We start from the raw sequence: 66,481 nt of genomic DNA, 5'->3' as shown, positions 1-66,481 counted from the left end.
TAAAACGTTGCAATATTATACAAATCTTGATTTATATACGAAACTCTGTAATCATATTCGATAATCTTGTTATTCATATATGAGAAAATTTTAATTATATTCGATAATCTTAATATTTATATGCGAAAATTTTGATTTATATTCGATAATCTTGTTATTTATTTACATTTGGTAACTTTGTTATTTATATTCGATAATTATATAAATCTCGATTTATATTCCATAATAGTTGATTCGTATTTGATAATGTTGATGTACACATGCTAGATGTACGCATGGATTTAGTCATTATTGATTGTAGGTGAAATGCATAATTTCAAAAATTGATAAAAGAATTAGCTTCATTGACCATGACCTGACCTCGGATGTCTTAAATTTAACTAGAGGAGCTACTCTGCTAAAATTAAACTTCTTTTTTTTTTTTTTTTATATTTATCTATTATTTTAAACATACACACAGTATATATATACATACATTCTGCAAAGAAACTTGTACAAAATGTTTATAAGAACTATCAAAGGTATATGTATATATTATTTTCTGAGAGAGAGAGAGAGAGATGAATTCAGTCATTATTTAATATATTTTAAAAGGGTACATATATATTGAAATTTATAAAAAAGATAATTTTTAAACAAAAACAAAAAAATAAACAACAACAGCAAACAAACACTCAATGAAATAATTGATTCCAGCGGTTCCAGCAGGTGTCAAACAAATCTTTTTCACCATTTTTATATGCAATATGTCTTTGAGTTTCATAAAATGTGTTCATTAGCGATATCGCAACATTTACATTCAGTGTCTTCCCTTTACACCTCATAGTATAGATATAATATTTCAGCCAAAGAACAAGATTATTTTGTATAGTTTTCTTTTCATCCAAAAATAAAATTATTTTTTGTTATTGATATTTGAAGATTGGTCTTATGTTCAAAACAAACTTCAAATTCTCTTAAGAAATGCTGAACACTATCACATTCCCAAAACAAATGTTCAATTGTTTCTTCTTCTATCTGACAGAATGTACAATTTTTATCATCTCTAATTTTGATTTTGAATAAGTATGAGTTTGAAGCTAAAATTTTGTTCAGAATTCTGTATTGAAACCACTGCAGTTTACAATTACTTGTAACTTTAAAGGGCAGTCTGAAGATCATTTTCCATTCTGTGTCATTTAATTCAAATATTTCATTCCACTTTCTTTTACCAGTAGGTTCTGTGCAGTTTTGATTGAGAAGAGTATAAAATTGTCTTGATTTTTTGCATCGTAGAAGAGTGTATATACTCGACATAATCAGAGGGTTTGTTAATTTAATTAATTTTTTATCAAACTTGACTTTTTTCATCCATGCTTTAATAGCATTTATGACACTCATATATTCTAAAAAATTGATTTTTACTTTTGGATAAATGTTACAGAAAGATTCATAAGTCAGGAACAAACCCTCTTCATCAATAAGGTCATTAAGGTATTTAATATTATTGAGAAACATGGATTTATTAAGAAATGCTTTCCCACCCACAAGAAAGTTAGAATTGTAAAATATTGGAGTATCTACTGTTACTGTAAATGGATTTTGTTTAAGCTGTAACTCAATCCAAGAATCAAATACATCAACCCAAAATTTGTTTTTCAGCGATGTCTTTATGTTTTTTATGTATTCTATTCCACATGTAGTAACTTTATTAAGATATAAATTTGGTATAAAATTATGTAAACCCCTATCTGAAAAAAGGAGTTGTCTCATCCAAAACAATTTTAAAGAGGCTATAAAAGCCTTTACAGTGATCATTTTTAACCCACCATCCTCATATTGCTTTACGATTACCTCTTTTTTAATTCTATGTTGAGAATGGCTCCACAAGAAAGAAAAGAATAGTTTATCTAATTCTTTACAATAGCTGTCATCAGGATTTGGAATTGCCATAAAAATATGATTTAATAGAGGCAAGACCAGAGTTTTGATAACAGTAATTTTTCCTATTGGTGTCAAATGTCTTTTCTCCCATTGATTTAAGATTGATTTTATTCTGCTTAGCTTTGGCTGATAATTTAGTTTTGACATGTTCTGTAATTCTACATCAAAATTAATTCCAAGTAGAGTAAACTTACAAGTCCCCCAATTCAAGTGAAAGTCTTTAGAAAGGGTATCCTGACTATATTTTTTTGATCCAATCCATACTGTATTGGTTTTTGAAAAATTAACTTTTAGTCCTGACATTTCAGAGAAGTGTCGCAATACTTTTATTGTTTCTAGAAGAGATTCCTTGCTACCATCAAGTATAATTGATGTATCATCGGCTAGTTGTGAAATTTTCTTTTCATTGTTTTTTATAGTTATACCTTTAATACTTTTATTTTCTCTTATTTGTATAGCTAAAATTTCTGCGCAAAGAAGAAAAATATAAGGTGATAAAGGATCACCTTGTCTACATCCTCTTTGAATGTTGAAAGATGCCGAGAGAGTGCCACCTTGGTTAATAGTAGATATGATGTTATGATAGAATAATTTCACCCATTCATGAATATCAGGTCCAAACTTAAAATAAGTTAAGGTCTTTTGTATAAAATTCCATGAGAGGGTATCGAAGGCTTTCTCAAAGTCAATAAGTAATAAAAGACCTGGGATTTCTTCTTCTTCAGTATACTGCATAATATCATAAATTAGTCGAGTATTTTCTCCTATATACCTATTAGAAATGAAGCCAGTTTGATCAGGATTGATAAGTTTATCCAAGTAAATCTTTAATCTATTTGCAATGGTACCAGAAGCTATTTTATATATAGTGTTCAGAAGTGTAATTGGACGCCAGTTTTTAAGATAGTGTCTTGGTTTGTCTCCTTTAGGTAAAAGTGTAATAATTCCATGTCTCTATGTTATTGACAGAGTGCCATTTTCATATGCGTAGTTGATAGACCTTACAACAAATGTACCAAGGTATTTCCAAAAAACCTTAAAAAACTCAGCTGAGAACCCATCAGAGCCTGGTGATTTATTTGCTTTCATTTTACTTAGTGTTGTAGAAGCCTCCTTCAATGTAATTTTACCTTCTAAAAGCATAGATTCCTCTCTGGATAACTTGGGAATATCCTCATACTTTAATTCCGAATTTAAGTCAACTATGTTTATTTCCTGGTTAGGTATTGAATATAAATTGTCATAAAATTGCTTTGTTTCATCAAATATTTCAAAATTAAAATTAAACTTTAATAAATATACAGCACTACCAGCCGTGAGACATTTGGCCTGAATTGAATAGTTGACCTTGCCCTAATATGCTGAATAAACCCAGTAGCTATGTCGAAGCTTGGGTGACTGCCCTGTAATCCCCCATAGGCTGCTTAGCTAGCTGGATTAACAAGAGTGATACAAATTTGAATATTTATTAATCGTAATCAGAAACAGGGTGCAAATTGACATATATGGCGGAAAGGGTCGCGTGCAATTTTTTGTGGGGAACTGGGGAGGCGGCCAGTTTGACTACCAACGTAGGGGCAACACAGGGGGCCCTATGTGGACATAGGTGCCTGGACCTGAACGGGTGGTCACGTTCTAAGGGGGAAGAGATCTCTGCGCATCTCAGCTGTCTCCTGCGTGCTACCTGGTTTAAAGAGCAAGTACAGAGCAAACTGTGGACCCTCCTACAGTTTCCAACATGCACCAGCCTGTAGCATTCCCTAGGAGGTGGATGTGAGCACAGGCACCAGAACGGTGGATATATATAGCGTGTTAGATCTTATGTACCCCCCCCCCTTCCAATGAATGAAAGATATATACATAAGTCACATATTAAATGAATTGAATGTCAAAATCTTGTTAGAGTATCAGTGACGTGTTGAACAACCTCACTGTTGTATTTAGGACCCAGGTGATCTCTGGCGGGTGTGAGCGATTGCCCCTGGAATATTTCGCCCACATGCGTTGGTACTCCAGAAGAGTAGAGGAAGCCTCTCTCTCTCTCTCTCTCTCTCTCTCTCTCTCTCTCGTAGAGTAAAATAAAAAAAATTCGCATATGAATATCAAGATTTCTCACATATAAATCAAAATTTCCGTCCGCATATAGATATCAAGATTATCGAATACAAATCAAGATTTCCGCATATGAATAACAATATCATTAGATCAAAAGTTCAACATCTGACAAAAAAATCTAAAGTCACACGGTTTTCACGAGACCACCCCTTCAAAACTAAATATGATATATATTGAAACTAACCGATTCGCAAGTAAAACATACGAGTATAAATAACACTCTGTATACCTTTTCTACTGTTTATTCAGAAATGAAAGTGAACATTAAAACGTTAAAATGTAATATTATTTGGAAGTTTTTAACTCTCACTTCAACTCACCGTGGTTATTATTATTATTCATTTATAAAGCGCAAAACTACATATACTTTCTATGCGCTGGTTGTTGTTTTTTTTCCACTAGAGCGTGATCGATGTAGATCGATGACAGAAACGTACGGGAGTTTTTAACCCCCCCCCCCTCCCCCTTCCGTGTTTGGCATTAATAAAAAGTATTAAAGAGAGCAATGATTATTAAACATAGAGACTTGAACAAGTCTATATATATCCTAGAAAAAACCAAAACTGATTTTTTTTACTGTGTTCAAATTTTTCAGAGGTCATATTCATAAGAATTGCAAGCCTTATTTCATGGGATGGTTACCTGTAAAATGCGAAACGAAATCGAAAGGAAACGAAATCTACCGAAGCAAAACGAAACCTACCGAAACGGGTACCCTTATTTCATACGACATGCCTGCTGTTGTAGGCACGGTGAAATAAATACAGTACGTATACTTTGGAGTATTTCTAAGAATTCATAATTTTTATGAATGTACACTATACACGTACAAAGATTTATTTTCAATTTTTAAACATTAAATCATGCATGTGCTTTAGTTATGATATTACAGCTTGGAGATAATGAATTTGTTTAAAATGTGACGTTGCTTTCGTGATTATATTTTGCCACAATTTATGACGTTATAAGTGTAACGTAAAGTGACACCAGTACCGTGCGCTTAGTGATAGATTTTTTATTATAGATATTTAAAACGTCAAGTGCCTGTGCGAAAGACGAATATAAAGCCTTTTACCCAGTTTCTATAAATATATTTACCTAGAACATTGGAATTTAAGGTCAATTTTTTTCAGTTATATCTGCACTTTCTACAGAAAGTTCTGGTATATTGTCGTTACCCTCGTCTGTCCGTTTGTCAAGCTTTCATTCCTCAAATTCTTCATTTATCTTAAGCAGTAACCAATTAATCTTTTTGGAATATGATAGGTAGTGTCTTGTACATGTGCTAGAAGGTTTTAGATTTTTCAATTTATACACACACACCCACACCACGCAACAGGAATAAATATGGTTTAGGGGGGTCACGGCTTCACTTGTTTTAAATATCTTTCAAGAATTATGAAATAGGGTTTTGGATGATCCCTGGACAGTTGCCCAACAGAATACTAAATGCATTTTGATATAATGCTGCAATATATATATGGTATAGGGTAATAAATTCTTTGAATTCATGTTGATTTGGCGCTCCATACCGATGTACGATATGCATTTTCGTGCATTTATATCTATCTGGGCATCACTTATATTCATTTGAGCATGGTTTACTAATGGGAACACTCCATAATTTCAAAATGATTTACAATACTTACTTAGTCCATATTTAAACAAACTGTAATTATCTTACTTCTGTTAGAAACCCCTAGTGTGCCCCGGCTCAGAAAGCTCAAACCCCTAGTGTGCCCCGGCTCAGAAAGCTCATGGTTTGAACTACATGTAATTTGGAATAACAATACACGAGGATATTGTTATTCCTCCATAAACACAGCCCAGTTTTCCACCAGAATCCTTCCACTCCGCATCATCTGTCCTTACCATCGCAGGATAGGGAGATCCTCTTAGCTTGGATGGTATAATGACAGTCTATTGTGGACAACAACACTTGTTCTGATGAATACGTCTTCCGCTGTTGGTTGAACGCAATAACACAACCCATTTGCGAAACCAACGTCAATCTTATTCAGAAGAATGGAATTGGGAATCAGGTGGTTTCTATTCATCGTGTGAAATGCCTCTAGGTCTTTGGCAGCAATAGATTCTTCTTTATGCAAGGAACCATCTTCGCTAGCCAAGTGTCCGATTCGCTTACTCCCACCCCTTATTATTATTTTTTCTGATCTGGGATCGACAAACTTCTTTTTTTTATGTTTTGTAAATATACATTAAAGATCAACAAGAGAATCGGAAACTTGGCTGGCGAAGATGGCAAGGAACCATTTGAACGTTTCTCGTTGAATGGAGAACAAGAGACCCACAGGCTTTATCGGTTACATGAGTATCACTAGTTTCCACGGCTACGATTGATTGTTTCGATGTTTTCCGCCACACTCAACAATTTTTCAGCTATCTGGTGGCGTCTAGTTTTTGTTGGTGGAAGAGAGAACCCAGATACAATGTACCTGGGAATAGACCACCGACCTTCCGAAAGTAAACTGGGAAACTTTCTCACTTACCGGCGCGAGCGGGATTCGAACCCGCACCGACCAGAGGTGAGAGGTCGTGTGATTTTGAGCGCGATGCTCTAACCACTCTACCACGGAAGCCCCATCAACGGCTACGAAATCTAAACAAGAGGCCCAAGGGCCACATCGCTCACCTGAGTCACATTGGCTCATATTTAATGATTTTCCCTATATATTTGTATGCAAAACTTTGATCCCCCCTTGTGACCCCATCCTACCCCTGAGAGCCATGATTTTAACAAACTGAAATATGTCAGAAAGCTTTCATGTAAATATCAGCTTTTCTGCCTCAGTAGTTTTTGAGAAGATTTTCCCTATATATTTGTATGTAAAACTTTGATCCCCTATTGCGGCCCCATCCAACCCCCGGGGGCCATGATTTGAACAAACTTGAATATGCACTATGTCAAGAAGCTTTCATGTAAATTTCAGCTTTTCTGACTCAGTGGTTCTTGAGAAGTTTTTCCTATATATTTGTATGTAAAACTATGATCCCCTATTGTGGCCCCATCATGCCCCCAGGGGCCATGATTTGAACAAACTTGAATCTGCACTATGTCAGGAAGCTTTCATGTAAATCTCAGCTTTTCTGGCCCAGTGGTTTTTGAGAAGAAGATTTTTCCTATATATTTGTATGTAAAACTTTGATCCCCTAGTGTGGCCCCACCCTACCCCCCCCTCCCCCCGGGGGGGGGGGGGGGCGGGCATGATTTGAACATGATTCCACAGTATCTAATCTAAATTCCAATATTTGGCAACAGTATAAAACAAGATTTGTTTTTAAAACTAAATGTCCTAGAGAGTTCCTATAGTCATCTTCGCTAGCCAAGGGTTTTCGGTCCACTCCGCTCCCCATGTTTATGGGGAGCGGAGTGGACCGAAAACCCTTGGCTAGCGAAGATGTCCTATAGTATACTGATGAAAGGCTTTACATAATATATGCAACATTAACACAATATCACTAATTTGGACCCGTCCTAGAGTAAAAACCCTGGAGTTGCGAAATTCACAATGGTACATCCTTTTCTGCTTTTCCTAAATATGCATTTAGTTTTTATACTGTATCAGAAAACTTAAGTCTTTCAAATGATAAAGATAATAATGACGATGGAAATTTTTGCTCCACCCTGGAACCAAACCCTTGCCTCTAGAATCATGAAATATACAATCTTGGTAACGGACTACCTACTCCCTATAAATATCTATCTAGTTTTAATTTAGTATCAAAAGCATTATCTAAAGTGCCAATTTTGGCCCCGCCCTGGATTAGAACCTCCACCCCGGGGGTCAAGGAGTAGAGGTCTTCCTGCTCTATATCAATATGTACATTTATTTAGATATCTCAGAGATATGCAGTTTTGAAAATTGGTCAATGTTTGGCAGTTTTTACCCTGCCCCGAAGATGCAGGATCCTGGGGATCATGAAATTTACGATTTTAGTAAAGGTCTACAAGCTCCTTCTAAATACAAAAGTATACATTTAATTTAAATTTAGCGAAGATTTTTTAAATTGTTTTACACATAACTACAACTAGTATATGCCAAGTTTGGCCCCGCTCTGGAGTCAGAATCTCTACCATGGAGGCCATCATATTTACAATGTTGGTAGAGGCCTTCCTGCCCTACATCACTATGCATTTAGTTTTTCTTACACATGTGCGATTGTGGAGATTTTTGAAAATTTGTCAATTTTTATCCCTCCCCTTCGGCCCCAGGGGTGTAAGAGTCCTGAAATTTAAAATTTATGTCACCCTTGTTTCAAACATGCTTCATACCAAATCGGAAAAAAAATTGGAATGTTCAATTATTAACGCACGACGGACGCCACTGGATGACTTACGCCACCTAAAGATTACCACCGGAAAAAAACGAATTAATGGATCCCTACCTTACTCGTATATTTATTTAAACTTCCCTTCGATCCAAAGGTTTTTTTCATCGTTCAAACCATTGTCATGTAGTTTACATTCCTTTTTTTATCTCGATTTTGACCATAACCTGATTTGAACACTTGATACTTTTAAAGTTGCAAAATGTTTACTTATTCAATTGACAATTTGAAACCTTCAGAAAATCTGGCCCTCCAAAATCGACAATGGATTCAAATTTTAAGTACATTTTGTGCAACACATTTGATCCAAAATAACGGAGAACCAGATTTATTACATCACAGAGATGTTTTGGTCGTTCGAGTATTTTGACACAAAATAGCTATAATTTCTACTGTTTCTCTTCTAGGAAACATTAAGCCCAGATTTAAAGTGTTCAAAGCTGCGCTCTGTTTACGAAAAATTAAACTTGAACAAAATAAAGCGTTGAACTTGATAAAAGAAGAGAAACTGTGCATCTTTTGATGCTGATCTTCTGATGCTATTTACTTCGAATCAGTGCAAGTATCAGGGGAAGATTATGTGAAACTGTATTCGTCATCATCTCTTCAAGGAAACTAAACAGCTTTAAAACTTTGAATTTTATATAAAGCTTTAAAATTTTAATTTCATGAAGCCCAGATAGACTGTTATCATACTGTCATCGTCCAGGCATGATTTCCTATTTCTTATCACACACAAGGTTCTATTTAAAAACTCAGTCTTCTAAACCCGCGTTCATACTTCTTTAGAAATCACGTATACTTATAATGTTGTAACAAAATATAAATCGAAAACATACAGACCCATGCTAAACATTTTATACATTAACAACCTTGATTCAGTTAATCAAAAAGATTAACTTTGCATATAAATAAATGACAAAGAAACACAACAGTAAAATCTAACATGCCAGAATCAAGGTAGCATCTTTTATACATTAAAAACCTTGATTAGGTTAATCTTGAAATAAAAGGTTACCTTGCATAACAACAAATGTTTCAGAAACATGTATGCCCTCCATGGTGCAAAATTTAAAAGGGTTACCCACAAAGTCAATCTGATTAAAACCAGATCTTCAATCCGCTCCTCTATGAGCCATGTCGCTTCTACACGACATGGCCAATAAAGGAGCGGATTGAAGATCTGGTTTTAAACAGATTGCCACAAAGTATCATTTGATTGACAGTAGTGTCAAAACAATTCAAGATATTGAGCAGACAATATCTTCCTATGTCCAGAGTGGATTGACCCTTGACCATGTGACCTCAAAATCAATAGGGGTCATCTTCTCCTTAGGATGTACAAAGTTTGGTGTCGATCAAGCAAATGTTTCTCAAAACATAGAGGGGAGACAATATATCATTGTCCAGTTTGATCCCCCACTTTATCTACTCCTTATGATGTACCAGTGTACTAAATTTGATGTCTGTCAAGGAAAGGGTTCTCAAGATATTGAGCGGACAATATCTTCCTATGTCCAAAGTGGATTGAAACTTGACCATGCGATTTCCAAATCAATAGGGGCCATCAATTCCTTAGGATGTACCAGTTTACCAAGACTGAGGTCTGTCAAGCAAAATACACAGAAGATAATGTATTAATATGTCTAGTTTGACCCTGACCTTTGACCATGCGATCCCAAAATCAATAGGGTTCATCTACTCCTTACGATGTACCGAGTTTGATGTCTGTCAAGGAAAGGGTTCTCAAGATATTGAGCAGACAGTATAAGTATATTCCAATGTCCAGAAGGATTGACCCTCGACCATGTGACCTCAAATCAATAAGAGTCATCTTCTCCTCAAGATGTACCAATGTACCAAGTTTAATGTCTGTCAGGCAAAGAGTTATTAAGATATTGAGCGGACAAGACTTAATCTACAGAACAATCGACAGGTGCAAAACAATATGCACCATATTTCGGGGGGGGGGGGGGGGGGGGGCATAAATAGAGGAAACAAAGAAACACAACAACAAAATGATCCTTGTGCTGACATGCCAATATCAAGGTAGCACCTGACTGGATCGGTATTGTATTGGAAGAAACAGTCTATATATACACCGTAGTGTCTGCAAGACGAATCATGATTTCAGAACTGGATCCAAGTCACTAGTAGTCAGAATGTGAAACAGCCTATCACTATACGAGGGTGTATATTCGGGGCTTCTGTCTCGAATCATTTTGCAAAGATGTCGAATTGATGTGTTGCGAAAATTTAGTCTAATCCCTACACTTCGACAGATATTTGTTAATTTTCGGCTCTGATTATTCTTGCCAATTGGGTTGCATGAATACCAACAACCTGTTTTATGAAATTCCTCATAACTTGTTGGTTGCTGAAAGAAAACGTGAGATTCTGGGTGGAGTTTTGATAAATATAACTCAAACGAGTAAACAGGACAAAGGGGATTTCCCGTCTGTTCGTACATTCTAGCAGTCATCTGTAGAGCGACTCTTGGGTCTTGTATCTTGTAGTATTTTCTTCCCGTGTTCAGATCTGTACAGCAATGAAACGTTTTCTTCGACATATTTCGCAGTAACTGACGCGTAAAGCCTCCAAAATATAAATTGATATCAAGCCATACTTTGTTCTGCAATGTATGGCGATCATTCAATCCCAACTCTGGCGACGCATACACTTTCTTCAAATCGGAGAAAGTAATGGAATTGTTTGAAGTGCCAACTTCCATTCTTTCAGCATCGTCAAGATAAACCGGAACACTGTTAATCATACTATTTGATGATCTGAATTCCGCGTCATTTTCGACATCGATGTTGCGATAAAACGGTGAAGAGCTGAGGTGAAGTGTCAACACAGTCGGAAACATCCCCAGAGGATACTTGGAAATGGACGCAGTGTCTCCGTAAAAGTGACACAAAATGTTATCTAACTTGGATGCGTCAACCATTTCAAAGTCTGTGCTGTACCCATTGTGAAAAAGCCACTCTGAAACGATAGAAATAGTATTCCATAGATGCAATCGTATGCTATAAAAAAAATCATAGAAATAAAGATATATAAATAACAATAGAAAAGTGATTGCTCATATAAATTTCTTTTAGCTTTAAACGAATAACATTAGCAAATTACAACTACAAGCGAGAAATAAGCTACAAAGATTTACATTTGGTAGACAGTCGCTGAAATTTTCTTATTCGTCTCAACATTCTATTGTATTATTGTACTTGATTTTTATTCATATTCTTTAAACATTATATCAAATCCTGATAACCGTTTCCAAGGTTCAGTTATGGAATAGATTTCATTTTTGAACATTCATGAGGGTATGAACTGCAATGCTCCATGCCGGTATATTTCATGAAGCGCATTGTATGCTGGCGTGAAGCGTTGCCGTTCGTAACCTCCTGTATTTTTTGAAAAATGAAATTTATTTCTTATACATGTATTTACTTTCAACTTTCATTTCAGTCGGAATTCTCAGCTGTTAAAATCAGAGCACTTTCCCCTATATTCACGTAAAAATTGGATCCTCGATTCAAGCTAGGATCATAGTTTGAAGGAGAAAAAAATCAATTTCACACAACTTAGGAACATTTACATTTTAATATAAGTGAGCCCCCGCCCCCTTTTTTTTTTTAAATTCCTACAGTCTCATTTAAAACTCTAAATCCCTATTTTAGTCCCACAGGCCATGACTGAAACAAATTGAATCTGCACTAACCGAGTATGATTAATCATATCTGTAGCTCTCTGAAAAAAATATTGGGACAGATCAGAGAGCTACAGATCCACCCCTTATAAAACCTTCAATTTACGGCGCAGAAAAAATGCGCACGGTTGAGGCCTTATATCGTTGTATTTTTGAATTGCCGTCTTATAAATTTAATTCTCAACATATTTTCCTACTATACTTGTGTCCAAATATACCTTCAAATATTCATCAAAACCCAATGCAACCCGAAAACCAGTAGCTTCAAATGATTCCGTCTGTAGACAGCCAGTCAATTTGAACCCTGTTGCTATTTGTGTCTATTCATATATTCGATACTTCTCATATTTATGTAGCAATATTCCATTATCACCTGCATGTGTTTATATGTCTCAACCGATTCGTTACGCAAGAACTTGTTCTGCGTATGATCAGACTTTACATCGAGGCAGACTACTGACAACCAAGTTGATGGTGCAGGGGTTTCAACAGTCTCGTTTAAAGTCAGCATTTCGCAAATTCTATCGTTGTTATAACAATTTAGTTTGCCAATACAACCTACCGTATCATTAAATTGAGTCAAATGCTGTCTGATGTGTTTTAAAATACCAATTGTTAAGCCGTTTTTGGCACGCCGATTTTGACTACGGATAACTCCGTTTACCTGATCAAGATATAAGACTCACAGCGGGTGTGACCAGTCAACAGGGGATGCTTAATCCTCCTAGGTACCTGATCCCACCTCTTGTATATCCAGGGGTCCGTGTTTGCCCAACTATCTATTTTGTATTGCTTATAGAACTTTGGAGATCGATTACTGTTCGTTATCTTCACCTTTCATTCATAATATTCGATACGAGTGATGTATTCGGACATTTATAATCAACACGAATAATTCATAAAAAATATTTTTTTTCTAAAGGCAGGAGTCGACTAAATGGTGAGGTCCTTCGGATGAGACAAAAACAAACAAAAAACGAGGTCCCATGTTACAGCAGGTGTGGCACGATAAAGTTCCCTCCCTGCTCAAAGGCCGTAAGCGCCGAGCATAGGCCAAAATTTTGCAGCCCTTCACCTGCAATAGTGACGTCTCCATACGAGGGAAAGATTCTCGAGAGGGACATTAAACAATATCCAATTAATCAATCTAAAGGTAAAATAAGCTCTTGCTGTTGAGTATTGAAAATGCTACAAAAGCCAAGTCTGGTGAGTTGAGCGCCGTTAATTTCGTTCAATATTCAAACTTATTTGAATACTTATTATTTAGCTGGGATGATTTCATCCAAATTATTTCACTTAAAATGTGTGGGGATATTAGTTCATTATTAGTATGAGTATGGAAATGAGCCGGTGTTCGAATTGACACTACCCAATATGACTACGTCAACAAACGATATCCTTTGAAGCTGGGAGTTTTTGGGTCGTATGGAAGCTTTTATGAATATTTGAAAGTTTGTTTGATTTGTCCCAATAGCTGGTTTTGCAGCTAGATCAATCATGGCCCAGTTGTTTTTAGTACCACCACCACCCCTCCCCCATATATTGTCATGTAAAACTGTGAATGTGGCCCAGACCTACGATTTGAATCAACTAGAATCCCACAACACGATGGTGCTTGCACATCGACATGGTTAATCCTGGCACTGCTGCTCTTGAGAAAAAGATAGGAACATATTCCCATGTAAACTTTTATCACTTTTGTAATTATTACAGCTTCGATTCTGCTGCCAGTTACGTGATTAATCCTGATATTCTGTTTTGCGGCAGATTTTTTCTCTCTATACTATAGTATATTACCATATAAAAATTTGTTCCCCTGGTGAAGTCTCACCATACCCCTGCAGCCATAATAGGAGCAAGCTTGAAGCTACATCAACTGAATGTTTTGCAGTTTAAAATATGACTAATCAAGGCCATACTGTTTTCGAGAAGATTTCGTGAAACTGTTTTTCTATATATTCCCATGGAAAACTTTGATCCCGTATGGTGGCTCTACCCTATCCCGGGGGTCATTATTTGAATTCTAATCTACGCTCATAAAGGAAGCCTTCATATAAAATTTGTCTTCTTTTTTTTTTTTCGTCCAGAGGTTCTCGAGAACTCTGAAAACGGCGTGACCTTCATTTGTACAATTTAACACAAAGATGCTTTTTGGCAAATTTGGTTGAAATGGCCTTGTGGTTCTGGAGGAGAAGTCAAAAATACGTAAAGTTTACAGGCAGATGGACGACAAAAAAGATGACGCTTACTTGAGCTTACGGCACAAGTCCATCAACCTACAATTTTCTCAGAAATTGAAGAAAATCAAAATACTTGCCACACGCAAATATTACCCATGCAAACAATCTGTAAAAATAATACCCATACAGTCTGTAAAATTAGGTTCTAACTTGAAAGCAATGGGAGGAGTTACACGGAAATATCATGTACACTGAATATAACCATTAAATTTCAAAGAAAGTGTCAAAACTCCTACAAGAGAGGTAGAAATGGATCAAAATTGCAACAAGATCTAGAGTAACCCACAAAGAAGCTAGCAGCAGATTGATATGTGACAGAGAAATGAAAACAGAAAACCCTGAAAGGGCGTATAGAAATGGACAGTCATCCTTTGGCCACAGACTGTAAAGTTTAGCTAAGAAACCATTCCTAATCAGATCAAAGGTCATCCTGCACTCATATGGAAGCTTAGGTTCCATTGCTAAACCTCAAATGGTATCTGAAATAACATCTGGAAACCAATGTGTTGTAGACAGGCATATTCAAAGTACACGATGTTAGAAATAAAGGGTAATGAAAAAAGTTAAACTAACGAAGTTACAAGCAATGATCCAGCCGACTTGTAATTCAACAATAATGGTAATGAAGATGACTTGCACATCGTCACAATTTTTGAAATGGAAGTATGCCATTGCTACCTCAGTAAATGAAACCGTTAGGATGGCAGTCGTTTGGCTCAAGGATAATAAAGAACTTGAACTTGAGATCGCGCGTTCAAATTCCTCAGGAATTCAAACTTATTTGATGATGCATATTTTGCTACATTTGATAAACATTTGTTCATAAATTTTAACACCATAACTTTTACTACATATTAAATTATAATTTTCATTCATAAGAATAGGATCAACGTGTGATATCTCCTTAATAAATAAGTACATGTACATGCAACGAACAATATTTATTGTATACTACAAGTACCGATGACAATTGGGTAGGGATATCCCACTTACAACAAACTGGTTTGCATTGTTCAATACAATAATGATACACGCATCTGCTAAATCATATTTCCACTTACAACAAACTGCTTTGCATTGTTTAGTACAATAATGATACACGCACCTGCTTAATCATCTTTCCCTACACTTGGCTACCATAAAACAGTCCATGTATAAGATTGCTGTTGTTTCTGTGTTCATCGGATGTCAACGAAGATGGAGGCAAAATGATGACACTCTTGCTGGTCTTATTTCGGGGATTTTGTCCCAGAACTTCCTCCACTGTATATCCACTTTGTTCTACTAAATCAGCTAGAGTATATCGAACACTGCTGTTGGTGTAAATTCGCTTCAATCCCGCTTCTTCACTCATGCGTGACATCATACACGCCAAAGAACTATGACCAACCGGAGATTCGAACCAAATAGCACCGCAGTGTGTACTGAAATTAGATTTGGGTCTTTGAAAAAATGCTTTCTTATGTGGATTTCTCTTTTCTAAGTAGAGATCTAAAGTTTTCACTGGGCAGTTAGCGTCTTCCGAAATTTCATACATTCGACTTTCCCAGCACCAGTACTGCATCTCCATACATGAACGAGACTTGTCTACGTTAATATTGCGATTTAAACGATAATATTTCCGTCCTTTATCGTCAAATTCAGCGACAAAGGAATCATCCGACAAACCCCTCATTCCTGCTTGACCTCCGATACCAAGATGAATTGCGAGATCGAACCAAACTTTCCTAAACAAACCAATCGGATTACTGTTCGTCAAAAGGCCAGAGGTCATCAAAGTTTTTATGTCTTCATGGAGCATGGGGACCTTGTTATGTGGCAGCTTCACTTTTGTCGTCGAGTTTTCGCGGGAATTCAGAGATTCGAGGCAATCATTGGATGTCAGGAAAGTAGAATCGTCTTGCAGGATACGGTTCCATGTTGAATTAAATCCAGAGAGATGCCAAAATATACCGTCTCGAACTTCCTTCAGTCTTTGTGCATCTAGATGCCTGTTACAGGATTCAACGTAAAATCGATAAAGAAGGTCGTTCAGTTCTGCTCCTTGAAAGTTTTCGAAACTTTGCGAGACATTTGATGCAGCAAGCCATCCTAAAATATCAATTTTCCTCACATCAATCACTTTCTATTAGACTCTGGACAAAGATAATTTGAAAAGTGAATTTTCAACAATTCTCCAAGCTGCAAGATATTGAACAAAAATTCTTACCTCGAAATAATTTTACAGCCAAACCCTCATCTGTAGGCCCCTCAACAATCCTACAGCCATCTTGAACATCATGATTTCCACCACTTAATCCTGTGAATGGTTGATTTATCAGTCACTAAATTTAATTTCATATGGCAGTTAGTGAAGATGATTATAGTCATACTATTAGCGACAAAGCTGAAGCTTCTAAAATTATATAGGGTTGGATAGTACATACGTTTTAACTTACTACAAATTTATTTCACTACAATTTTTCTGTTCTTTTGAAATCCAAAAATGGGCGTTTTGAACTTAACAGAATACGCATATTGCAGCTGTGGATAAATTGATAACCTGCTTATCTGTAGTCCTCATCATGAGCACAGCATAAAACCCACTTCAAAACATTACTATCAAACTCACTGGTATCCCAAATGCAGTAAAAAACAACATTATTCAACTAATGATCTTTTATTAATACAAAATAAACCTACATTTCAAACAAATGCAAACATTTTCTATTGTAAACTCTAAAGATTATATCAAATAAATATCTAATAAAGTCATGCAAAAGCATTAAATCACAGAAAATATATAACAATGCTCATCGACAACTAAACTCTAATACTGGTATGACCTTATAATGACAGTTTTGGGAAAGCCAACATATAATATATATATATATACACATGTTCAAAATATCAACCGCGAAAACATAAATCAACTCAACTATTTACATATTTTGTTACTAATATTCAGCATAATATACAGTCAACATGCTCTATAAAAATAGACTATAAAATCTACAAAATTTGGTTCCAGGATGCATATGTTTTTCTTATATATCATGTTTCATAGAAATGCAGAGAATATTACTACTTTCACATTCGGGGGTTGACCACAGCAGTTGCACTGGCACAAGTATAAATGCATAAACAAAGTATAAACGTACACAATTCAATATGAAAATTGCGTGTAATAAAGCAGATCTTAAATCATTTGTATAAAGGAAAACCCTTCAGGTGTCAACTATATTTGCTCATAGCATATATTGCTATTTACAACCATACAATAAAAGTAACAGTTATAATAATGACATTTCTACACTGAATTCCAAAAACACAAAGTGGAAGAACATAATCGAGACAAATATACACACCAACAACCCTCTATAGACAACAGCTTTCATTTATCACCGAAATAGTAACGCCATCTCGGAGTGTAACATTCAATTTTAATTCTACAATGCAAATGGAATGTAAACAAACATTACTTTCAACGAGGAAATTTTATTATGATCATTAATTCGCCATAAAACATGGGGAAATCGAAAGGAAATAAAATATTGAAAGGTGACCAGAAAAGAAAATTTTAAAAAATGGCGGACGGGTAATGAAATAAAGCAATGAAACAAGTCCTATACAATACATGGTGTAAACACTACAACTTTGATGAAATCAAAAGTCAGTTTTTGTAGAAAAAATGTCCCTCCAACAAATATAAACCCCAAAAATGAACATGGGAAAAGTACAATGCCGTGATATGTTTGTACAACCGTCCTGATACTCATCCAACTGATCCCAAAACTTTCTAAGGCTTTCTTCTTCAACAAAACCGCCTACATCGGCACGTTTTTCACTGGCAGTATATTTTGGTGGTAAGTGTAAAAGCAGCCCCGCCCCTTGCAGAGCGGGACATCACACACGTCACATTTGTAGTACGTGTACACGTACCACCCACTCTTTGTTTTGACTTTATTGATTTGGCACAGAACACATGGTTTGTATTTGGACCCTTCTGTGTGAACAATTTTGTGGTCAAGTTTTCCCAGGTCGGCATTGGCCGAAGAAGAGAAGGAAGGGGTGGAAAAGGAGGAGTTGGATATGGAATTGAACGCTAGACTTGGACTGTAGGGCCAGCTATGACGACGGGAGTAATCGGAGTAATCATTGAGGGCCTGCAATTCTGCCGGGGACAGTGGGTTATCCTTGAGAATGTGGCGTGGCTCACTTTTCTTGCTCTTTCGTCGGGAAGAAGACGGTTCTGAAATAATAAAGAGTAGAACATGCATAACTTTATTATTTCAGAACCGATTCATCAATTTCTTTTTCAACTTATGCATGTTGGCAAAATAGGGTGCAAATAATAGAAATTAAATTTAAAAAGTTTTAAAACATCGAACAATTTTTTCCAGAAATATCATTATCATAAACATAATTTAATTTTCACCATTACCATTATCTATATTCTACGTTACCATGGTATTTAAAAGCAACTATATCTAAAAGAAAGTGTGAACTATTTAAAGCAAGCGAGAGCCTAATCAATGTTGAATTACCTTTTCGTTACACAATCGTCGAAGCATGAATATTCTCTACATGTAAACTTCAATGATTAGACAGAAAACACACTGTTACATTGTTAGAGTAATCTTTGGATGATATTTGCCTCCAACATATATTTTTTTTTATTACCCTCCAGTTTCATTTAAGAACCAAGTAAATGAAGCTTTTTCCTAAAGACCAAACCCGCCAACAATCCAATACCAACTGGATGGTTTATGTGCTAATATTTTATTAAGTACAAGGATTAAGAACAGAAAACGCACTCATGTCAACATTATCAGATTACAATAACTTTGATACTGGACAATTTGTAGAAACAATGATTGATTTCAATGCAAGATGCATCAAATTTACGATATCACATAAAAAAAAAAATTCCGCGTGAAAAGACCATACATTACAGCGTCAGTCCAAGCCCATACATTACGCCGTCACGTGGTGTCTTTTTTACAGTCTGTATCCAAGTTCATCAACAGTTTATGATAATTATAGAAACAGTTTCTCTCTCCGGTGCAGAGTGCAACTTCACACTGGGAACACCGGTACTGAGTCAGTACTTTCCAACCCGACCTCGTTTTAACTTTGTTCATCTGACAAAATACACAACGCTTCTGTCTGTATGAGGCAGTGTGAATTGCCTTATGGTCTGTAGGGTTAACACTATACTCTTTGGCCTCAAGAGAACGTCGCACCAATTCGCTGTTTTCCTTCCGGAGGCGGCCAATTTGCATTGCCAACTGAGGGTGGAAATCAACAGGTTCCTGATTTGGCAATACATAACCATAGAAGCTTTCAGGGACTTCATTTTGGCGATATTGATAGAGATGGTGTGATGTGAACAAGGATTGTTTGTCTGAAAAGAGACAATACAAACCGTCATTCCCTTCCACTAAACTACACTTCCAAGCGAACACGGAATGGTGGCCGATGCAGTTTTAAACACACTTACAAATCAATACTTAGACATGCTTTCTATTTCAGACGCTAAGTTGCTGTGAAATTCATGGAAGCATTCCTTATCAATACATAATGGAATTCGGCAGGACTCGCACTTATGATTGGAAAACACAGTGTTGCCATGAAATGAACAGTGTACGCACATACTGGGTTCACCGTGTCGTGGACTGTGTCGTCTATACGACATAATGTCTCTATGAAAAGCTAAGAAACAGTCTCTGCTGTCTATACAAAGAGGCACATTGCAACCAAGACACTTGTAACGTGTCAACACCTTCCACCCCGACTTAGTTTTAACTTTATTGATACGACAGTTTACGCATGGCCTACGCTTGGACGCAGTGTCAGCAGCAGTTATGGGAGTGGGCCGGTGGTGCCTGGTTTCAAGTGTCACAGTGTTAAAGCCTGAAAGGAAACAAAACTAGTCTAAATGGCTATTTCGTACATTCTTTCACAGGACTAAAGAGCAGAATCACGTTTTGTGATCCATAGTCCATCCGCATGGAAAAACTGCAGAGGGCGAGTTGAAGGATTACGTCTCAGTAGCCACAGAATACATTAGAATATTTTCGCCGACACAACGTTCGGTGTAGACCACAACTGCATGCATATACACCTTCCAAAATACGAAAAAGCAAGGCACAAATTAATAAAAATATTTTTATTTGGCATATATCTTATAGCTTTTTACAAATAATTAACTTATTAGCAGCTTTAGTTACTTATCAATATTTACATTTATAAAAAACCTTTCCCAGAATCACAAGTACTAAGATTAACAAGGGAGTTAGAAAGCCAGTTTCTTTCCAGGACCTATGGCCACTCTGCCTTCGTAGTATAACCTATGAAAAGTGTCAAAACACCTATTTTCTCCCGTACACAAAGGAACGTCACAGGTAGAACATTTAAAACGAGTTCGAATTTTCAAGCCAGACCTGGTTACTTTTCCCTGAAAATTGCAGAAAGCACACATTTTACGGCGAGTCGACGACTCCTCTACTTCAATTCGAACAGGCTGATGACCGTCAACACTATATAACGGTGCTGGCGATGTCACTGACGAGTCAATGACAAATGAATGGCCTGAAAACATAAAGAATTTACTGTCAATTTCCTGATCAAAATATGTTTGAAGAGTTGTTTTTTTCTTAATTACATGTGCGTCAAAATTAAATTAACAGGCCATTCATTCACACAAATGATAATCTAAAAATTAAAAACATTGCCGTAGACATGCTTTCTGCAATTTTTATTTGGTCACAATTATTTTCTTTTACTTTTTTTTTAATAAACAAGACATGCATATAGACACCGTCAAATACAGAAAACAGCCGCAAACGAAAAGGGTCTACTCTCACAGAACACAACGAGTACTTCAATTGAGTACCTTTGTTCCGATTTCTCTCTCTCTCTCTCTTTTTTTTGTTTTGTTTTGTTTTTTTGTTTTGTTTTTTTGTTTTTGTTTCGAAGATGACTAGTACTTGATGCCCTGATTCAATAATACAACTTAATTAATATCGGTATCAGAATTGCAGTAATATGCTATTTGTTGACTTGGGAAAACTGGTTGGTCTACAAATCGATCTTGAACATGGGCCATGCCAGTGAAGTCGGTGTCTGGTTTTGAGCTTCGCGGTTTTTGTCGAGGAGTGCCTCTCGAGGCGAATTTCATCATATTCAAAAACCCAGGGTCAAACTCCAAAAGACGGTGGTATTGTTCAAAACAATCCCGTTCTCCCGTACACAGTGGCACTTCACATTTTTCACAATGAAACCTCGAGTAAACTTTCCAACCCTTAACAGTCTTTATACTATTTAGCTTGCAGAGAACACATATTCTAGGCTTATTTTCATTGTTCCTAACAATGCGGTGTACAGCAGTATTGGTGGGCGCCGATTCTGAGTTTTCTTCTATTTTGAAGGGTGTATGATGGGATTGCCTGCGGGGTCCTGCAAGGAGAAAGGAAGATGATAGAATGAAGAAACAACTGTTGAAAGAGTTTTACAGAGAGACTTCTTACATGAACTTCTGGTGTAAACCAACTACGCAACTACTATGTTATGGAACCCACGCCCAATATTACACAGAATTAATTATTTAATGTTAAATGTTCAAACATGTTTTACCACATAAACACGAAAACGCTTCCATAAACTTTACAGGTCTTTCTCCGCCTTAAAATCTGAATATGTGTCACTGCCACTTTCACAGTCTTCAACGTACATATGTGCCAAGTTTGGTTGAGAATGAAGATTCAACGGACTTTGCAAACCATACATTTGTTCGATATTTGATTGAGTCAACTGTTCAAAACTTGGAGCGGCTGATATACGAGGTGATGAAAAGCGAATAATGGAAGGATATGTGTCCAAGCAAGATGATACAGTTCTATTCTTTCCACTGTTTTGTGCTTTCACAACTGCCTCATTCCACAGTTCAAGAAACCTTCCTTGCGAAATATTAGGAAATGACTGTGAGATTTTCAATATGGTATCTCTATGGAAGAAAAACAAGCATGGTTTGCCATTACACAAAGGTACTTGGCAAGTCTTGCACATGTATCGAGTATAGACCCACCAACCCCCTTTTGATTTATTTCTAGTCTGCTTGCAGAATTCACACAATTTTTTGCTATTCTTCTCAGTCTTAACAAGATAGTGTTCAGCAGAGTTGGGGACCCCTAGGCAGTCCAAAGCTGTTTGGGTTTTCACGTTATCGGCCCTGGCACAGAAGGGGAGTGCTGAAAGAGAAAGACGCCCATGTTATTCAAGATCTCCCTTCCAGTCTACCTCTTTCCAATTACTTCATTGCAATGTAATCTCCAATTATACACCAATTTGTTGAACAAAAGCTACTAAGAAAGTGGTAATGACAACAATTTATTAGAAACAACGCATGACTAGATTTTTCTTAACATTAACATCACACTTCCAAAATCAAGCCACATTCTCCAATTAAACTGTTCACATGGGGCACAAATAAGGCAAATTGTTACACAATTTCCACTCAGGGGAGGGTGAAAAAAAAAAACACACATCCAAAACCATGTACATGTAACCGGAGAGAATGATGCACGTTAGACTGTTTTAATAAACATGGCTTTGCCGGAAATGTCTAGCCAACTCCCACTTATTGTAGTATCCTTTTTTACATAAATGACACACAAAATCTGGGTCAGGATTATGAGTCTTTAAGTGTCTTGTAAGGGATGATCTGAGCTGATAGGACTTCCCACACACCTCACACTTGTAATCCTCTGCGAAAGAGAAAAGGAAAAGTGTTGATCCTATGATCAGAAAAATCTCCTCTAACCCAATAACTTCACTAACAACACGGAGTGATTTTTAAATCTTAAATTTATTTGGAATTCTAACACATTTTTTTCTTCTTCAAAACAATAAATAAAAACATTAAAAAGTGCTAATGAAATCCAACTTAAAGAACTACTTGACAGCAAAACAAATTCGACATCAACAACACAGAAACCAGTTTGAAACCAGACTTCACATGATGAAACAAAGACATTTGTCTTCAATACAATGTCATGGTTATACATCTTGATGATAATGAGTTCTATTGCAGTGACGAGTCATTTCCCACTTATTATAGAATGTTTTAAAACACACAGGGCACACATGTTGGGGTTCACTATCATGTTTCTTCATATGTCGCTTGAGGGATGAGAAGAGTTTATAAAAGTTTCCACAAACGGTGCACTGAAAGCCTAACTCGTGGTTTGGAATGCCATCTGGAGAGAGAAGAAAAAGCTTTCAGTCACTCATCAGGAAACATTCTTTGTATGGAAATTAAAGCATGCTTACTCCTCTTAAAAAGGAAAATGAACTTCAACACCAATGTAACAGAATTCAGAAGTTTTAGATTCATGCATGCTATTTACTTTTTCCTCAGTGACTGCACAGCAACAACTTAATTTTTATTAATATCAAGCCAAAAAAGAAAAAAAGAGAAGAATTATATTTTTTTTCCTTTTCAATATAAGAAACATACGGAATGTCATCACTACTTCATGGTGTTTTCCAACACAACATAATCAGTGGTTTGTCCCAAGTTCTCATGGAAATCCTTGTAGCAATTTCTAATGGGTCCTTTACATAATGGTACATCACATTTTGCACATTTGTAGTAAGTTCGAATATTGTCTCCACATGGCGTTTTCTTGCAGAAACGCTTGCAAAGGACACAGGGTCTCTGTTTTCCTCCAAGTCGTACTAGTTTATGAATGCTGTCCATAGGATTTGGAATGTTAAAACACCGAGGAGATTCGATGGCATCCGAATTAGGTATAGGAATTTCTCCACTGTAGGTCGATTGTGAGGGCATGGATTGAGAGATAGAGGACATATCATAATTAGTCCTAGTCACAGAATGGTAAGGGGTTTGAAGGTTATGACCTGAGACATTCAGATAACCCTGAGAATTAACATTTGAAAGAATTTCGTGCGGAGGTACCAATTCTGTTTGGTCCACTTTCTTTGGTCTACTATCCTGTCCTGAAAGAAACAGAAAAGTAGACTTCAGAAAATTGACCATCTTCTATTTCTTATTCCACCAAGTTTAAAGTTTTCAAAGTGAAAATTATGAACATGTTTCACATATTTTGGAAACACAACTGGATTTATGGATCACAATGGACCCGAAACTGTTCAATGGGAAAGAAACAATTCAATCAAGCAACCAAATTCCAAGCAGACCAAACTCACAGACGAGGTAACCAAGAAAATAAATCCTGATTGTGATTCATTTCAATTCTTAAAAATGAAATCAAGACTTCATCATGCTACCAAAAAACATCCATCCACTACCAACGAAGGGTGTCGTAAAGTAACACATGCTTCTGAGGAAGGTTTCCTCAAGTCTGTCATGTGTTCAATCATTTTATTTGGGTTTTTTTTTTTTTTAATTATTATTAATTATTTTTCTTTAATTACATGGAACTAGATTGATTGAAGAAATCTTTTTTTTATCTCCAAGATAAGGGTGTTGATCCCCATTCTGAAGGACCTCAATTTCCTTGTTCTGAAAGCATTTTGGCTAACTAAGCATTACTACCCATCACAGGAAATTGCTAGAAAAGACGAGTGCCACAACACACAGAAAAATCTAAAATACGTAATTTGTAAGATATCCTCATTAAGCATAAAATATGAGATTGGCTAAAATGCCATTTACATATCCATGGCAGCAAATGTGTATAATATAATTTTGTTTACATACTATTCCATTTAATAACACTTCCTTCCATATTTTTTGCAAGTCTTGATATGACAAACAAATATTACAAAGGGCAATGCTTCTACTGCTAAATATTTCCATTTTTACATTCCATCTACACTGGTTACCAAGATGCTCAATTTACAATTGCTTATATTCAAGGAGATCTTACAAATACTGATGATGTAGTGCTCTACACACAAGTGTTTGAGGATTAGTTCCAAGCTCAACTCAACTACAAATAAATCCAAGGTTTTTCAGTTTGTTTTTTCTCTTACCTTTACTACCAGCACCTTTTAATTGAACTGGCCACTTCCTATATCCTGGAACTGGATTTCCCCTTAGCCACCCTAATTTGTCTTTCATAAATGCCAGCAAACAGAAATATTCTCTACATGTGCTACTCTTTACGAAGTCTGCTATTCTCTCCTTTTTTCTCTGCTCTTTTATACATAAATTATTAAACTTGACTGGGAAAGGGTTTTCTTAGCTTCTTTTTTATGCATTTTTCAGCTTCATATTTACGCATTTTTCAGCTTCATATTTACGCATTTTTCAGATTCATATGTATGCATTTTTCAGCTTCAAATTTTTATCAGTGAAGATACGGCCAAGTAAAATTAATTAGTAGATTATCATTCAAACTTCACAAAAAAATGGGGCGGGTGGGAGGATTTTATTTTTTATTTTTCGCCATGGTATTCTTGACCTCGAAAATGCCTTCTCTCATTGAGAAAAGGCTTTATAAATCATAATTACATGTGTATTTTGGTTTCTAAAAGGCAAAGTGAAACAAAGTACGTTTACGATACCGGACCGGACATAAAAATATTCAGAAATCGTAATTTTGAAAAATAAAAAAATCGGGGTGGGGCGATTTTCGAGGAGCGGGCAGGAATGATAATTTACTAATTAATTTTACTTGGCCTATCGGAAGTTAATAGTTAACACTTTTAAATTTTTGGTCTAATGTGATGCAACTGCTGAAAAAATAAGTATTGTTAGTTCTGAGCTCTTCACATACCTCTCTTAGTCATCTTATATGATTATCTCTTGTGAATAATACCAACATACAGTATATTTCAAGGAAATTGTTTTAAATTTGGTATCGATTTATAATAATGTACGTGAAGTTGCTCAAAACAGTAAATATATCAACCTTGGATTTACTTTTGTGGACTACAATTCTAAAAAAAAAAATAGCATGTACTAACCCTTAAATTGTCCTATGTACCACGAGTTGTTCTGATCCCCACTAACATTGCTAGCCTCATTGGAGATGTCGTCTCGAAGTTCTTGGGATTGATCATGTTCAGGGTCACTTTCCTCTTCATTTTCCATGCCATCCTCCATTCCAACTTTTGTTCGTATCATTCCATCTTCATGCATGTCCACATACATATCCAGACCACCTGTGGGTCCGTCCCCAGTTTCCACTTTCACTATACTAATATCCGGGGCTTTATCAGCAGAGGAAGCTGGAGATAGTTCCTCAGATTCAACCTTGTTCCTACAATTAGAAGTACAAGTAACACAATTAATTCAAAATATTTCGTATTTGCTGTTCAAACGTGCAAGTTTTATGTAAATGTCGAACAGTGATTATTTGTTTTCCACCAAGTTTAATGTAAATCTGTTTTATTTAATCACAAAAAAAAACACCTACCCTGGCTCTTGCACTTGATCTCCTTCTTCACTCTCCCCATGGCTCTTAGCACCACTCTCAGGTGTGGGAACCTGTGTGGCACTTCCTGCAGCAAATGGTTTATTACTAGTTCTGGAGAGGGGGGTCATTGTAGGGAATACTGGCTGTTGAGGAGGTGTCATGGCATGAACAAAATTTTCTTTTCTTGTTGTTTCTGACTCATTTGATCTTGGTGAAAATTGGACATCATTTGAGCTGTCTACAGGCCTCTGGCCTCCTTGTGAAGAGGGAGGATCATTGAACATAGCGAGAGGATTAACTGTAATGGAACCACGGGAACCATTAGTGGTGGCCTGCTTTGGCGGTCCAACAGAACCACCTGAATCAGTAACGTTCACAACATGTACATCAGTGGCAGTGTTCATTTGGCTGGACACCCCGATGGAGACAGATTTTTGCTTTGGTCTGGAATCTGGCTTAGTGTTACCTCTAGCATCCTTCTCAGGTTCTTCTGTCTGAATGATTTCTAGGCAGTCTTCTACTATATCAATGACTCCTGGCTGTGTAGGAAGTCGTGTGCCTGACCCAAGACGTGGAACTCTCTCCCATGGATCAGGCTGGTTTGAACGGTAACTATGGGCCATGGATAATGTGTCGTCAGCTCTGTGACTAGAGGAATGTGAATCAATATGTGGACTAGAAGGTCTACCCAATCTCTGCCTCTTGCTGCCTGGACTTGGGGGACGGGGGAAATTTGACATTCTTTTCATGTTAACACTCTTTTGCAAACCCGATGATCGGACATGACGGAATTCAAGCATATCATAAGATGTGTATTTGTATTGGCTATCCATTGGTACAGGGGTACCTGTTGCAACATTAAGACACTTCTGAAAGTCAGCACAACACTTGATGACACTGTCCACCTGTAGGAGTCGAGCTATTTTCTCTACATCTCGACAATTTTCTTCTGTCAGCATCATGAATCCCTCGTACAAATATTGTAGGAACGTATTAATGGAATCTTGTTTTATGTCGGCTGCTAAGCGAACTTCCAAGTGAGAACCCATTGAGGCATTATCCATTGACTGCAGCATAGGGCAAGCAGCAACTAAAACAACTCTGTGAGCCTACAAAAATAGATGGTATTTGCAATGCAATAGACAAATCATTGGACAAATGCATCCTATAAACTTCATCTAACAACATTTTGAATTTGAACTTCTCAAAAAATTTTGATCTTGGCCCCAAAAGATAGTTCAAATTCACAATAGTATTTGTTTATTCCTAATATGAGTTTTAAAGGTTTCTCTATCATAATGTTCACTATATGAATTATAGACCCACACCATAGCAACAGAACTCTTAACCCCAGGTGGTTCATGAATTACACAATAATGAAGGAAGTTTCAAGCTCTTATCATTGTGACTATGTACTCAGGTTGTTTGCTGCCCTAGAACCGAGAGGAATATAGAAAGAAATAATGCAGTTATCCTATAGGAGTCATAAAACCCCACCTAAACACGAATCATAAACCTCCACCTAACACCAGTCATAAAACTCCACCTGAACACGAGTCATAAACCCCCACCTGAACACGAGTCATAAACCCCAACCTAACACCAGTCATAAAACCCCACCTGAACATGAGTCATAAAACCCCACCCGAACACGAGTCATAAACCCCCACCTGAACATGAGTCATAAAACCCCACCTGAACACGAGTCATACAACCCCACCTAACACCAGTCATGAAACCCCACCTGAACACCAGTCATAAAACCCCACCTGAACACCAGTCATAAAACCCCACCTGAACGGGCTGTGAATCTCATACTTTTGGTAGTAGCTTCTATCCTTGCTATAATTTGCACTAAATTTGGTTGTTCATGCCATAAGTCAACAAGAGGTACTGTGAGCAATGCTCACTAAGAATACCCCCCGCTTACATGCTTTCTCATACTTATAGAAAAAATAAACATAGTGTAACATATATGTAGATTCTAGCAACTACTGCTATGTACAAATAATTTTGTTTCTTGAAAGTACTTGTGAAGAAGAATTCAAATATTCAACAACTTTGCTTATGATTTTCTGAGGATTTATAATTCTGGGTTTCTTTGAAAACAAGAGATGTTTGTAAAACACATATCCCCCCTGGTGTAAAATTGAAAAGGGTTATACACATGCATCATTTAATTGATAGTAGTATCTAGTGAAGAAACGATTGTCGCCGATGATCGATCGTTGAGAGACCTACGATGCTACTAATCGATTACAATATAAAAGTCGCCGACATCGTTGACCAAACAAAATCCTGAAATCACTTCAAATTTTATTTTCTGTATGTCAAACCCGATCAAAAACAAGAGGTACTGTGAGCAATGCTCACTAAGAATACCCCCCGCTTACCTCAATCTCCCAAAGGGTGTTGGTAATAGGTATAAACTACCTTTTTTCTGAGTGTAAAAAACAAATGGCATGACAAACCGAACCATATTGCTATTTCAATGTCCAGTGCACTTGACCTTTGGACCCCAAAATCGATAGGGAACATCTTCATCCCATGGGTAGTCCATATATATGATATGGTGACTGTAGGTGGAAAGGATAACGCTTTAGAGCCCGGAAACCATATTGCTACTTCAATGTCCAGTGCACTTGACCTTTGGACCCCAAAATCGATAGAGAACATCTTCATCCCATGGGTAGTCCATATGTATGATATGGTGATTGTAGGTGGAAAGGATAACGCTTTAGAGCCCGGAAACCATATTGCTACTTCGATGTCCAGTGCGCTTGACCTTTGACCCCAAAATCGATAGGGAACATCTTCATCCCATGGGTAGTCCATATGTATGATATGGTGACGGTAGGTGGAAAGGATAATGCTTTAGAGCCCGGAAACCATATTGCTACTTCGATGTCCAGTGCACTTGACCTTTGACCTTTTGACCCCAAAATCGATAGGGAACATCTTCATCCCATGGGTAGTCCATATGTATGATATGGTGACGGTAGGTGGAAAGGATAACGCTTTAGAGCCCGGAAACCATATTGCTACTTCGATGTCCAGTGCGCTTGACCTTTGACCTCAAAATCGATAGGGAACATCTTCATCCCATGGGTAGTCCATATGTATGATATGGTGACGGTAGGTGGAAAGGATAACGCTTTAGAGCCCGGAAACCATTGCGTCTACAGACGGACAACCCGATTCCAGTATACCCCCTCCCACAACTTGTTGCAGGGGGTATAATAAGCAAACAAAATGGCGGGAGATATGAAGGACAGTGATTCATTTTGAAAATGGTTATCATGAGTCCAGCGGACTCCCCTTGATTACAATAATGAGTCCCATGCTAAAATCAATGAGTCCAAATTTCATTATTTTTTTTATTCCTAGCTACTTTATTCATGCCATTTAGTTTTTTTGTTCTGTGCAAATGCTGCAATAAATAATTTTTTCAAATCTTAGCCAAGAATAAAGTGTAAGTCATTTTTGATGACATTTTTTTCACCTTTCAAATTTTCTCAACCTCTACTTCGTTTTCAGGACTGACGTTTGATTTCGGGGACTCCGCGTTTGTTTTTTACCCGTATATAGTTACTGGCAATATTATCATTCACATCACCTTGCAAAACTGTTGTTAACTTTCCCTGATTAGGAAGTTTTAAAACATAAAAAAAAAAAAAAAATTGGTGGAATCGGATTATATGCGAGGAAATTCTAGTTCCCAGTTTTGTTTACCCGCCGTAATGCCTTATAAGATAAGATAAGTTTATTCCAATTTTAGGCCCAGAGGGCATAACAGTAAGACATTTTATAAAGAAGGAAATTCAAAAAAGAAAGAAAGTTTACAACATTAACTACAGGTTACAGAGACTGCAAACTGCGTGTGGATGCAGCATGTTGGGGAAACAAGTACATACATATATGTATACATATACATATATACCTTATATATCATTTGGTTTCATTGGTTAATGCAATGCGAGTTAACCAATGAAATATCAATATTCTTAATTCGGAATATCTAGGGGTGTGTAGTACGTTCTGGAGCTTAGATTTCATACTAATTACTGGGGGGGGGGGGGGGGGGAATAAAAACATTTTCATATAATTTCGAATGTTCATGCGTCCACTAGGATGCAGTTATTGAAACCATGCGTCCTGAGCAAATTCAATGCACAATTTACGCAGGACGCACGCCAAAATGAATCACTGTAAGGACGGTAACAGGAACAACATTCAACAGTCAAATAAAGGAGTCTATCTCTGATATATTTGATACATTGAGATTATAGATAAATTCCATTACTTGATATATTGAAATTCTGATTTATTTACCTGTGAACAAATGAAACAAAGAAGAATTCAAATGTTGTTTCCATACATTTAATGATTCTGTTATTTATTTTGAGGGGAAAACACTTAAATGCCAATTCCGATTATTATCGATTACATGTCTCAAATTATTGCCGATAATCGATTATGGTTTTTGGTCCGATTGCCCATCACTAGTAGTATCACAAATTCAAAATACTGAGCAGACAATACTTTCCTATGTCAGGAATGGATTAAAGGGACTGATTCACGATTTTACCCAAAATTTTGTTTTTCACTTTTAATGATCAAAATCTACTGTCTAATGTGTTTGAAAGATTTCACATGAAAATTAAGGTGATACATCATCACAGAAGCTCATTTTAGATAGTTTATTATTTGTTTTGTAAACAAAGATTGCGGTATGCTATTGCTTACGAATTTTTCAAAAGAAATGAATACCGATCTAAGTATTATCACATCTCTCACATTTCAAGCATTTTTGGGGTGAAATGTGTCATCTAAAAGTTAAAATTTGTGACTATGCAAAATTAAGATGCATTATATTACAAAATCAATAGTTCACTTGTTTGTTTGTTTACATAAAAAGACTCGAGTCTTTGTTTACATAACACATATTTAAGGCTAAAATATTACATTTATTCTTGCATTCAGAAGGTCAAAATTTTGGCTGTCAACATTAAATGAGCTATATTTCTAATGTTTAACATCAAAAATGAAAAATATTTTTATCAAAAATCGTGAACCAGTCCCTTTAACCATGTGACCTAAAATTCAATAGGGGTCATCTACTACTTATGCTGTATCAGTGTACCATGTTTGGTGTCAATCAAAAAATAATTCTTAATATATAGGCGACAATATATTACTATGTCCAATTTAACCCTTGACCTTTGACCATGTGACCTTAAAATCAAAAGGGGTCATCTTCTACTGAAGATGTACCAATGTACCAAGTTTAGGGCTGGGACGATTCAGGGTTAGCTCGATTTGGTTCGGTTTCGATTCAGAACAGCACGGTTCGGTTATTTTCGATTCGGTTCATGTTAGGTCCAATTTATCTAATGACACCACAAAAATTAACAATTTTAATGAGTAGCATATTTGATTTGATTTAATTCAAGTTATATAACTATATGTTGTCATTTGTAAACATCATATCTATTCATAATGGCATTTTATAACTTTGATAGAAAAAAGAAAACACTGACAGTCTATCAAAATTTGTTATATTAATGTGCTGCATAAGTTTTGGATTATTAAACAAATCTATAGTGAATCTAAAATGTATATGATATTGTTTTCATTGATATGCAAAAATTCAACAATTCTATCAATTGAGAGTCTTTGAAAATCTCTCCTTTATTGATTTACTTCTCTCATGTTAACTGTCAAATCTGTGTCATTACCTACGATGTTGATTTCACTCCACCACTGACAGAAATGCTATATGTCATGTAAAGATAAACTGCAATGATCTTACGGACCATATTCTGTTGGTATCTGAGTGGTGAAAATGCTAACTCTTAACACAGTAGTGATTTAAATCTCCGTTGCATAAAAAACCACATGTTTTCAACATCACTCGGACGCCATATTTGTTGTTTTGGTGTAAGTAAAATCTAAACCGAACCGAAATCCGGAATTTGTAATCGGTGCATCGAATCGAATTGTATGAATCGCGGTGCACCGAAATTTTCGGTGCACCGCACAGCCCTAACCAAGTTTGATATCTGTCAAGCAAAGGGTTTTCTAGACATTGAGTGGTCAGTATATTCCAATGTCAAGTTTGACCCTTGACCTTTAACCATGTGACCTCAAAATCAATAGGGGTCACCTACTCTTTGCGATATACCAGTGTACCAAGTTTGATGTCTGTTAAGCAAAGGGTTTTCAAGATAATGAGCAGAGAGTCTTCCTATGTCCAGAGTAGATTGACCCTTGACCTTTTGACATGAAAAACAATAGGGGTCCTCTTCTACTCATAACCAACCCACATGTGAAATATCATTATGATCAAGTGAATTGCTCTCAAGATATTGAGTGGAAAACATGTGGTCTACAAACTGGCCAACAGGTGCAAAGCAATATGCCCCTCTTCAATGAAGGGGGAGGGGGGGGGGAATGAAAATTAATCAAAGGTTACAAATTAATTCAAGCTGGGATTCACAATTCAGCATTTTTATCACATTGCACCATCTTAATCATGGTTTAGAGTTTGAAAGTTTTTTATATCCCCTAGTACACAACCAATGCCCATTAAAACAAAACATCTGATACCCATTCCATTGGGAAAAATAGCATCTAAATCGAACAAATTGAGAATTTTCTACCGATGTATCGGCAAATGATTTCAATTATCAGGAATCGTTCTAGAATCATCGTATCTCTACAACACGCGCACTGATATGATCTGTACTTTAGATTTAATACCGGAAGTTAACATTTTAGTTAACTCGTACAATGTTTCGGACAAAGTAAATTACGATGTCGGCGGTCTATTTTTCGGCAAGTGAATTGGAAATTTTTAATTTTCAAAATTGTGAAAAATAAACGTTTTTGACATTGGGAATGGTACCAGTTATACAAGGGGGAAAAAACGCTGTACTGTAAAATGTAAACTTAAAAAATCTCAAGCTTTACCTTTGTAACGACTGACCCAGTTCTGATTACAGCATCACATAGCACCTGGCTCTTCCACATGGTGGCCAGCTGACATAGTAAGGAACTGGAATGTATCTGGTTAGTGTAGAATTTCTGGTAGCAATTCATTCTGAGGACTTTGTCAAATGTGCCAAATGTTTCAATACTACAAGTCAAATAGAAAATACTTTAAAGTCCTGGAAAGTTTTGCATAACACAGAGTAGACCAAAGACACCGAACTACCGGATATCTCCAGTAAAAATTCAACTTGTCCAGTAAAACTTAGAAACTCATCTGACAAACTGTCTGGTAGATATTAGCAGACAAAAAAGGAACCATATCTGCGTTGTTCATTAGCTTTTGTGCAAGCAAGAACTTCGTCTGATATAGATAACTTGCTTCTGTACAACAAATTTGCTCTCCCAGAAATCGTAAGCATGTACTTTCAATATCACGCATGTCATTCTACTTCCGATTATGTGGCCTATCACATGGTTGAAAAATCGTAGTTCAAAAGTAATAAAGAAAGTTCAATGGGTAAACACAGGTGCTTGAACAGTATGTCAACATGATAGCATATCTCCCTCCCCTTTAGTTTACAACAAATATTTTTAGAATAAATATAACTATTCACTTTCATAGCGATAGCTGCGATTTTCGTCAGTTACAAATGATGAAAATTTATTTGTAATAGATCACGTAAATATTGGCCGGCTTTGTGCTGTGGAGTTTGAAGAAATTTTATTGTAAAGTTGAGTGAGTAAACAACTACACCACATAATAGTTTTCTTTATTAGTACTGTATGGAGTTTTCCAAGGGGTTGTCTACTTTTATTTTCAAAGTCTCTGACCTTACCTACTTTTAAGATATATCAAAGATGCTAGAAATGACAAGTTTTACTTTTTATGGTGTATATATATATATACATGCATTGAAAAATGAGTAATGAAACGAAAATGGTTATATTTGTTCTAATAGATATTTTTTTTGTAAACTAGGGGGGTGGGGGGTGTTTGCTGACTGGATGTTCCGGGGTATGTGGTTATATACACAAGCACCTATGAACAAAAAGGATGAAAATCAAACTTAACTACAACAAAATTGATAATAGTGATTCCCATAGCAGCTTCAAATGGGCAGGGAAATTTAGTACCTCAGATAGGGGAAGAAGGGAACCCTCGAGTGGTTCAGGGCATAAAACACCAATGTGCTAGCTTTGCTTTAGATGGTCTCCCTTTCCTCTTGTGTATGATATTGTTTTGGCTCTTTTGTATTGAAACAGAACTGAAAATGGGACAGTTATCAGTCCACCACCTAAATAAAAGTAATTTTTCTTCATTTTAAAACACTTTTTAGGGGGTTGGATGTCTTTTGAGTGGGAGGTGTATTCTCTTCTGACGACGGACTGGGACACCCGAGAAATGAGCACATCGGTAATCAGTCATATTTGAAGTAGCTATATGTATATATAAGTTATTTGTTACTCATAAATGAAAGCATATAACTCCTGTTTTCATTAGATGTTGATCAAGTACAGTGTATATGCAATTTTCCCCAACGCTGAATTGTGCAACAATAGATCTAATGTATATAGATATCTAGGCCTACATATAATTATATACTCTATTGACCATGTTCAAATTATTGTCATCAGAAACAGATCCATCTTTTTCTGTGTAAATGTTCTCGGAAGTTTATGCTTCATTAATTGTATACTAGGCCTATTTCAAGTGCCGTTCCAGGTCACAAAAATGTAATAGTATTGCGCAATGAATATTGTTTGTACAATCATCACATTACTTCTTCGCTATCACCTAATTGCTTTAAAGACCCTTAAAATAAGTGATGAACGATAAAGGGATACAGAAAACTATTGTTACTGGTTCATGCTTGGGCTTTTGAGTGAACAAAGAAAATAAAAATGGCCGCCTGATGTTCACATACGCCAAGTACCATTCCGGTAGTACACTACTAAATATGGTGTAAAAACGATATGATGAAATATTTACCTCTTCTGCAATGCTTCTTTTCTATTTATGCTACTGAATTAGATATGCAATAGTCACTCTAATAGCTGAAAATATTCAAATATCTGTCTAACTTTCTGAACATCTTTCTCCCTCCATCGATTTACAATCCGGCCTGTTATGATATGTGCGCAGAACCTATGCGCAGTTGACATCCTGGGGGGCACCTGCAGGGAAATATGATAAAAATCATAATCACGTGATTTCATAACATGCTAACATGTTTGAACGTAACGAGTCCTCACATAACAGTTGAATATCATTACCATTTCGACCAGTTTCCGAGAATCATTTTATGTTGATGAATTTGATTGATTTTTAAAGAGATGCCTATTTTAAAACAAGAGGCTCGCACTTGAATTTGGAGGTCAATTTTTAGGGAGTGTTCTAAACATTACCTTAGCACTTAAAATTTATTAAATTAAACTTGATTTGTCTGTTGGTGTCAACACAATATTATGTCCCGAGACACAGTTTTATAGATTATTCTAACTAACACAATATAAGCAACAGAAATCAATCATTACATAATATACATAGGCTAAAATAGATACATAATCATGTCTTAGAACCAGCAATACAGATTAAAAAAGAAGAAAGTTTAATAATTGGAAATAAATAATGACCTTTTTGCACTTGATATACGAAAAAATTCATGATATCAAATTTGAGAGTTTAAAAAGACATATTAGGAGTAATGTCAATTTTCAAGGTCTTGTCATAGAATTTGAAAGGGAACTTTTTAAAAAGGGTGGGGATTGGAGACCAAACTTTTAAACTATTGGCGAAAATATTTTATACCAAAATTTCGAGTAAATTAATTTAAACTTTTTTAAGAATCGGTGTTCCATTTGGAAAGGTATATCAACCAAATTAATAAATTACAACATTTGATCTAGTTCCAAGTCTCAACTACCTGTATCATAAATTATAAAACTTTTCTTAGTTCCACTAGGATTTCTTAATTTACATACATTGATTTGATAAAACGATATTATGATAAATTATAATAATTAGCAATTAACGTCATTACTTGTATATCTTACAGGACAAAGCCCTGGTGGGAGCCCAGGGGACGATCGAAACCCCTGGGTTTTGCCAATGAAACTACCTAGCTATTTCTTAGTGCATAGAAACAGGGTTTCTTGTCGATTTCCAAAACAAAAGAATGCACAAAATTAACTCACCGTGTGTCTGTTTAAGTCTGATTTTACATTTGTTAAATACGAATTGTGTTGTCCACTTATTTTCGTTGTTTTCGACTGACATAAATGTTACTGATAACAAAGAATATCCTAAATCCGTCTACTTCATGTACATATGTAATGCTCATATGTATAGGCCTATATATATGATGTTCGACATATGATGTTTATGACTTGAAATTCCTAAAGGGACTTTGAATTGGATTGAATGATGTTCATTAAATTATAAACCGGGACTAGATAACGCAAAAGTATTTTTGAGGCACAGATATTTTAACGGCAGCTAGCCCCCCCCCTCTTTCTCTCTCTCTCTCTCTCTCTCTCTCTCTCTCTCTCTCTCTCTCTCTCTCTCTTGTACCTTGCGCTTAGGCAGCTATGCGCCTGAATTCAATAACGCCGGGGAATACCATTTATGTATGCATTTTTAAAAAATCAAATTTAACGGCTTTTACACTAAAATTAAGAGCGAGAACCATTGTAATTTGATTGGCATTGCAACATGTCTGAAAGCGTTGAAAGGATAAAAGGGCATGAATACCGGCATTAGCTACCTACCTACCTACCTACCTACCTACCTAGTCCTTGTTACGCCCGTGGGCACATAGGGCTAGGACTAGTTTCTTCCACTCCTTTCTCACAGAGAGAGGCATTAGCTAGCCTTGCTGCAGAACTGTAGCTCTCTGGAAAAAAAATTGTGACGGATCTCTGTCCGTTTTTCAGAGAGCTACAGTTCTGCGGCTATAGTTAGCCTACATATATATACTTCGTAGAGATGCATTCTGACAATTATTTCTTTATACATTCCTTTAAAAATGAAAATGAATAAACACACACACTTTATAGTTTGCAGCACACACACCATCACAAAACTTCTACCAGCTAATATCTAATTTACTAAACGTCTGAATAGTTTAAAACAACACCACGTCAATTCAAACGGAGTATGAATCCAATTTCATCGATTTTTGTCAAAGAATTTAATGTCACACTGAAAGAATATCGGGAAAATCTTAATTTTTCGCTCTCCCGAAAATCCGGGTGTAGTCTTTGATTTTCCATTAAGTTTATTTCTAAATCTCGAAAGCATCATTTCAACTTAGACCACGTGATGTTTATTTGAATAACGTATAATTAAATGACTACGGTGTTTATGATTGAACTGCTACATCTATACAACTAAAAACACCTTAATCCTTCACACAATAACTTCAAATAAATAAACACGATAGCTAAAGTCAATCACCTAAGTGCATTTAGCAAACGCTGATAATTTGCGTTTTGGTCGATGAGTGAGAGGTAAACAGATTTTAGAATAAGACTGTTTACATGTATTAGCAGACCGACAGACCAATGTCACCATACATATTGACCAAAGCCGAGTAAAGCATTCTCCATCCCTCCCCTTCTGGATTAAATCCGATACCTTCCCCCAATCTCTCTCTCTCTCTCTCTCTCTCTCTCTCTCTCATGCTATAATGTTTAAATGTTATAATTAATTAAAGTAATTAAAGATTCAAAACTTTGGAAGATGTATAAGTTTAAATCATTTATACAGTGTATATAATTACTATATTTGTAGGCCTATATCTGTTTTAAAAATTCAATTTTGGCCCCTATCGGGCATACAAGCTTAAGAAAAGAAAACTGAGGGGAAAAGTGGCAATCAGAAGACCAAATACAGAAGAAAAAAAGAGCGTACAGTAAATTAAGCTGTCCAGAAATACAGTATATGTATATAAATATTGTATTGTATATAGAATTAATTTTTAGAATCTATGATATATAATGAACATTTGTAGAATAAGCATCTGAGTTATACCTGGTACATCTTGTCTCGTTGTAGAATCTATACATTATTTTATAGAAGCTTGTACATTTTTACCTCTTACATTGTATATTGTTGTTTCTCATTTCAAAAATGCTGTTGGCGTCGGTGGCCCAGTGGTTAGGCCGTCAGACTCTCGACCGAAAGGTTGTGTCCTTGGGAAAGGCACTTTACATGAATTTCCTCACTCTACCCAAGTGTAAAAGGGGTACCTGGCTATAGACAGTGAAATATATTGTTAGAATGTTAGTGCTCTAGAGCTTGCATTGCATGCCTTCTAGGAGGCTGAGAAAGTTTTAGATTGACATAAGGTCTGCCGGGGTAATAATGCATTGTAAAGTGCTTTGAGTAGCATACGCTGGAAAAAGCGTTGTATAAAAACCAATTATCATTATTATTATGTCTCCGAACACAAAGTGTCGGAGACATATTGTTTTTGCTCCGTTTCTTATTATTCTTATTTTCTTCTTCTTCTTCTTTTTATTCCTCTTCTTTCCAGAGAAATTTGTCCGCTTGATTTTATGAAAGTGTTTCAACAGATCAACTTCAAACTTTGTGAGTTGATAGGGGGTCATGAGGAGGGGTGTAATCAACTTTCGAAATTTTCAAAATGGCCGCCGTTTCAAAATGGCGGCCAAAAACGTCAAAAACTCAAGGTTGTCGGATTTCAACCAAATTTTATTTCTAGGGTAATTTGGTGACCCCGAGTTCATTCCCACCATCAAAAAAAAAAATTTTGAGCCGCCATTTTCAAAATGGCCGCCATATACCGAAATATTTGAAAATGTTAAAATCTCTACAACATTTGATTTCTGGGGTAATTGGAGGGTCCACAGTTCATTTCTAGCATCAGTATTTCCTTCCAATCTATTTTCAAATGTTTCAAAATGGCCGCCATTGAAGAAAATGGCGGTCAAAAATCAAATCTGTCGGATTTCAACCAAACTTAGTTTCTAGGGTTTTTTGAGGATCCTGAGTGCATATCTGGCATCAAAAACCATTTCTGACATGGGGAGGTGTTCGGAGACATTTGTGTTGGCATCCCAACACAGTTATAGCTCGTTATTATTATCATTATTAAAAATTGACCCAGCTTGGTTAACAACCTATCTTCGTTTGCCATAAGCCACAGAAATTTTTCTTTACTTGACAAATTAAAAAAATTTGTATTATGTTTAGAAATATTATGAAAAAAAAGGTCTACCTTTCACTTATATATAAAGGACAATCAATAATTGAGTGTATCTCATCTTCCACACAATTCGTGTCACACTTATTGCAAATTCTTTTGTTTCTCTCGAGTATAACTTTTTTACCTTCAGTGTTAGTAATTTTTTCCTACCTCCCACTCTCAATTCTGAGATTGTGAGCACTTATTCTAAAGCATAATCTTTCTTTGTTCATAATTTTTCAAAAATGAATACTTTTCAATATTGAAGTTTTGTTTGAGATCGAAATATGTGGTTAATTCACCAGTGATACAGCCTTCCTCTCTTGTCTTAAACCAATATTCCAAAAAATTCTCTCTCGTATTTTTTTTTCAAATATCTTTTGAAAGTTGATATTTTCATTGATTTACAATTGGACCATGAAATACCTAATTTGTTAGATAAATAGGTTACGTGTGTAAACCAACTTTTTAGCTCACCTGAGCTAAAAGCTCAAGTGAGCTTTTCTGATCACCCGTATTCCGGCGTCCGTCCGTCTGTCCGTCCGTCTGTCCGTCTGTAAACTTTTAACATTTTTAACTTCTTCTCAAAAACCACTGGGCCAATTTCAACCAAAGTTGGCACAAAGCATCCTTAGGTAAAGGGAATTCTAAATTGTTAAAATAAAGGGCCAGGCCACCTTTCAAGGGGAGATAATCAAGAAAAGGTAAAAATAGAGTAGGGTCATTAAAAAATCTTCTTCTCAAGAACCACTAGGCTAGAAAAAATGAAATTTATAGATAAGCTTTACTAGGTAGTGCAGATTCCGGGGGGTCGGATGGGGCCACAATAGGGGATCAAAGTGTTACATACAAATATATAGGAAAAATCTTTAAAAATCTTCTTCTCAAGAACCACTGAGCCAGAAAAGCTGAGATTTATATGAGAGCTTCCTGATATCGTGCAGATTCTAAATTGTTCAAATCATGGCCCCCGGGGGTCGGATGCGGCCACAATAGGGGATCAAAGTTTTATATACAAATATATAGGACAAATCTATAAAAATCTTCTTCTCAAGAACCACTGAGCCAGAAAAGCTGAGATTTATATGAAAGCTTCCTGATATAGTGCAGATTCTAAATTGTTCAAATCATGGCCCCCGGGGGTCGGATGGGGCCACAATAGGGGATCAAAGTTTTACATACAAATATATAGGAAAAATCTTTAAAAATCTTCTTCTCAAGAACCACTGAGCCAGAAAAGCTGAGATTTATATGAAAGCTTCCTGATATAGTGCAGATTCTAAATCGTTAAAATCATGGCCCCCGGGGGTCGGATGGGGCCACAATAGGGGATCAAAGTTTTATATACAAATAGGAAAAATCTTTAAAAATCTTCTTCTCAAGAACCACTAAGCCAGAAAAGCTGATATTTACATGAAAGCTTTCTGATGACATAGTGCAGATTCAAGTTTGTTCAAATCATGGCCCCTGGGGGTAGGATGGGGCCACAAGGGTATCAAAGTTTTACATACAAATATATAGGAAAAATCTTCAAATATCTTCTTCTCGTGAACCATTGGGCCAAAGAAGTTCATATTTACATGAAAGCTTTCTGACATAGTGTAGATTCAAGTTTGCAAAAACTATGGCCTCCAGGGGTAGGTTGGGGCCATAATAAGGACTACGGTTTTACATGCAAATATATATAGAAAGTCTTCTGATATGGACCAAGGTGACTCAGGTGAGCGATGTGGCCCATGGGCCTCTTGTTACATTTGACTTGTCCAAAGTCATACTTTCTTTGTATGCACTGTATAATAAAGTATTTTGAGGCATATTCCCAAGTCTGTGCCAATAAGAGAAAATAGCTATAAGAACAAAATAGAAAATTGGTAGTCTGCCCAGTTCTGATAAAATTGCAGTATTTGTGCTTTTCTTTCCCGCTCCAGTTATAAATTTACAGAATTTTATATGTAGTGTTTCAATCTCCCAATCTTTGACAGTTTCATAAAGGTCTTTGTCTTTATTTTGCAATGTGGTTGAGAATGTACCCCATATTTCGGAACTATAGGTCACAATGTGTTACATACACATACATGTGTGTGGATAGATGGATAGATAGATAGATAGATAGATATCGTTGACATTCATACGGCGCACCAGTCCACAAATGACTATGCAAAGTCCTGTCAACAAAATGACAGACAAATCCAATTTTGCCTGCAGACAGACGGACAAACACATCCCAAGCCGTGGATGCTCTACCAGACTGACATTGACAGAGTAACTGATAATATATTCAGAGAATCTACAAGGAAAACGTTTTGTCACATGAAATGCAAAACTGTTAGAAGAAAATTTCCTATTACAAAGCGTATCTACAACTGTGAAACATAAGAGCAATATGGATAACCCAAAACACGGAATACAACCCAAAACACGGAGTACAACCCAAAACACGGAATACAACCCAAAACACGGAATACAACCCAAAACACGGAATACAACCCCAAACACGGAATACAACCCCAAACACGGAGTACAACCCAAAACACGGAATACAACCCAAAACACGGAATACAACCCAAAACACGGAATACAACCCAAAACACGGAATACAACCCAAAACACGGAATACAACCCAAAACACGGAATACAACCCCAAACACGGAATACAACCCAAAACACGGAATACAACCCCAAACACGGAATACAACCCCAAACACGGAATACAACCCCAAACACGGAGTACAACCCAAAACACGGAATACAACCCAAAACACGGAATACAACCCCAAACACGGAGTACAACCCAAAACACGGAATACAACCCCAAACACGGAATACAACCCAAAACACGGAATACAACCCCAAACACGGAATACAACCCCAAACACGGAATACAACTCAAAACACGGAATACAACCCAAAACACGGTATACAACCCAAAACACGGTAGTATGGAATACAAGAATAGAAGAATTTAAGATACATGTTCTACTTTTTCAATATCTGTTGCATTTTTATGTAGATTTCTTCCATGTAATTTTGTTGTACCAGAAGAATCTATAAAAACAAGGGTGATAGATCAAAGAATTTAATTTAAGTGTTTCCAAAGAACTAAATCCTATTTGGAAAGTTCTAATTAGTGTTAATGACAGAAATAAAACTAAAGTGGACATCAATTCAGCGTTTGAATTTCTGAAAATAGCAAATGCTGCAGCTGATGATATTGCTTCACATGATGAACTTGATATATTTGAATAATAACTTTTATCTACATAGTCTACTCACCTGCAAAGAAATAAAACAAGCAGTAGACAGGTTAAAAGATGACAAGGCTCCTGGCATTGTCTCAAGTCACGGTCCGAAGTCCGCATATAGCTCTCTTCTACGGGAGAGGATCGTGCATATTGACCGTGGTTTATGTAGATTTCTTCCATGTAATTTTGTTGTATTCGTACCAGAAGAATTTATAAACAAGGGTGATCCGTCTTATAGGCCAATAACATTGCTCAGTTGTTTGGGCAACGCACCAGTACAAGGAACGTTCTTAAGATAATGTTGAAGACAAACTGAAACTTATTACTGAAACATAAACCGTTGATACTTTGTTTATTATTGACCTCTCAAAAAGAAATTGTTCTGTGCATTTATACACACTTTAAGCAGGCGTTCGGTACTGTTTGGAGAGAAGGCTTTGGATCAAGATTTTAAAAAGCGGTAAATATAGGAAATCTATCAGATTTATACTAAATTTGTACGGAGGAATTAAAGGTCTATAGTGTAAATAGGTCGCAATGCGTCTGAATACATTTTGCGTAAAGTCGGTATAGGGCGAGGTGAAAAATTATTACCGTAAATAGGTTTACATGTATATGTGTACATACAGATACCATTGTCAGGACGTTCTTTACATTAAGAAAGGTGAAGATAACGAACAGTGATCAATCTCATAATTCCTATAAAGAATACAAAATTAAGAGAAGGGCAAACACGGACCCCTGGACATACCAGAGGTGGGATCAGACAAACACGGACCCCTGGACACACCAGAGGTGGGATCAGACAAACACGGACCCCTGGACACACCAGAGGTGGGATCAGACAAACACGGACCCCTGGACACACCAGAGGTGGGATCAGACAAACACGGACCCCTGGATATACCAGAGGTGGGATCAGACTAACACGGACCCCTGGATATACCAGAGGTGGGATCAGACAAACACGGACCCCTGGACACACCAGAGTTGGAATCAGACAAACACGGACCCCTGGACACACCAGAGGTGGGATAAGACAAACACGGACCCCTGGACACACCAGAAGTGGGATCAGACAAACACGGACCCCTGGACACACCAGAGGTGGGATCAGACAAACACGGACCCCTGGACATACCAGAGGTGGGATCAGACAAACACGGACCCCTTGACACACCAGAGGTGCCCCTGTTCATCGGTCGCACCAGGTAAACGGAATAAACCGTAGTCAGAATTAGAATGTAAAGAATGGCTCTAACAGTTGGTATGAAACACGTCAGACATCATTCAACCTAATGGTTGGTTGGTTGGTTGTATATTGTTTAAAGTCCCTCTCGAAAAATTTTCACTGGAGACGTCACCATTACCTGTGAGGCGCTGCAAAATTTATGGCCTTCGAACAAGGAGGGATCTTTATCGTGTCACACCTGTTGTGACACAGGGCCTTGGTTTTTGCAGTCTCATCCTAACCATCTCCCCATTTAATCGCCTCTTACGACAAGCAGGGGGTACTGATGAGCTATTCTAACCCGGATCCCCACGGGCGTATTAGACCTACGTTGTATTTGTAAAGTATATCGTTATAACGACCACAGACTTTGCGAAATGCTTACTTTAAACGAGACTGTTGAAATCCCTGTAACATAACTTATTTGTCAGTAGCCTGCCTCGATTTAAAACCTGATCATATGTAGAACATGCTCTTGCGTATCGAATCAGTTGAGAGACATACATGGGATGTTGACGATGGGGAAGCTGAATCGTCCCGTTTGTCATAAAATTGAGCTGTTAATTTGCCGTTAACATCTATGTTCGTTGTTCATTAAAATATCCAAGTATGAAGCAGATGTGGAAGACCATGTGGTGTCTTTTGTTTCGAGTTCAATGGGAAATATCAAATCGATATATGCCAGAAGTGGTGTAAATCAAATGTGGATTCTAAAAACATTTCAGTAAACTTGAAATCGCAAAGCTTTTCTCAAATCAACAACATCAAAACGTATGACTTTTCAACTCTTTACACAACCATTCCTCACGATAAATTAAAGACTAGACTTTTTGACATCATAGACAGTTGTTTCTTCAACAAAAATGGAAAACGGATATATTCATATTTAGTGATCAGTCCTCCAAAAACTTACTTTGTTAAACACCACTCTGATTCCACTCACAAGTACTCTGAAATTGAAATTTAAAATATGCTGGAGTTCCTCATTGACAATATCTTCGTAGTCTTTGGTGATCAGGTCTTCCAGGAATTGATTCCTTATTCTCATGTAGTTGCGTTTGAATAAATTCTGCCTCGTAAGAATATAAAAACAATTCGGCTAATGAAGGAGCACAATTCGTGTTCAGGGAATTCCAAAATACTGTTGAAAGACCTGATCACCAATGACTACGTACATATTTTCAATGGCGAACTCCAGCATCTTGTTTTAATATCAACTTTAGAGTAATTGTGCGTAGAGTCAGAGTGGTGTTTACCAAAGTATTTTTTTGTTTGGATGACTGATAACAAAATATGAATATTTCTGTATTCCATTTTTATTGAAGAAGAAAGTGTCTATGACGTCAAAAAGGCTAGTTTTTAATTTATCGTGAGGAATGGTCGTGGAAAATGTTGAAAGGTCATACGTTTTGATGTTGTTGATTTTGGAACTTTTTTGGAAATTTTTAGAACCCATATTTGATTTACATTTTTACTTACTTACTTATCCTCTTCGTCCCCGGTGGGACATAAGGCTTCAACAAGTAGTTTCCATCTACCTCTGTCCTTGGCAATATACTGTGCCTGTCCCCATGAGTAGCCCATTTCCTCTAGTTCTGATGTTACGGTTCTCCTCCAGGTGGTACGTGGTCTGCCTCTTTTCCTCTTTCCAGGTGGTGTCCAGTGTAGAGCTACTTTGGGAATCCTGTTCTGGGGCATTCTCATTACGTGACCAAGTCATCTCATTCTTCTTTGTTTAATCTCTGTGCTGATGTTCTTGCTTTTGCACTTTTGGTGTAGGTTTTTATTACTGATTTTGTTTGGCCAAAAGATTCTGTTTATTTTTCTAAGGCAGCTGTTGTGGAAGGCCTCAATTTTTCTCATATCACTGTCTATAACACGCCAGCATTCAGACCCATACAGGAGGACTGATTTCACATTGCTGTTATAAAGTTGGACTTTGGTCCTCAGACTGTAGCTGTTTGATTTCCAGATGGTTTGGAGTTGGGCGAATGCTGCACGTGCTTTGTTGAGTCTTGCCTTTATGTCTTTCCCGGCACCGTTGTCCTTGCTAAGTATGCTTCCTAGGTAGGTGACGCCATTTAAAACCACAGGTTCCACTGGAGCATTTATTGTCATCACCTTGGTCTTTTGGGTGTTGATGTTAAGACCAGTTTGTTTGGCAAATTTGTTCAGCTGATCTGTTTTTTCTTGTAGATGGGTCTTGTTCCCTGAGATCTCTGCCAGGTCGTCTGCAAAGTCTAGGTCCTCTAGGTTGCTGAACATAGTCCACTGGATACCTCTCTTCTTATCTGCTGTGCTGTTTCTTTGGATCCAATCAATGACTATTAAGAAGAGGATAGGTGACAATATACCGGTACATCCTTGTCTAACTCCAGATTTGACACTAAAGGACTCAGAGATGTTCTTTTCTAATATGACACTGCATTCAAAGTTTTGGTAGAATGCTCGCATAAGGTTACAGATCTTCATTGGGATTCCATATGATCTAACTATTTTCCACAATGTATCCCTATGTACACTGTCAAATGCCTTCTTAAAGTCAATATAGTTGATGTATAGTGGCATTTTCCATTCAATACATTGTTCGATAATATTACGAATGGCAAAAATCTGGTCTATGCAGCCTCTTCCTCTTCTGAACCCAGCTTGTTCTTCTCTCAATTTATCATCAATAGCTTCATCTATTCTGCTGAGAAGTATTTTGCAGAATACCTTACTGGGGACTGAGAGCAATGTTATTCCTCTCCAGTTATCACACATTTGGAGGTCTCCCTTTTTTGCTAGTTTTACAATACGTCCTTTACTCCAATCAGATGGTATAGTCTCGTTTTCCCAGATGGATACAAATAAGCTCAGTAGTTTGTTTGCTGATGTGACAATATCTGATTTTAGCATCTCAGCATGGATGTTGTCAATGCCAGGTGATTTCCCATTTTAAAGATTTTTTATAGAATTTTTTAACTTCCTCCAATGTCGGTGATTCGAGGTCTATTTCCAGGTCTTCCTCAGCAGGTACAGGAGTAGTAGGTTCATCAGGTTCTGGGCAATTTAATACCTCTTGAAAATACTGGACCCACCTTTTGGCCTGTTCATGATCTGTCGATAGTGGGTGGCCATCTTTGTCCTTCACAAGAGCTGGTTGGGTTGTATTTTTACCACATAGCTGTTTAGTTATCTTATACACAACGCTCATTTCTCCATGAGAAGCTGCATGTTCTGCTCTTTTTGCAAGATTGTCAAGGTGCATTCTGCTGTCTTTTCTTGCACTTCTTTTCACTTCTTTGTCTTTTTCTCTATATGAAATTTGCATTTGTTCTTGTAATCTGGTCGACTTTGTGCTTATGATTTTTTGTTTCAGTTTCTTCCTTTCACTTATTCTTTCCCATGTGTCTGATGTTAGCCATTCCTTATTCTTTTTTGTTCTATAACCCAAAGTTTTTGCAGCTGTTTCAACATATGTTTCTTTGATGGTGTCCCACTTTCCTTGAATGTTATCTTGATCATCAGGGTTGTTTTCAAGTGCTTTAAATCTGTTTTTTAATTCCAGATTGAACGCCTTATTAATATTTGGGATTTTTAATTTATCTATGTCAAATTTCCTTTTCATTCCTTGCTGTTGGTGATCTCTGCGTAGTTTCAGTTTGATGGTAGCTTTCAACAGGTAGTGGTCACTGTTGACATCCGCACCTCTGTATACTTTAACATCATATAATGATCTACGCCACTTATTGTTTATTATCATATGGTCGATCTGGTTTGTTGTTCTACCATCTGGAGATTTCCAAGTTAACTTATGTATATCCTTGTGGGGGAATATGGTTCCCCCTATCATCAGGTTGTTGTTAAGGCAGAAGTCAACAAGGCGTTCTCCATTATCATTGCGTATTCCACAACCATGTTTGCCCATTGATCTTTCGCAGTCAGTGTTGTCAGCACCCACTTTTGCATTCAGATCGCCCATCATCAACAGCATGTCGTGCTGAGGAACCTTAGATACGACCATCTGAAGTTGTTCGTAGAAGTCATCTTTAATTTCTTCTTCCACATCATTCGTTGGTGCATAGCACTGTATGATTGTAAGTTTACAGTACTTGGAGTTGAAACGTGCTCTAATTAAACGGTCATTGATTGGCTCCCACTCAAGTAGTGTTTTGATCTTTTCTTTGCTTATCATTATTGCCACTCCACTTTGATGTTTGTCATCATGTCCTGAATATAAGATGGTATGGCCACTGTTCACTCTCATCTTTCCTGATTTTAACCAGCGACATTCACTCACTCCTAGAATGTCAAGTCCATATCTCTGCATTTCATCGGCAACCTGCGCTGTCTTTGATGTTTCAAACATTGTGCGAACATTCCATGCTCCAACACAAAGTTTTTCTTTTGGCCCTAAAAGACTCTCAATCATTCTCCTGGGAGATGTCATACCGCCTGTATTCTGGCTGGAATCTTCAGGGACAGAGTTATTTGCTATTTCACTTGTTTCAGTTTCTGTAACATAGAGTTTTTTTTACTGGGTAGGGTAGTTGGCCCGACGTCAAACCTCCGCTCCGGTGGACTGGGTTTTCTTTCTGGGTTGTCCTTCCCATAGATGATTGCACTGCTAATGCTTACGAGTTCCTTCTACCCGGATTTTCTGTCTGGGTTTTCTCCCATAGCCTTTAACTTTCCCAAGCCATCTACAAGGCAGTAGAGCTATTTAACCCATAGCTGGGCCAAGGTTGGTGAGTGTAAGGGCATGTTCATACGCCGATGGGCCTACACACTGTACCTCTGAGGTCCTTGGTACTCCGAGATCCCATACAGTTCAGCCTGTGATTGTTAGACCGCAGTATCCATGCATTGCCACGAGGAGGCACTGTATGAGTCTTGGTAGTGTAGAGGCTTTGTACTGGCAAGGTAAGATTTATGCATTTTACTCACCCTTTCACCTACAAGTAGGCTAGCCAGCGGCAGCAGTAGATCTACAATTTTGATCTCCGCCACACTAGACGCATTTCACTACCCTGTGGTGAAACACCAACGCACTTTGATTTACATACATGTACATTTGTACCAATTTTGACCACAGTCTACTCCATTTATCTGATCAAGATATAGGGTCACGGCGGATACTCCATTCACCTTATCAAAATATAGGGCTCACAGCGGTTGTGACCGGTCAACAGGGGATGCTTACTCCTCCCAGGCACCTGATCCCACCTCTCTTGTGTCCCACTCTGGGTTTTGTATTCTTTATCAAGATTAATGAGATTGATAATTCTTCGTTATTTTCACTTTTTCATTCTTTCATATCCAATGATACAGTCCTGTTATCCATGATTTACAAAATACTCTAGATGTATTTTCTGATTATTGTAGTATGTGGAAATTACACGTTTACCAATGCTACAAGGACAAACATATTAATTTTTCAACAGGTTATGTGACAAAACAAAAATGCACATAAAGAAACTCTGTTATCGAAAATGTAAAAAAAAAAAAAAAAAATAATTAAAAAAAAAAGTTTCGTTATTTGGTTATAGTATTATCTAGAAGTGGAAAACCAACCGAGCTAAAACATTTTTTTGTTCAGAACAAGAAACTAAGGCTCTTTATGGTCTTGTACGCAAAATTAGACATTTTAATTTGCAAATAGACCATCGCTTAAATCTTTTCGACAAAGTCATTAACCCTTTTGTTGTATGTATGCCAAATGTAGAGATATGAACAATTAGATACTGTTGAGAAAGTTTATCTTAGATATTTTTAGAATCAAGCACTCCAGATTGTATGATTTGAGGTGAAACTCTTAACTGTTAGATATCCACTGTCATTTTTGTTAAGTTGGAGTAAAGTGGGGTACAGTTATTGCAGCTTCAAAAACAAGTAGGTACATATATATTATCAATGGTTTTACAAAGGTTACAGGGATTGGTCTTTTAAATGTACTGAAGTTATACTTAATCCTTGTTGATTATCTGATGTATGGACATGGCTTTCCGAGTATTGATTGAATAAAAACAGTAGTTATTGGAACATTGAAGAACCAGTTTATTCAAGAATAACATTGTCGTGTAGAAAATTCCAGCAAGTTTATCAGATTATGTGATTTTGAAAACAGAGATTGATTTTGAAAATTATTTAATGAAATTACCTAAAGACCTCGGTATTGTTTTTGCAAATGTTTCGAACATCTTCCAATTGAAACAGGAAGATAAAGTGATATACTAATAGTGTGGTAGACAAATTTCATCATGTACAAGAATGCACACACTTTGTTTTCCAAAGAAGATATTATTGCTGTACTCCAAATATTATAAAATCATGAGAAATCATGTCTTCAACCATTACAGAAACACTGAAATCATTAGCTGCATCTGTTCTTAAATTGTTCTTTTAAAAAATCTTAATGTCTGTACTTTCTTTTGCGCGAATGAATTGTTGTTTATTGTGTATCTCATGTACCATTGATGTGAGAGAATAAACGGATCAAAAGGAGGAAAATGTCTAAAATAGGATACAATATTAAAACAGAATTAGAGAAAAATTTCATATACGACTTTCTTTGACCAAGTGTATTGCCTTGCTATCAGCAGTTTGTTTTTATTGATTTCAATACGTATAAGACCTATCTGTATCTGAACACTTTCTATACCTAAGATGTATTGATTTTGCTTAAGAAGATTTGGAATAATTTTATAATAAGCAATAATTCAATACAGATTGATCGAATTAGCATGTACATCCGAATGTCTTACAATGACAGGGCTTCCATTGTTATTTCTTACTTCATGTTTGTGTTCTAATAAGTATTAGTGTTTACAAATACCTGTCTGTATATTTGTTATAAGTATTAGTGTTTACAAATACCTGTCTGTATATTTGTTATAAGTATTAGTGTTTGCAAATACCTGTCTGTTTATTTGTTATAAGTACTAGTGTTTGCAAATACCTGTCTGTTTATATGTTATAAACAGGGCTGTATTGAAAACTAGCTTTTTTTTTTACGAAATACATGCATGTGATCCTGCATAAAAATAGTTCTAGAATAGCGTGCAAATAGCAAGGTGGCGTATAAATATATATACGTATAAAATTCATTCACCGATACTTTGTATATTGAAGGTGACCCGATATATATATATATATATATATATATATATATATATATTCAAAAAAAGATTGAGTCATAGTAGAATAGTACGAATTCTATTTTGAATTGAATGACAGTATTTCGAATTCTCTTTGGAGTCAAGTTAAAGGTCATCACATGCCTAAAAGTACACCATGTGGAGTTAAAATAGATACATTGTAGAGTGTATAATGGAAAACGGATCAAAAGGGGAAATTCTAAAGCTGCAAAGACCTTTTTTTACATTGATCTTTGGATAGCATTTGTGGTTGATCATTTCAAACTATGTTATTGATGTATTCTATATGGTCCAAGTTTTACTAGGATTGGGTTAAGTGCATGGAAAGAAAATGCAACATAGGAAGTAATTTTCCACAATTTAAGACAAGGAACGAATCCTTAAGCTTTCCCATGACGTTGACATTGGGAAGAATCTTAGTTCATGTGTACTGTACATCTTTGGATGGTGTATGTTGGACCAAGATTGGCAAAGACGTTGACGAAAGCTTACAAGGCCGGATTTGATCAACTAGTCTGGATTTAATTTATGATTCAGAAAATAAATCTGGTTTACCGTAGAGCAGTAAATAAATGGTTTCAAACTTAAAAAATGCTTTATCCTCCTAAGCACCTGGATCCCACCTCTGGGTCCCTTTTCGCCCTATTCTTAATTTTGTATTCTTTGTGGGGTATATGAGATTGATCACTTTCCATTCAAATTATGGAAGCAAGCAGTGGCAACAATCCTACTTTATTTTTATTTCATTTTTTAGGTAAGACAACATTTATTCCGGCTTTTCTCAGTCCTTACAACCCACCCTGGCCAGGGGGTACAGGGTTTTAATAATTCTCCCTCGCTCACACATTCTCATATGGACAGACATTGAAACAAAAGCCTGCTGTAAATAAAGCAAAAAGTTGGATAATGTACTGTGGCTGAGTTCATACATATCATACTGTATCAATTAACAATCAGATGTTTTAATACCCAGGTTGTTATTAGAAGATACAACATTTAAACGAACTAAAACTTAAAAACAAATACACGCAACACTGAAACGGAAACATAACAGGGCATCTTTGTTGTAACATGCTTTACGTATTACTTCAGTTTTCAATGTTTAGATCTTATCAAAAACGATAATACTTAATTGATATCGTTCGTGGGAACCGTAATTTGCTAAACTACATTGTCTGAGTTTAGAATCTGTTGCTATACCTTGAAACATTGATTAAAGATAATTCTCTAGAAAACAATTATGTTATTGCCTCACGTGACACTGGTAAAATGACTCGAATAATCGAACTATGGCACTGACAGCGAAAAGAGATATTCTGTGTATAAGTACACAAAAGCCGTGCCTGGGATTGCGGTGAAATATTCTAGTTGAATTCGAAATCACCACATCGGAGAGAAATGACTTGACTGGTGGTTATATGTGACAACTGCTAGAGACTTCGATCACTCAGTGGTGATCATGGTTGGAATATTTTGGATAACTATTTTGTTTGAAGTGGCCGGTAAGTACTCAGAGTTTAATGGTCTTTTTTCTTGAGTTAGAAAGCAAATTAAATTTTGTATATTTTAAAATTTCGTGAACTTTGACATTTTCTCAGATATTGAAATACAAGGAAAATTAGCATTACAAGTACTAGTAGATTATACCAGCATTCAATACAAACCCAAGATCACGAAATATCCTCGTGCTTTCTCACATCTTTCAAGTATACGTTACAAAATGAAAAAATGGTTCAAACATGTCTAAAAATGCATACAGCGTTTTACAAATCTATAAGCACATAAAGTAATTATAGATAAATATTTTGTTTTAGAAATATGGTATATTTGATTATAATGCGTCTATATGGAATGTGTAGGTGCAGTTGTGTAAGAAAATGACCAGAATGCATATGATCGTTATAAAGTGATATTCTTATTTCATTAGGATACCAACATGTCTATAATGTCCACCATATCAAAAGTTTAACTGACCAAGAGGAACAAAATACATATAAGAGACCCACGGGCAACATCGATTACCTTAGCAATGCGTTTTCCTGATTTTTAAACCACAGTCCACTCTGGATAATTTGAAATTAAGGGAACCGGTCTGAATTCTTCACTATATCCAAAGTTCATTATAACCGATGTTGAACCATATAAAGAATGCTACTGGGGATTTAGTTTCACTTCAATATACAGTTAACAGGTATTTTCAATATAAGTGGAGTAGACTGTATGTATGGAGCGCCAAATTAACATAAACTCAAATAATTGAAGATATCTTCAATTATTTGAAGATATCATCAATTGAATTATTGCTCTCATCAATTGAATTAATGCGGGCATCAATTGAATTAATGAGAGCAATAATTGATTTAATGCGCGCATTAAATCAATTATTGCTCTCTTCAATTTAATTGATGCGCGCATTAATTCAATTAATGAAAGCAATAATAGATTTGATGCACGCATTAATTCAATTATTGCTCTCTTCAATTCAATTGATGAGAACATAAATTTAGTAGAAATATTGCTCGCAATAATTAATTTAGAGCTCGGTATAAATAATTTGATGATCTCTTTAATTCAATTGGAGATATTTTTAAATCATTTACAATGCTTTTGTATAAGGAATTAATGCGCGCATCAGTTCTTTTAAAGAGAGCAACAATTCAATTACCGGTAAAGATATCATTAATTCAATTGTGGATATGTTGAATTGAAGATATCTTTAATTATATAGTTGACCTCTCTAAAAGAATTATTGCTCTCTTCAAATGAATTAAAGATATCATTAATTCAATTGAAGAGAGCAATAATTGAATTAATGCGCGCATTAAATCAATTATTGCTCTCATCAAATGAATTAATGCGCGCATCAATTAAATTATTGCTCTCATCAATTGATTTAATACGCACATTATAAGATAAGATAAGATATTCTTTATTTCCTCCAAATTAATGGAGAGTATATCATAATCAAATTATAAACTTATTTGAACAGAACAGGAAAAAAAAAACATATTTATAGTATGTACATATTTGAAACTAATGATTATAATCTACAGATTACGGCAGTCTATGACAAAAAAACCTCTATTTTTATACAATGTATTTGCAACAGTTAGCATGATTTGCTTCCATTTTGCATAAGAAATATTTTCAAAGCTTGTACCTTGAACACAACCGATTAAAGATAAAAATTGCCATTCATGATCTTGATATTCAAACAAAGCATACTCTTCTACACTGAGTATTTGTAGAATATTTTCAAGCATAGTTTCTCTGTCTTCCAAGAGGTTAAAACAACTTAGCATAAGATGCATATTAAGATTATGCGTATTCCTATTACATAATGGACACAATTTACAAACAATTTTCATTGAAGACACTTGTACTAAAAAGTTAATCAACAATCTTTTGGACGGGTCGTCCTTAACAATTTGCCATAATCTATTAGGCCTGAGCTTTGTGTGTATTTTCCTGAAAAAGTACATATCAGTGTCCACAGAAAGAGAAGCAAGCCATTGCCTTTCTTCTGTTGCCCATATTGCCCATATTGCTTTAATAACAAGTTTGGAAAAATCACATTTGTTAAAAACTGTGGCACTGTTGTTTTTGAATAAGTCAATAACTTGATATTTTTCTGCTGTTTGTAACATAATTTTGGTTGAAAAATATTTTTCAGATATCTGAGCATCGACTAGATATTTATAAACTTTATAATGTACAGACGTTTTGTTATTGCTCTCATCAATTGATTTAATACGCACATTATATCAATTATTGCTCTCTTCAATTGAATTGTAGCGCGCATCAATTGTTGATATCATTAATTCATTAGAAGAGATCATTAATTCAATTAAAGCGCGCATCAATTCAGCTGAAGAATTAATGCCATCATCAATTCAATTAATGCGCGCAATAATTCAGAATTGAAGATATCATTAATTATTTGAAGATATCTTTAATTCAATTGTTGCGCGCATCAAATGAACTGATGATATCTTCAAATAATTGAAGATATCTTCAATTATTTGAGTTTATGTTAATTTGGCGCTCCATATGTATGAACCTTTGGATGTATTGATTAATTGATTGATTGATGTTTTCCGCCACACTAAATAAATTCAGTTATCTGGTGATGGTAGTAATAGTAGTTTTGGTGGTAGTAGTAGTGCTGGTGGTAGTAGTAGTGCTGGTGGTAGTAGTAATAGTGGTGGTGGTAATAAATAGTGGTGGTAGTAGTGATGGTGGTAGTAGTAGTAGTGATGGTCTTAGTAGTAGTGTTGTTGGTGACCATAGTAGTACTGTTGGTGGTGGTAGTAGTAGTAGTGGTGGTGGTAGTAGTAGTAGTGATGGTGGTAGTAGTAGTAGTAGTGGTAGTAGTAGTTCTGTTGGTGGTGGTGGTGGTAGTAGTTGTAGTAGTGTTAGTGGTGGTAGTAGTTGTAGTAGTGTTGGTGGTGGTAGTAGTTGTAGTAGAGTAGTAGTAGTTGTGGTGGTATTAGTAGTGGTGGTAGTGGTGATCAGAGTGGTGGTGGTTGTATTAGTATTAGTAGTGGTGAGGGTAGTAGTAGTAGTGGTGGTACGTTGACTTTGTATCGTAAGTGTACTATATAGTATACCGCATCCACATGGATATTATAATTGAATCTATAAATGTCATTCTTTCTTTTATTTACAAGTATATCGACTTTGTTAACTCATTTGGTATTACATGGGAAATTACCAACCAATCTTTTATAAAATGAATTCAAAATTCATCATACGGTGGACGTGCTCAAACTTGATTTAATTCAAACTTAATTTAATTCCCGTTGGCTCTTTCAATTCTATACCCTTGTCTGATATACGTGCAAATATCCTAAATTCAAACAACCATAATCCTATTTTACGTATTCTATTGACTTCCAGGTTTATTTTCCACAATAAATTTACATATTAATGAGATTATTGATAAATAAAAATAAAAAAAAATGCTAATTGAATATACTATTATAAATATGATCGGTTTGTCTACATAGATTTAAAAGCGTTTTGATAAAAACTACTGAATGTACATTAAGGATAATATGTTGCAGGAGGTACGATAGACACATATGATTCACGTCATTTTTGCGGTTTATTTTACAGGGGCCATTTCCATCACAACACCAGGAAACGATACCCGAATCAGTCTGACTCCTTTCGGAATAACTGCAGAAAACCGTACGTTTTTTATCTTCAAATTAAAAGCATGTGGATCGGCCCACATATTTCTGTTGGATTCTGAAACCAATCCAACCAAGATTAAAGAGTTCATCTTTGGAAATAAAGCAAATACAAAATGTGAATTTGCAGACCACACCGAAATCGCTACATATACAAAATTTTCCTACGCGTGTTCGAATGCATGCAACGTATTTGACGAGTACTGGATATCATGGACTGATGAAAATTCGGACGGGTCACAAGACTGGACAATGGGGTACGGCTCTGTACTATTTAATAACTCTATTGGACACTCTCCCCTGACTGGCTCAACTTTCAATCCCAGCTATATCGGAATTTCGTCTTCAAATCAACCTGCCTTTTGGGAATTCAGTAAGTGCAATCTTAAATATGGTAACTGAAACGAACCAAAACTCAAATGTTATTGGAGAAAATCAATCACAAAACACAATGATTGTTAATCTTATCTTATTTTTGTTTGTTTTGAATGATATACACATTATTTTTAAATCTGAAACAACAGTCACGCAAGAAACAACAAAATCAGAGACAACAACACAGTTACCAGAGACAACAAGTCAGTTAGCAGAGACAACAACTCAGTTACCAGAGACAGCAACACAGTTAGCAGAGACAACTTCAACAAGAGCAAATGTCGTTACAACTGAGGTGGTAATATCAACAACACCAGTACTATCAACTTCAACAACATCTTCATCGACGATATCAACCTCCACACAAGCCGATCAACCATCCACAAGTGGACCCGCTGATAATCCGTTCTGCTATTGTTCCTTTAACAGAACATGTGATTACTCCAGAAATTATACAGACGAGGAAATAGCACAGTTGATTGATGCCATGATTCAGGAGTTAAAAGTCAGCGTAAAAGACACCAATGCTTACAAAAGGAGACTGATTTCCGCACCAGACGACAGACCGTCTGCTCAGTATGTGGGCAGTGTGGGAGCACTGGTCATCGGCTTCGTGATTTTGGGAATAGTACTTATGGACCTTCCCCGTGTTGTAGTTTTCTTCAGAAACGACAAAACAACTGAAAATGTAAGAAAAATGTCCAAATCTAGGAAAAAACCACAAAAATGAAATGTGTTGCCAATTTCTATTACATTTTTTAAATGCTTACATTCCACTGTATTTGGATCAGAGACGGTGCTTGTATATTGCGATGTTATACGGAAAAGGACGAAAGAAAAAATACAGGCGACACGCTGTGAAATAAATATTCTTTGCATACTAGAATCGTGTTTCAAAATAAAGTTGACTGGTATGTTTCCAAGATATTGGGGTTGCTCTCAACACCGTTGGCGGTTTACGTACAAAAGATTAAGACATTATGTTGGCTTTCATATCCTTCCACAAATCAAGGAAAATCATACGCAAGTTGTGTCTTTGATACCAGCATACCTTATATTGCGTAAATCTAATTGTAATTCATCGTTTCGTTTTAGCTACGTACATGTTTGTATGGTAAATCCCTTTTATCTCCCGGTCTATTTGCAAGGGAGAATTTACTGATTGATTTTTCCATCACGAAAAACTAATATCTCCTTTTCCTGGTGGATGTTATTTTTCTACTTGACGGTATTTTATAAGTTGACATTATTTTCTTACTTGACGGTGTTTTATACGTTGATGTTAGTTTTTTACTGGGCGGTATTCCATAAGTTGACGTTATTTTGGTACATGACGGTATTTCATAAGTTGACATTATTTTCTTACTTGACAGTGTTTTATAAGTTCTGGTTATTTTTGGTACTTGACGGTGTTTTATAAGTTATTATTTTGGTACTTGACGGTGTTTTATAAGTTATTGTTATTTTGGTACTTGATGGTGTTTTATAAGTTATTGTTATTTTTGGTACTTGACGGTGTTTTATAAGTTATTGTTATTTTGGTACTTGACGGTATTTCATAAGTTGACCTTATTTTGGTACTTGACGGTGTTTTATAAGTTGACGTTATTTTGGTACTTGACGGTGTTTTATAAGTTGACGTTATTTTGGTACTTGACGGTATTTCATAAGCTGACATTACAACTGTGCTCTGGACAACAATAATCCACCTTTAGAACAAGCTTCGCTGTCTAAGACTCGGCAAAGACTCGTCCTCTTATCCCGTCGGTGGAATTTCCCCATCCCGCACTAGTACTAAGGATTCTATTATTCCCGGTTGACGTTATTTTCCTAGTTAAAATAACAAAAGAACCAGAATAACTGATGTCATCGTTATGATCATCAACGCTATCGTTTTTCAAATTCAGAAATATCATTTGTCGCGAAAAATTCAACATGTTTATTTCAAAGCAGAGTCATATCGATAACTCCGTTTACCTGATTAAGATAGAGGGCTCATGGCGGGTGTGACCGGTCAACAGGGGATGCATACTCCTCCTAGGCACCTGATACCACCTCTGGTGTGTCAAGGGGTCCGTGTTTGCCCCAATTCTCTATTTTGCATTGCTTATAGAAGTTATGAGATCGGTCGCTGTTCATTATCTTAACCTCTCATCGATATAATTCTTGTTTTAAAAAAGAATGGCATATTTGAAGATATCATCAACTGTTTGAAAATATCATCAATTCAATTATTTCTCTCACCAATTCAACTGATGAGAGCAATAATTGATACGGGCGCATTAATTCAATTGATGAAAGCAATAATTGATTCGATGCGGGCATTTATTTAATTGATGAAAGCAATAATTAATTTGATGGGCGCAATATGATTATTGCTCTCATCTACAGTGTATTTAATTGATGCGCGCAGCAATGTAGTGGAATTATTGCTCACAGAATTGCGTTTGGAGCATAATTGAAGATATCTTTAATCATCCACAACGCTTTTATATAAAAAATCAATGCGGGTATTAATTCTTTTAAAGAGGGCAACAATTCAATTGAAGAGATTATTAATTCAATTGTGGATATGTTGGATTGAAGATATCCCCAATTACATAGTTGCTCTCTCTAAAAGAATTATTGCGCGCATTAGTTGAATTAAAGATATCATTAATTCCATTTTAAGAGACCAATAATTCAATTATTGCGCGCATTGATTGAATTGATGCACGTTACAATTCAATTAAATAGAGCAATAATTCAATTATTGCGAGCATTAAATGAATTGATTCGTGCATTCATCGAATTCCTTCTTTCTTCAATTGAACTGTAGCGCGCATCAATTCAATTGTAGATATCATCAATTCATTTGAAGAGAGCAACAATTCAATTATAGCGCTCATCAATTCAGCAGAATAATCAATGCTATCAATGAAAGGTGGAGAACAAACAGTGATCAATCTCATAACTCTTATAAGCAAAACAAAATAGAGAGTTGGGCATACACGGACCCTTGGATATACCAGAGGTGGGATCAGGTGCCTAGGAGGAGTAAGCACCCCCCGTCGACAAGTCACACCCGCTGTAAGCCCTACATCTTGATCAGGTAAACGGAGTAATCCGTAGTCAAAATCGGTGTTACAAGAGCGGCCTAACAATCGGTATGAAACATGTCAGACAGCATTTGACCCAAAGCAAAACAATTCAGAATTGAAGATATCATTAGTTATTTGAAGAGATCTTTAATTGAATTGTTGTGCGCATCAAATGTATTGATGATATCTTCAACTAATTGGATAGCTACAATTAGATGAGTTATAGCTTCAGTTATTTGAGTTTACGTTAATTTGGTGCTACATAGTGACCCAACCTTGGTACCAGAGGCCATATTTGAATCTACACTTCAAAGTTCTTGGATATTCCTTTGATTTGTACCCCTTCTTGTTCTTGGAAAGATTGTTTGTTTGTTTTACGTCTCGTCGAGAATTTTTCACTCATATTGAAACGTCACCAGCTGTAGATACAGTACTACAAATCTAGACCAATGCTTAGCGCTTAGAGCCGTAGCAGTGAGGGTCCTTTATCGTGCCAACGCCTGTCGTGACACGGGACCTCCGTAGTTAAGATCATATCCGAAAGACCCGTGATTCTTACTCTAATTGCCGAGCGTTTGGCGAAGGAGCAATCACTACCTATGTTAACTTCTTAAATTTGACGCGACCATGGCACGAACGTGGCTCGAACTCGCGACCTCCCGATTACGTAGTCAATGCTCTACCACTGAGCTACCGCGACCGGTTTCAGGGAAGGATGACTTTAATAGCAGTTCCCTATACATACTGATTAAAAACCCTATTGTGAAGCACTAATTCCTAATTCTGGAGGTATTGATATCAACAACATTGAATCTACATTCTAATATATACAGGTATGATAAGTTTGTTCGACCTGTGAACCCACCCACCCCCTCCCCCGATATGAGGTGAAGTACTAAGGCTAACAAACTCTTCCAGTTAGGCATTATGGGATAGCGATTTCTTAGGCCGCGTATACTGTGTGACGTCACTGTAGAATACTAAAAACATAACGTCAAACGTAAACAACGTTCAAAACAAGACCGTAAACATCAAATTAATTACTTTACACAATAATTTGAACAGAGTCTCCCTACTTTTTAGGGATCTTTTGATATATGAGGTGAAGTATGAAGCGCGAGCTTCGAGGACTTACGTACTAAGGCTAATAGGAGAGGTCTATTCGTAGGTGACGTGAGGCCTCGACGGGGAGTTTGAGAGGGAGATATGAAGTTTTATCATCCCTGGCACGTGTCTACACCAATCAGATTACGTGTTGCATAGAATTCTGATACTGAGGTATTATAATTTATTATATGGCTAATAATTAGTCTATTATAAAATCTGCGTAAAATCTAGAGAATGTTAGCGTTCAATATCCTGAGAATTTATTAAACCCTAACTTTGCATTGCGTAAATTGTATGCGCCCGAAACATTCCGAGTATGAGCGTTCAATATTATAGGGTTATTGAACTTATATTGGTGAATATTGGCACGAGTTGGCTGTAAAAATGCACGAGCTTGCGAGTGCATTTTGACAGCCAACGAGTGCCAATATTCACCTATATAAGTTCAATAACCCTTTTATTATATAGCTAAAGTATTTAGTTGTTAAATTATATCCCTTTTCAGTCAAACTACTCCAAAATAGACGAGAATTCATCAATAATGGCAGTGTGCAATAACAGCATGCATTTTTAACTGTTAAATATTTAACCCGTCATTGATGCATGAAGCAAACTGATTTTGTAAATGGGGACATCATAATTTATGTACAGTAAAACATTTTGCTTAAGTAAATATCAAATACCGGCTCTGTCGGATTCGGAGGACCGTCGTCTGCCATTTTGGCTTTTTTACATCGTTACGGTCATTCTCTCACCAGAGGGCGCGCTTCGCAAGCTTCACTTTCACCTCTGTTATCGTCTGATAAATAGTTCGGCTAATCATATGATCTCGCACGGACAAAATAGCGTCTTTGACTCCAACAGAAAGACACGTTTCTGTTCTTTGTGTAATGTCAGATTTTCATCATTATAATCTCGCTAGTTTTTCTAATGTACTTTTATGTAGAGTCCATAGTTACGAAGTGAAAGTGAAATTAATACATTTGACAAGACAAAATAGTTCCATAAATATGGAGGTTACACTAACGTAATACAGCGTTTCGATACCTACCAATGTGTTATGATGCAGATTTATTTTATTTTCAAAGACGCTCTGTTTTACAAAATTCTTGTAAATCAGACGATAACAGAGGTGTTGTGGAGCGTAGCGTAACGCCCTCTGGTGAGAGATTGCGTTACGGTAACGTCAATATTGAACGCTCATACTCGGAATGTTTCGGGCGCATACAATTTACGCAATGCGAAGTTAGCGTTCAATAAATTCTCAGGATATTGAACGCTAACGTTCTTTAGATTTTACGCAGATTTTATATTAGACTATTTATTAGCTATATAATAATGACGTTACCGTAACGACGTAAACAAGCCAAAATGGCAGACGACGGTTCTCCGAATCTGACAGAGCCGGTATTTGATATTTACTTAGGCAAAATGTTTTACTGTACATGAATTATGATGTCCCCATTCACAAAATCAGTTTGCTTCATGCATTAATGACGGGTTAAATATTGAACAGTTAAGAAATGCATGCTGATATTGCACACCTTCACCTTAGATGTCAATATTGACGAATTCTCGTCTATTTTGGAGTATTTTGAATGAAAAGGGATATAATTTGACAACTAAATACTTTAGCTATATAATAAAAGGGTTATTGAACTTAAATAGGTGAATATTGGCACTCGTTGGCTGTCGAAATGCACTCGCAAGCTCGTGCATTTTTACAGCCAACTCGTGCCAATATTTACCAATATAAGTTCAATAACCCTATATAACATTGTGCTTACGAAGTGATATCGGTATTGATCGTTTAAAAGATGGTTGTTATTGCCCTTGTTCCTGTGTGTCATGACTCTGTACATGTAGGAGTAATTTGCGCTAGCGAAGATTCCTTTGCTGTCGATATCGATGATATCGTATCGATTTCGATTCATGATCATTTTGTAATTGATCGCTATCGCACTTGGCTACTTTGTGGTTTTATTTTATATTTGTGTATTAATCCTTTTTTGTGTTTGCATTGGTATTTTTTGTGTTGTAATTTTAATCTTATAGGGATGTAAATATGGCATTGCTGATAACTTTTATAAAGTGATTGGATATAAAACATTCAACATAAAAAATGTACGTGTCTTACACTTTTATCATACAAATGGCGTTGATCTATAACATCATTGATGTTTTGATATTTCCTAAAGAAAATCACCTTGCAGTGTATCTTATATTCCGATTGAATCCGACTGTAATGCTTATCTTCCGATTGAATTAGACTGTAATACTTATCTTCTGATTGAATCCGACTATGATTTTTATCTTACGATTGAATCCGAATGTAATACTTATCTTCTGATTGAATCCAAATGTAATACTTATCTTCTGATTGAATCCAAATGTAATACTTATCTTCTGATTGAATCCGACTGTAATACTTATCTTCTGATTGAATCCAAATGTAATACTTATCTTCTGATTGAATTAGACTGTAATACTTATCTTCTGATTGAATCCGACTGTAATACTTATCTTCTGATTGAATCCGACTGTAATACTTATCTTCTGATAGAATCCGACTGTAATGCTTATATTCCGATTGAATTAGACTGTAATACTTATCTTCCTATTGAATTAAACTATGCTTATCGAAAATACTTATATCGCAAGTACAAACAATATACAACGTGAAATGATATATGTTTACCATGTTTGATATTTAACTCTTCCAAATTTCGTTTTTGTTTGTTGTTTGACGTCCTATACGCCGATTTCAACCCGGTATGGCACCCAATGCTGTAGCAGGAATGGTCTTTTTAAGGTGATGTCTGAAAGATCCGCGACTTGCATTTCAGTACCAATGACTACAGGTCAACCACCGTCATCAGAGATAAGAATATTAATTTAAAAAAACCCACATCAACACATTAAACAACAACTGCTGACCGAACAACAGAGCTAACAACAGCTGTAGATCAAACAACATAACCCACAACGGAGTTAACAACAGCTGTAAATCAAACAACATAACCCACAACGGAGTTAACAACAGCTGTAAATCAAACAACATAACCCACAACGGAGTTAACAACAGCTGTAAATCAAACAACATAACTCACAACGGAGTTAACAACAGCTGTAAATCAAACAACATAACTCACAACGGAGTTAACAACAGCTGTAAATCAAACAACATAACCCACAACGGAGTTAACAACAGCTGTAGATCAGACAACATAACCCAAAACGGAGTTAACAACAGCTGTAGATCAAACAACATAACCCACAACGGAGTTAACAACAGCTGTAGATCAGACAACATAACCCACAACGGAGTTAACAACAGCTGTAGATCAGACAACATAACCCACAACGGAGTTAACAACAGCTGTGTAGCAAATAACATAACCCACAACGGAGTTAACAACAGCTGTGTATCAAACAACATAACTCACAACGGAGTTAACAACAGCTGTAGATCAGACAACATAACCCACAACGGAGTTAACAACAGCTGTAGATCAGACAACATAGCCCACAACGGAGTAAACAACAGCTGTAGATCAGACAACATAGCCCACAACGGAGTAAACAACAGCTGTAGATCAAACAACATAACCCAAAACGGAGTAAACAACAGCTGTAGATCAAACAACATAACCCACAACGGAGTTAATAACAGCTGTAGATCAGACAACATAACCCACAACGGAGTAAACAACAGCTGTAGATCAAACAATATAACCCACAACGGAGTTAACAACAGCTGTGTATCAAACAACATAACCCACAACGGAGTTAACAACAGCTGTAGATCAAACAACATAACCCACAACGGAGTTAACAACAGCTGTGTAGCAAACAACATAATCCATAACGGAGTCAACAACAGCAATCTAATTAAAATCAGACTTCTTCGATCCGCGCCGTATACTTTGCGTAAGAAAATCTGACATAACCCGATTAGGGGTCATGTTCATGTGAACTTTATGCTAGCCAATCAGCGCGTCGGCTATGAAGACGTCGGTATTCACAATTCAAGGAAAATGGCTGCGATTGTTTGGTTTGAAAGAAAACACATCGCAGCTAGATGCGACGTCACAATGTACCGTTTACGTCGACTGGCGTTATATACCTCGCGTTATTTAAGTAAACCATCTTAAAAACTATTCAAATCGTACCCATCCCTATTCATACATAAATCGGAATTCACAATTAATTTAATTTGGATATATTTCATATCGTACGATTTGTTGTTTGTATGAACGGAATAGATTCGGCATTATCGCCAAAGTTTAGAATTCCTTATGTGAGAACAACAATTTTATAGTGTGCAATAAACTTCGTGGGAAAGCGATTACTGCAACTTGTTTACGAATTGCCGGGAACCGCCTGAATAGCCATCATTGTCCGTATGGCGCAATCTGACTGGCTGATAGTTCTCATGAATATTCCAAGCAAAAGATCATGTGGACATGACCCCCATTGCGGTTATGTCAGATCCTATTATAGCGATTGTGAGCGTATCCAAGGATCTGATTTTAATTAGATTGTCAACAACAGCTGTAGACAACAACATCTGAATCTGCAACAACACACACACACACCGAGGTAAGGACTAGTATGGCGTCGTCTTCTACAGCCCCTGTAGGAGATGTTTAAAGTCCACGAATGGGACCACCGTAAGGATAGTGCAATGGCACCACCGTAAGGACAGTGTAATGACACCACCGTAAGGACAGTGTAATGACACCACCGTAAGGATAGTGTAATGGTACCACCGTAAGGATAGTGTAATGGCACCACCGTAAGGATAGTGTAATGGTATCACCGTAAGGATAGTGTAATGGCACCACCGTAAGGACAGTGTAATGACACCACCGTAAGGATAGTGTAATGGTACCACTGTAAGGATAGTGTAATGGCACCACCGTAAGGATAGTGTAACTGATCCTCGAACAACTGGACCTCCGGAAACTTTAAAGACAAGAGAAGGCTTGCGTGAAAGTTAGTATCACTGCCCACAGCCGGTGACTGATCTCCTCGCCAGACGACACAGTGAAAGTTATTATCACTGCCCACAGCCGGTGACTACTGATCTCCTCGCCATACGACACACCCTCTCCTAATATGTAGGCAGCGTGCACGTGGGGACAATGACTATCAATTCGTTATTCTGCAGGTAGTTTT

The 66,481-nt window shown here is 36.4% G+C and overlaps 3 protein-coding genes across 8 annotated transcripts; 1 reads left to right on the top strand and 2 right to left on the bottom strand.

Annotated features, from left to right (window-relative positions):
- Nucleotides 1-9,228: 9,228 nt before the first annotated feature.
- Nucleotides 9,229-35,883, bottom strand: LOC125648339 (uncharacterized). 5 transcript variants are annotated; one of them, XM_048875332.2, is made up of 7 exons: nt 35,713-35,869; nt 33,702-33,867; nt 26,730-27,838; nt 26,278-26,573; nt 16,550-16,639; nt 15,446-16,431; nt 11,262-11,376 (listed from the first exon to the last, which is right to left on the bottom strand). In XM_048875332.2, exons 2-6 carry the CDS (start codon nt 33,828-33,830, stop codon nt 15,464-15,466), a joined length of 2,592 nt encoding a protein of 863 aa, XP_048731289.1. In that variant the 5' UTR covers nt 33,831-33,867; nt 35,713-35,869; the 3' UTR covers nt 11,262-11,376; nt 15,446-15,463. The 5 variants fall into 5 exon arrangements, with proteins under 5 accessions (XP_048731290.2, XP_048731289.1, XP_048731288.1 ...); XM_048875331.2 differs by lacking the exon at nt 11,262-11,376 and having other exon boundaries at nt 15,263-16,431; nt 35,713-35,883; XM_048875333.2 differs by lacking the exons at nt 15,446-16,431; nt 16,550-16,639 and having other exon boundaries at nt 9,229-11,376.
- An 11,435-nt stretch (nt 35,884-47,318) lies between these two features.
- Nucleotides 47,319-48,836, bottom strand: LOC130047325 (uncharacterized). Its single transcript, XM_056142002.1, has one exon. The coding sequence runs from the start codon at nt 48,834-48,836 to the stop codon at nt 47,319-47,321; it is 1,518 nt and encodes a 505-aa protein (XP_055997977.1).
- A 3,884-nt stretch (nt 48,837-52,720) lies between these two features.
- LOC125648349 (uncharacterized) lies at nt 52,721-58,032 on the top strand. 2 transcript variants are annotated; one of them, XM_048875357.2, is made up of 4 exons: nt 52,832-53,045; nt 56,662-56,736; nt 56,869-57,111; nt 57,263-58,032. In XM_048875357.2, the coding sequence occupies exons 1-4, from the start codon at nt 53,003-53,005 to the stop codon at nt 57,841-57,843; spliced, it is 942 nt and encodes a 313-aa protein (XP_048731314.2). In that variant the 5' UTR covers nt 52,832-53,002; the 3' UTR covers nt 57,844-58,032. The 2 variants fall into 2 exon arrangements, with proteins under 2 accessions (XP_048731313.2, XP_048731314.2); XM_048875356.2 differs by having other exon boundaries at nt 52,721-53,045; nt 56,662-57,111.
- The last annotated feature ends 8,449 nt before the right edge of the window (nt 58,033-66,481 follow it).

This window comes from Ostrea edulis, chromosome 6, assembly GCF_947568905.1.
Source record: "Ostrea edulis chromosome 6, xbOstEdul1.1, whole genome shotgun sequence".
Taxonomy (NCBI): Eukaryota; Metazoa; Mollusca; class Bivalvia; order Ostreida; family Ostreidae; genus Ostrea; species Ostrea edulis.
The sequence above is the reverse complement of the archived record's forward strand: the minus strand, read 5'-3'. Positions and strand labels throughout refer to the sequence as shown.

Excerpts from the sequence above, each read along its gene's own strand:
- LOC125648339 (XM_048875331.2), bottom strand. The coding sequence starts at position 33,830 with ATGAATTGCTACCAGAAATTCTACACTAACCAGATACATTCCAGTTCC. Across the intron at positions 27,839-33,701 it reads CTGGGTCAGTCGTTACAAAG|GCTCACAGAGTTGTTTTAGT; the intron begins GTAAAGCTTGAG and ends CTATTTTTGTAG. Across the intron at positions 16,640-26,277 it reads GTACATAGGACAATTTAAGG|GATTAAGTGGTGGAAATCAT; the intron begins GTTAGTACATGC and ends AACCATTCACAG.
- LOC130047325 (XM_056142002.1), bottom strand. The coding sequence starts at position 48,836 with ATGACATCTCCCAGGAGAATGATTGAGAGTCTTTTAGGGCCAAAAGAA.
- LOC125648349 (XM_048875356.2), top strand. The coding sequence starts at position 53,003 with ATGGTTGGAATATTTTGGATAACTATTTTGTTTGAAGTGGCCG. Across the intron at positions 53,046-56,661 it reads TATTTTGTTTGAAGTGGCCG|GGGCCATTTCCATCACAACA; the intron begins GTAAGTACTCAG and ends TTTATTTTACAG. Across the intron at positions 57,112-57,262 it reads ACCTGCCTTTTGGGAATTCA|TCACGCAAGAAACAACAAAA; the intron begins GTAAGTGCAATC and ends CTGAAACAACAG.